Source organism: Tursiops truncatus, chromosome 12 (assembly GCF_011762595.2).
Source record: "Tursiops truncatus isolate mTurTru1 chromosome 12, mTurTru1.mat.Y, whole genome shotgun sequence".
In the NCBI taxonomy this organism is placed as follows: domain Eukaryota; kingdom Metazoa; phylum Chordata; class Mammalia; order Artiodactyla; family Delphinidae; genus Tursiops; species Tursiops truncatus.
The window spans coordinates 88,826,229-88,896,867 of NC_047045.1; the positions used below are offsets into that span (position 1 = coordinate 88,826,229).

Sequence of the window (70,639 nt, forward strand, 5' to 3'; positions counted from 1 at the left end):
CTGAATTTTATGAAATACTTTTTCAGCTTCTCTGAAGATGATCCCATTATTTTTTAAATGTTTAGATCTATTAAGAGATAAAACAAATTACCTATAACCACTTTTGAAACCAGCTTTTTAAAAGTTTTGAATTTTATTTTGACATGTAATTATGTTTAGCTGAGCTCTATAGCATGTATTATTGAAAACCCAGTTTTCCATAAGGACGTACTATTTTCTCAAGCATCTGGAGTTCAGCAGCATCTTGAATTCATTTAACAAAGACTTATGGCAAAAAAAAAAAAAAACCAGAGCTGTGCAGTCATGCCATGATTTAAAAGCTGACATTCGTTCTCTGAGTTTGAAAAATAATAGATATATATATTTTAATGAAGAAAGTGACATACAGTATGCTCGTCTTAAACAAAGCAAGCGTCTTAAACAAAGCAAGAGTGCACAGAAGTAGGTATGTAGGAAGCTAGAAGGATTAGATAAACATTGTCAATAAATTTAAATTGACGGGATACACACTTTTAAAATGCCTTTTAAAAATAACATAAGAAATAAGTTAGAAAGCAAATACATAGGAAATCGAAGTTCACAGATGCCTGCTATCAGACGGACCTGCCAGCACGCCAGTCTCCATGGCAACAGCAGAGTGAGGGACCGGAGACGGAGGAGCCGCCACAGTAAGCCTATGGATCCCCTGAACACCGTCATTTCCGAAGCTTGCTTGTTGCCTTTCAATTTTACAGAATCACATTACAATTTTGTGGTGACTGGAAACCAAGAGGAGAAAAGATTTCTACCTCCAAGATGGAGCAGGCACTCACCACTAAAGGGGAGCGATCTTGAGGCTTTTTACAAAATATTTGTCCCCCGGGACTTTGGTCAGGTGCAAGGAGACCAAGCCCTGGGTCTGGGTGACACGCAGGACCCAGTTTCTGATATTATGTGTGTCGTGGAGGTGCCTGTAAATGGGCTACAGACACTGACTTATGGGTTATTTATTTGTCGCCTCTGCAGTGCAGTTGGCAGTAAACACACCACCTTGAGGTAGGGGCGCTGGGAAAGCCTCATCACGCCGAGAGCTGTTCACCCGCTGGCATTTCCTCCTGAACCTCCTCCTTAGACAGCTGGGCAGGGACCGCATCCTCTCCGACGGCTGTAACGCTGGGTGATGGATCTCACGCGGCTGCCAGTGCGGGTGGAGCCCGGCACCTGCGTGCTGTCTGATCCAAGGCTCCTGGAACATGTTTGTTTAAACCAATCAACGCTTTCTGATGATGGCACGAGACTCAAAGCCTTGACGCTGCCATTTTTCAAAAGGGGCAAAGCATGGCTGACGATAACAGAACTCATCCCCACAGCAGCAGCCTGGGAGATGAACCGAGGGTTTCCCCGCGTGCTGTCCGTGCCGCCGCCTCTCACCTGCACGCGGGGTAAAAGCCGCACAAGAGACTGACCAGAAGCGAAAGACTGGAAACGAATGAGAAGGCACCGGGCAGGCTCCCGCTCAAAAGGCCCCACCAACCAGCTGGATCTCGGCCCACCGAGGTCACGTTTGCAGTGGGGCCCTGGGCGGTGGGTAAACTGCGGGAGGGGTGATCCGGGGGTGGGCGGCCGAGCAGAGGAGCAGAACGGCTTCTTCAATGTTTCAAAGATTGCTTAACGAAGAAGCCACCGTAAGGGGGCCTACGGCCCATGTGTATCTGCTGACTAAGTGGCGTTACACGGCCGTCTGTGTGCTCAGCTCTGCCCCAGGGCTCCTGTGCCTGGAAAACCTCCTGTTCCGTCAGGAGGACCTGCCGTCCACACACAGGACAAAATAGCCGAGGTTCACGTGCCCCCAGGCAGTGCTGGTGGACGGCGCACCCTGGACGGAGCGGCTGGCGTGATGTGACATTTTACGTATGTGGCCAGGCATCAGATAAGCAGGAAGGCTTATTCCATCATCCAAGTCCATCCTGCGGACTCAGCTTCCGGGAGCACAATATAATATTTCAGTCAAAAAGTTAAATCCTACCTTGGCCTGGATTTCTTTAGGGATAATCCCGACTAGAGCATTTACACCGAGAGAAGACCTGTGTTTGTCAGAAGTACCTCCTAGCAAGCTCCCTGGTGAGGGCCAAGCCATTATGCAAAGCGAGTGTTATTTATTTATCTTTCCCGGAAAACAGAAAACACACTGTACACACACTTGCCATTCAGTTTGGCAGAGGCTGAGACGAGGTGGTGACACGTTCATGTATCAGGAAGCAGTTTGAAAACATTAGTGGCGAATTGAAACCAAGCTCCCGACAGAGATGCCCGCCCAGGGGTTCCTGCTGTCCCGAGTCAGCCGGGCCCCACGAGGTTGCCAGACGGTAGGGGCAGCTCTCCCTCCTCTGACAGCCCCTCCCCCTGCCCCACTGCCCAGCTCGGCAAAGGAATGTTTGAACAAGATAACACGCCCCCAAAAGCCCAAATAAAGTGTTAGGAGGAGCACAGGTGGGCCTGTGTGAAAGGTAAACTGTTCCCAGAAGCAGCAATCAGGCAAACGATCTGACTGTCGATCTGGTTAATGTTTCTGCCTCTCGCCTGCTGTGCACACGGCTCCCGCTGGCGGGGCCCAGGGCGTGTGCCGTGTGGACAGCCTCCCCGCTGCCCGAGGGTCCCTTCTTTCACCTGGAGCCACAGCCAGGCAGCTTCTAATCACACACCTCATCAGGCTGTGCTGCGCAGAGGGTCTCCCACCTTCCCGCCAGGCGTTACCTCAGCTGCCAAAACACAATCTGTCCTGACGGCCCTGAAACCGGGCCCCGCCCCCCGCTCCTCTGCTGATGCCTGAGTCTCGATCTGATTCGGGGTTGGTGTGCTCGGCGGCACTTAATCCATTTTTCCCTCCAGCTCATGGCAACAGTGGCTCCTGCCAGGTCGGGCTGGCAGCGGCTCCGACAGCGGGACGTAAGCCCAGCTGGTGCCCGGAACTTCCGTGTTCATGTTCACAGCAGCCCCGGTGCCAGGAGAGTGGTTCCCGTGCATCCCGACCGGACAGGGGGCTCTTCCTGTGGCCCCCGCTCCGCACTTGGGGCCATACCTCTGGTTACCCGGCAGCATCTCTTTGTCTCAGTCCTGGTGAGACCAACAGAGAAACGAAAGCAAGGCCCGCGGGGCTCGGGAGGCAGCAAACGGTGTGAACAGGAGGCCACGCTGGGCCCCTCCGCTAGGAGCAGCCCAGTGGCCGGGACAACGGAGGGAGGGGCCGGGCCCCGGGTCCTGGGATGGGGCCGGGTGGTGCGCTCCCGGGAGAGTCTTTCCACGAAGCACCACGGGCCCGGGTTCCCGGGGCGCAGGTTGTCTGCACGTCCGTCTGCGCACAGGCCGGCGTCCGTGGGCCGAGCAGACTGGCCCTGACCCGCTGACCGTGGCTTTAAGTCCTCAGACGGAAAAGCCGTTGTCGCGGCCCGAGTCGGGGGCATCATACTGGTTCGGGGAGACTCTGGGTTGATTTCACCGTTTCCTACAAATGACGTCAAGCCGTTGGCCGGAGCCACTCAAAACGGACTATTTGTCTACTTTCTCTCAAAGGCTGGGAAGGGGCTCCCTCAAGGCCTCGGCCGTAAACCCGTTGTGGTTCCCGAGTAGCTTCCCAGCGACAACCCGCTGTCCCACTTGGGACACTGGCTTCCTGGTCAGCTGCGTGGAAGGAGGGACACTGGCCTCTGACCAACGGCCCGAGTGGAGCCCACCGCCCGGGGACCCTGGACTGGAACGGCAGCCCCAGAAACACGGGCTGGGCTGCAGCAGCTTTAAGATGTGCTTTGAGGCTGACATTTCTGTCAGCAAAATTCTAAATTCTGCGTGATCCGTGGTCACCTTAAGGCCGCGACCTTCAGTTATGCTCCGTCCGCTCTCCCAAGGAACCCAGCAGACCCGTCCCCTGGGTCACGCCCGGGCTGGTTTGCTGTCGTCAGCGGCGTGGCCAAGAGGGAACGTTGACCCGGCATCACCTGGAGCTGGAGCTGCCTGGCCCCGCTCCCGCCGTCGTGCTTCTCAGGTGAGCATTGCCTGCCACAGCCGCCCTCCGTCCGCTGGCCGCCCCGCCGTTGGCGTGTGTGACATTCCCATGCTGGCCCTGCAGCTCTTTGTCCACCGTCAGCCAGACACGGCGTGGCAGCCCCGGGAGGTGACCATCAGGGGAGTGAAGCGTGCAGCTCAGGGGAGGAGCTGAGCCCACGCCAGCCCTGGTGGTCCCGGGCGGACCCCTCGAGGGGTGCACGCTCACGGTGGCGTCCATGTTGCCCAGAGTAGGTGTGCCCGCAGGGTGGGGTGGCCACTCCCAGTGGCTCATCCCCCTCCCACCACGGGCTTCTTCCGTCTCACGGCTCCACCCTCCTCTGGGGCAGGGGCCAGGTCAGCGAGGCGGGGCAGTCTCGGCCCAGCTCCCCGTCTGCCTGCAGCGGAGAAGTGGATGGCCGGGCTGCCAGCTGCTGACCCTGCTCGGCCAGCACGGGGTGGGGACGGGAGGGAGGGGATGGCAGGCTTGCTCTCCCTGCCCGGAGGTGGCAGGTCCTCTCCCCGCCGACCCAGGTGCCAGTGGCAGGGGACGGAGGCTCTGGGGAGCCCGGCCCCAGGGCGATGCTGCCCATGGAGGGGGCGTGTGAGGCTGGGCTGACGGCCCGCTGACGCTGCCCCCGGATTCTGTCCTTAGTTTACAGGTGAGGTTGTGCGGGCTCTCGGATCCTGCAGCCAGGGGAGGTCATGCTGGAACCCAGCCTGTCTGGCCTCAGGTCTATGCTTTTCCCACCGAGTCTGAGTTCAAGGCTGCTTACAAGCTGCAGGACCCTGGGCGAGTCACATCTTCTCTGTGGGCAGATTCTCATGTCTAGCAACATGGATTCTGCCTAACCTTTCTTTTAATGCTGAAAAATCAGGGGCTGCCTGACTGCAGTACAGACTTGGAGTCACTCACAATTCTCTGGCTCACTTCTGAGGATGTTTGCGGTAAAACATACAGACTATAATATTGATCATTTAACCATTTGTATAGACGCACCATTCAGAGGCATTCAATACATTCACAGTACTGTGTAACCATCACCACTCTCTTTACCTAAAGATGTTCCTCATCCCTGACATCAGCTCTGTGCCCAGGCATCAACAGCTCCTCACCCCACCCCACCCTGGCAACTCGCTTTGACTTTCTGTCTCTGAATTTGCTAATTCTGGTACCTCATATAACTGGTATCATACAATGGTTGCCCTTCTGTGTCTGGTTTATTTTACTGAGCATAATGTTTTCAAGGTCTGTCTATGATGTAGCATGTATCAACTCTTCCTTCCTTCTTAACCGCTGAATAATATTCTGTGTGTGTGTGCGTGTGTGCATGCGTGTGTGTGTGACATCATCTTTATCTTTCATATGCTGGTGGACACTGGTGTTGTTTCCACCGTTTGGCTGCTGTGAACATGACTGTGCAAACACTTGTTCGAGTTCTTGCTTTCAGTTCTTTCGCGTATGTACCCAGGAGTGGATTGCTGGGCCACATAGCACTGAGCTGTTCTCCACTGGACGTTCTCACCCACCACACGTGCATGGGGCTTCAGGCTCTCCACATCTTCACCAACATACATCGGTTTGCATTTTTCAACAATGATTGCGGCCATCCGATTCGGTGTGAGGTGACATCTCAGCTGTGGTTTTGGCTTGTCTCACCCAGTGACTCAGGATGTGGAGCAGCTCTTCATCTGCTTGTTGGCCATTTGCATATCATCTTTGGAGAAATGACAGTTCAAGTCATTTGCCCATTTTTAATTTTTTTTTTGTTTAGCTGTAGGAGTTCTTTATATTTTCTGGATACTAATCCCTTATCAGATAGAGGATTTGCAAATATTTCCTCCCATTCTGTAGGTTGTCTTTTTGCTTTCTTGATACTGTTCCTTATGCACAGAATTATTAATTTTGATGTGGTCGGATTCATCTATTTTTCCTTTTGTTGCCGTGCTTTTGGTGTCATATTATTACATTTTAATAGTGCATTCTTTCCTTACTCAGTCTTACTGCTACCTCTGTCATATGTCAAAATTCTCGAAACATGTGTATCTGTTTCTGGGTTCTCTGTCCTGTTCCGTGGCCTCTGCTTCTCCTGACACCACTGCCTTATTACAGCCTTAGAGTCAGTCTTGACACCCAGCAGGGCAGGTACCACCGTCTCCTCCTCCTTTGAAATGTTCTTTGCTATTCTTAGCTTTTTGCTTTAATAAACTTTACCATCACCTTTCTAAGTTCCATGATAAATATAGCAGGAATTCTGATTGAAATGGCATCTAGCTCACAGCTTTTAAGGGGGAGGGTCGCCATATTCACAATATTAGTCTTAACATCCCGCAACACAGTATATTTTCCATGTGTTCAAATCCTTTTATGTTCCTCAATATTTTAACATTTCCCCACCAAAGACTGTGGATGTCCTTTTTAGACATATTTCTGTAGCAGTGTTTTAAAAATAGCTTTCATGCTGTTGTTTACGATGTCTTCTTTCCTATTATATTTTCTAATTGATAATTATTGGGTATAGGAGTGCTACTGGTTTTGGTAAATAGATCTAAATAACTTCCTCCTCTTTTCCTCTTTTTTATTTTCAATTTCTCTTTTTAAAATTACCCTAAGATTTTAATACCTATATCTTACTGTATTTTTATTTTTAACAGACCCAAAATTGTTCAGTATTTCTACCCCTCCAAACAGGAAAAGGATTTTAGCATTTTTAACCACCTACATTTAAACGTGAAGTTAGTTATTGATTTTTTAAAATATAAGTTTCAACTACAGCATTGTACTACGACATCTGTGTATACTGCAGGGTGAGCCCCCCCCAAGTCTGGTCACCGTCCATCACCAGACGGTGGAGCCCCTTCACCCAAGTCATCCCTCCCCCAACCCCCTTCCCCTCTGGTAACAACCAATCTGTTCTTTACACCCACGGACTTGGACTTCTTGTTTGGTGGTTTGTTCCTCAGATTCCACATACAAGTGAGATTATACCGTATCTTTCTCTGTCTGACTTATTTCACTTAGAATAATACCCTCCAGGTTCATCCTTGTCGCCACAAATGGCAAGCTTTTTTTTAACGGCTGAATAACATTTCTGTATATATACATAATATAATATTCCATGATGTATACATCACATCCTCTCTATCCATTCATCCATGGAGGGACACTTACGGTGCTCCCACGTCTTGGCTATTGTGAACAGGCCTGCTGTGAACATTGGAGTGCATGTGTCTTTTTGAATACATTGGTTTAATGAACTATACTGTGGAGACTGGTCTCTCTGTTCCTTGTTATGTTTCGGCGTGGCTCTCATAGCATCTCTGTTGATGGTGCTGGTCTGTAGCGCGGGGGCTCTCCTAGGGCAGCCGGCCTGGAGCAGATCAGGAGGCCACCCCTGGACAGAAGGTGCACGACGTGCTGGGTCCAGGGGCACGTGTGGGGAGGGAGGGGCGCGGCTCTAGGGAGAGTGCATTTCAGCTGTGGCCGGTTTCGTGTCTGGAGCCGGTCCGTCCTCCAGGCAGGCCGGGCACCCGCCAGCCCGGCACCCAGGCCGGAGTCTGAGCCCTGTCTGCCACGCCGTGCGCTCTGGTTTCCTGGCTCTGTTCAGATGAGCTGCGGAACCCCACAGAGCGTTAAACTCTCGTCCTGATCCCCCCTTCGCGGTACAGCGGCCACGAGACGCAGGGTTTCCCTGTTTCCAAGGTGTGGGAGAGGCGTGTGCAGCCAAGGGGAGGCCGTGGTTGTTAGGGGCCGGGACAGCATTTCCTGCAGGGAATTAATCCTGGGGCCTCAGGTCCTGCTATGATTTACTCACTGCAGAGTTGAAAGGCCCGGATTCAAAGGCCCAGCGCAAACCTTTGCCCCCTGGGAACAAAGGCGGGAGATTAGCTCCATGTTATCAATCAGCATTGTCAGGATGGGATAGAAACGCTTCACCTGTTGACGCCTCAGTGTGCGCCTCCAGAGGGGGTCAGAGGTCACTCCTGCCCAAGGTTTTGTGTCTCAGTTCCCCTGGCCCCGAATTACCTTTAAAAATGGCCTCAAAGGACCGGAGATGAACGTGGATTAGTGTCTTAATCTTACAGCAGAGCCTGTAGTTAGGGTCTGGGGACGGAGGGGCTGGTGGCATTGTCTGGGGCTGTCCCTGGCACGCAGCCCTGGGGGTGAGGCCGGCTTTGAGCCTCTGGACACGACCCTTTACCAGCTAGGGGGCGGCTCACGGGGCTTTGCCAGCTGACTCAGTGGGACAGTGGGGTTTGTCAAGAGCCTAATAAGTGAGCTCTTGGCTCCGAGGGGTTGGGAGCACCCTGCTCCGGGGTCCCTGTCGGGAGACGGGTGGAGCTCATGCTCCAGGGACTGGCAGAGACCCCCTGCCCCCGCCCCCGCCTGCGTTCAGAGTCCCCCGGAGAGTAACCTCATCAGACCGAAATTGCCTCTCTTCTGGCTGCACACGCTGTAGCCGCAGCCCTGCCGTGACGGGCTTCCACCTCCACGTGGCACGCGGGCCCCAAACCCCATCTGCAAAGCGGGGCCCCCGGCAGGCAGGGGTGAGGCCCTGTGAGTGTTCCCCGCAGCCAGCGGAGAGCCTGCATGGGGGGCCGGGATTGGCGGGGGGCCGTGGGTGCCCGCTGGCCTTTCCCTGCAAGGGCACTCGGGTCACTGAGTTGTCTCTGCAGAGGGTCTGCGGGGTGAGGCGGGGCCCTGCCTGTCCTTCCTGTCGCCCTCCTTCCCTCCCCCAGTAGACGCTGCCCGTCACCCCTCCTCCTGGCTCTCCCCTCCCTCCCTCCTCCCGCACACGGCCTCCTTCCCACCAGCGTCCCTGGGGGCCATCCTCTGTCCAGACTCCTCTGCTGAATCCCAGCCCCTAGCCCCACCAGGGCCTCTGAGTGCCGTGTAGACAAGTGGCTTCTCCCGACTTCCCTCCATAAGCGCTCCTGCACCCACCTTCCCAGGCCCTTCTGCCTGCTCCTCGGCCCCTAAGTCTGCTGGCCCAGCGGCCGCCAGGTGGCCCACGTTCCTGCACCGCCCCTCCTCCACCCCTCTGGGGGCGGCCAGGCTGCAGGCATCAGGGGATCCAGCTGCTCTGCGCTGCTGCCCGGGCCGCAAGGCCTTCCAGGATTAGGTGCTCCTCTAAGAGTTTAGACCAGTGACAAGATATGAAGCTGCAACACTGTTCTGAGCCGTTCATAACAAAAACAACTCAGTATACAACATTTGAAAGGAAAGGCTGAATTATCTCTTCTCTTTATGGAAAACATGTGAAAATTGCTCTCGCGTGAAGAGGCAAAGACAGGAAGCCGAGAAGACGTAGGAGGAGTAACACTTAGCGGGGTGTCAGGCAGTTGAGGAGAAACATCGCTATTTTGGATTTTGCGACGTGCGCGGTGTTTGCGGTGGTCCCCCGGGCACCGCGTGTCTTTTCTCGCGTGGCCTCCCGCCCCTCCCCCTGCGTGTGAGGCCGCGCCTCCCCTGCTGCTGTGCGGGAGGCCTTCTGCTGCTCTTCGCTGCTCCTGACGCCTGGGCTGTGCCTCGGACTCGGCGTCTCACGGGTGATTCGTCTATTTCCCATTTTCTACACAGGGCGCAGGACGTTCTGACCGAATATGTAGTTCCATCGGTCCAGTGACATCTGACAGCTTGTGAAACCGACGTTTTAAGTAGAAATTCAGCAGTTCCAGGAGCGCTGCTCTGTTTTTCACTCACGGATTTGGGAAGCGCCTTCACAAAAAATGAGCTTTGAGAAATTTTTCTGAATTTTATTTGTGACCGCGTGTGGGGTGGTGGCCGGTGGAGGTGGCCCCCGGTGACCCTCGGAAACGCCGTTCTCTGTCGCGGATGCCGGACGGCTGCCCCCAGGGGATGCTCTGAACCTGCAGCTGAGGAGAGGGCGTCGGAGGTGGGAAAGGCTGGCGCTCAGCGCGTTCTGGGGACTTCGGGAGGATTCTGTGCATGTGGGGATCTGGGGCCAAGAGCGAGCCGGAGGCCCAGAGCCACAGCGGGTGCGCGGCGAGGCCGCCGCCCCTCCTGCAGCAGCTCTGCCCTGGGGCACCCTCGTGGGACACTCGCAGCACCCCCAGCGCGGCCCGCGGGGCCTTCCTGCTCGGAGCCGGCCTGGCGGGAGCGGCTGGCCCACGCTCTGCCGGCACAGCCTGGCTGGTACCGTGCCCAGGCCGCGGCCTCTGCCGACCCCGGTTCCTGTCTTCACAAGCGCCGCCTCGCCTCTCCCGGGAAGCGGGTGCTCGGCCGTGTCTGGGAGCTCGGGCCTCGCTCACAGCCCCTGGCGGCCTGGAGGCGAACGTTGCCAGGCAACGCGGGATGGTGAGGCCCACAGTCACTCCTGAAAACGATGGGGGTGGGTCTGATTTTTTCATCTCTCGGTTGATCTTATTTCGCAGACGGCTTGTCCCCACGATGAGCCTTTGCTAATCGGGCCCGAGTCGCGGAGCAGAGCAGGAGACGGTGGGGACCCTGCCCCTCGGCTTTTATCACGTCGTCCCCAACTTGACCACGGAGTTGTGCTTTCCACTGTGGGTTCCATTTGGGGTTTGGGTCTTGAAATTATCGTCAGGGGCCTCACGTCCTCACAGGCACCGAGGCAGCTCCAGGCCTGCCAGGAGCGTGGGGAGGTTTGGAGGGGCTGGCGGACGAGGGCGTGTCCCTGCGGCTGGAGGGCGTGGGGTGGGCGCGGGGCCTCGATCCAGTTACTCCGCACGAGGGGCACATGTGGACTTTCCAGCCTTTCTTTCAGGGGAGGGATGTGAATACTGGGGCTCCTCCTTAGGGGAATCTGAGTCATGCAGCACCACCTATCACTCAGACCTAACAGAGCCGTTAGGAGTTCATCAAAGCGCCGGCTGTCAGGGATGCCAGCCGGGTCTGGGGGTGCGATTGCCAGCACGCTTGGTCACTCAGAGCCCAGCGGCTTTTGCACCTGCTACGGAGGCTGTAAACTGGTGTTGCAGCCGTTCACGAGGCCCTCTATACAGAACACAAGTCACATGGGATGTGCTTTACCTTCAGTGACAAGGTCACACAGTAAGATCCTATCGACTCCAGAAGGTCTGAGAGTCAGGGGACAGATGCCAGGTGGAAAGCTTAAGTGGGAGATTGGAGACACCGTCGTCACGGATGGCTTTTCCACTGAACATTTATTAACTAACTTTATGGCCGGCCTCGCCATAGATTAAAATCGTACATCGTGTACTTGGGTCAGCTGACACGGAGATTGTTAGGTTAAAGGTCTAGGTTCTCCTTGAATCTGCACCAATTTTAGATGATGTCGGGCACCTCCCAGGCCATATTTCTGCTCCCGTAGGAGGTCAAACACACAGCCAGGATCAGGCTACCCTGTTATTCTGGAAATGCCAAGGCCGTCTTTACTGGGATTTCTGTATTAAGTTCTGGTGGGAGTGGTAGGTTTTGAGCCAGGGTTGCCACGGTTCATGTTTATCAGGAAGAGGATAAAGGTGCCCCTCTTGGTTTCTGTATTGTGAAAACAACGTACATAGGCTCAAAATGTTTTAATCTTTTTGAAAGAGAGGTATCTTACAAATCACCAGATAATGGCTGTTAGGATGAAATTATGAGAACTTCTTTTCCCTTGAATCTACTGATTATCACTAAATTGAAAACTTATTTTCTAAGAAACTCTACTAATTTCTTAGATTCCGAGCTCGTCTCAGGAGCCATCAACCTACGTTTTGTACCAACCACAGCTCTGTGCAGACACCTAAGGAATCTGACTCTTTTTTTTTTTGGAATTAAACAATTTATTGTCATTGTTATTTTGCCAAGAGCGGAAGAAAATGAGGTCAGGTTTGTTCAGCAAAAGTTGATGCTTCTCTTCACCTTCTGCTCCTACTTCTGCATCTTCTCCCACTGTCCTCAGATGGTTTGGGGGCCCTGATGCCCCGAGAGCCTCCTCCCCCCCACCTGCTGTGGGGAACAGAGCAGGTCGCCTCTGTGCGCTGGTTATTGGGGGGATTCAGAGCTGCTCGTCGTGTTTTGGGGTGTTCGGGTCCCCGTCGAGCACGCTAATGGCATGGGATTTGTATCTATTAAGGAGGTTATGGGTCTTCAGGTCAGAAATTTCAAGGAACACATAGGCTGTCATCACCTTTGATGGGGGCAGCGGACCCGCTGCTGAGGAGGGACACGGGGTGTCCTGCCGTTCGTCCACGATCTTTGCTGTGATGTGCCCATTACACCGTGGACCTGCGGCTCCTCACCCAGGGAGGGGCTCTCCTCGCCCGTCAGTCCCCCTCATGCCGCGCGTGCTCCGCGGCCACCACGCCCCCCGCCTCCTGCCAGGCCCCCGCGCCTGAGACGTCATCTGTGTGTCATCTGCGTCGAACCGCGTGAGTGCACGTTCTTTAAGAGATTTCCATCTTCTGAGATAAGCCTTTATTTTTGTCTAAATGTGGCCTAAATGACAACAGTGAAGGTTTAAATCTTAAATTATCCATTAAATTCTGAAACCGTGTTTACTTGGAGCTTTTTTTTGCTCGTTAATGGTCACAATTAATACGGGAGAAAAGGGCGAGGAGCCAGCCACCAGGGTCAGGATCGTGTCGTTCTTTCTGTCTCGTTGCCATTTAACTTGAGAACATTTATCCTGTGAGGTCGATGCGCAGCCGCCCCGCGTTCCTGGCTCCTGGCTGAGCTCTGCGAGCGGCCCCCTGGCTTTGAGCCGTCAGCCAGGCGCATGCGTGCTGGAGCCCGAGGCGCTCAGGCGGGTCCCGCCGCCCCGCGGATCCGTGCCAGCCGTGTGCTCCCAGAACTCGCCCGAATGGTCTCCCTTTGGGGGCAGACTCCCATCTCCACTTTGTGTCTCCGCAGGGAACGTGCCCCCCACCAGCCCACCAGGAGCTGGTGGCCGTGGTCCCGGTGGTAGGACGATGGCCACGTCAGAAAGAGGCCAAGTGAGCCCAGAGCAGGGATGACACACTCTCCATCCACCGCCCCTTCCTACACTGAGGGCGAAGACCACGTGCCATATTGGCTGAACCCCATTTGGTTTTCCTCTTGGCCCACTGCTGGACTTCCGCGTTGCCGAGTGGGTCCCGGGGACGCGGGCGAGGACGACACCACCGCCAGCGTGCTCGCCTCTGCCGCCAGGGGTGTGCAGGGTCCCCGGACACCCTCATGGGGCAGAGCCCTTGCCTCACCCACACCAGGCCGTGGCAGGAGCAATTCGCACCCATCGGGACAAGGCACTGACGTGCTGGGCCGTCCACGACAGCAGGTAGCCTGTCGGGACTCCAACACCGGAGGACGCTTGGTCTTATGTATCTGCCGTGATGACAAAGAAATTTCCCTGGTTCCATCCTGCAGATGGAAAGAAGACCCCGACGTTTTCAGCTCCAAGCTGGGGGAAGAGCCTTGGACTTGCAGCTGCCCATGCAGGGGCCGTGCTTCTCTCAAGGTGTGGGTGTAGGTGCCCGGCCGGCTGGGCCAGAGTTCCGTTATCAGGGGCGCCTTTGCTACAAACTGTAACAGGCAAGGATGCTTCTTCGATTAGAAGTCAGCACAGCGAGGTCGGTTTGGGCAGAGGGCCAGCGTGTAACCCGGAAAACTCTTGCTCCCCAAGAAGCAAGACCCTCCCCTGTGTTTCCAGTGAGAAGAGTTTGCTTTTCTTGATCTGGACTGAATTCAAGGAGAAGAAGGCTGCTCACCCAGGGACAGCTCAGCAAGTCTCCCTGTGTCCAGGCCAGGCTCCCACATGTGATGCAAAATGGGAGAGACGCCCTGAATTGGAGAGAGAGTGGGAGGGGAGAGGGGGAGACAGAGAGATGGAGAGAGATGGAGACACCCAGTGGGGTGGGGGAGGGGGCCAGGGGCAGCATGTCCTGTAAACTCCGGCTGGCAGTGACCTTCCGAGACCACTCGGGACCCCGACAGCTGTGAGACGGAAGAGGAGTGTCTCTCCCATGGGACACGTGCCCCAGGGGCCCTCTGGGGGTGACCAGAGCCTGGCGCTGGAGTCCCTGGGACCTCTGGGGGTCCTTGGGCTGAGCCCACCTCGCCCGCCGTGTTTCATGATTAAAGGTGGCTGATGGCAGAGGCCGGGCTGGCGGGGGCATCGGGGCGGGTGGCCCCTGGCCCGCGTCTTCCCTCCTGAGACTGAGGTTTGGGGGCACTGGGGGTGGGGGGCCTCCAATGGGGCTGAGGGGCCGCCTGCCCTCCCTGAGCTGGCGCTGCTGCTCGCTCTCACCTTTGCGCGCTCCGGCTCTGCCCGTCCCCGCCAGCCTCTCCTTGCGCTCTGCCTGGGGGTTCTTCTCACGCACCTGGCCTGACATCGCAGCCCAGATTTTCAATCCTGGGCGTGAATCATAATCACCGGGAGTCTCGCAAACCCCGACAGCCAGGAACCGTGACCTGATCTGCCCTCACCGGAGGCCTGGCACCGCTGCTGCTTGTTCTGTTTCGACATCAGTGATGTTTGAAAGCTCACCAGTGACCCCGAGGGGAGGCCCGGCTTGTGACTCCGGGGTTGGGGACCCCGGCCCGCTTCTTGGGGCTGCAGGGGAGTCTGGCTCTTCCCGGCTGAGCCCCGAGTCCTGCGGGAGGAGCTGGGGGGCCCCCTGACCCCTGCCTGGGGTCCTGGCTGAGGAGGAGTTTTGCGCGGACCTGCCGTGGCCCTGGGGTCGCTCCCTGCCCGCAGCCCTGGCAGCCCGATGCCCTTCCCTGATGAGGCTTCGCCCTTAAAGGAAGGGAAGGAGCCTCTGACTGCGCCCTGTGCACGTCAGCCAGGCCCACGTCTCGGGCAGGAGGCACGTGGGGAGGACAGGAGGGGCTCGAAAGCCCAGGGTGCCCACGCAGAGGGCAGGGCTGCCAGGAGCATCTGGAAGTCTGGGTTTTGCCTCAGAATCTCCTGATTTTAAACAGGAACATGTTTTAAAGGAAACAATTAGAGGCCGAGTAAAGCACATCCGCAGGCCAGTTGAGGGTCATTGGCCCAAGTCTGCCACTTGCCCTTCCCCCTCCTCGGTCCTTCTCGTGAATTCAGCACCACTTGCTTATCATTTACTATAAACCACACACTGGTCTTGGCGCTTGGAATAAAGCTGGGAACGCGGTGGCAAGTCTCTGCTCCCCGGAACTTATGGACGACAGGCGGAACCCCTGCACGCTGTAAGACCTGTGAGCAGGATAGACAGGGAATCTGACAGGATGGGCGCTGGCCAGACATGGTAACACGTAGCAGGGTGTCCCTGGGGAGAGGACCCTCGGGTTAAAATCTGCACGAGAGGGGCAGCGAGTGCAGAGGTCCTGAGGGGGAGTGAGCGGCCTTTCTGGGGGCGAGAAGGGAGGCTGTGTAACAGCCCGGGGCGGGGGACGGGCTGCTGCAGGGGGACCCTGAGGGGAGGAACAGCCTACTCTGATGGTGTTTGAAGAGCTCGCTCCCCTGAGAACAGAGGCCGGACCTGCAGTGGCTCGGGATCCGGTCGAGGGGCGCAGGGAGAGGAGGGCGTGCAGTGCATTTTGAGGTTAAAGCTACTGGAACAGTGGTGGAATCTGGGGTGGGGTGAGGCAAACGGAGGAAGCGAGGGCAGCAAGAGGCGTGGGAACCACCCTGCCGCCCTCACCTGCACGGTCTGTCCACAGACGCAGCCGGGTGCCTGGGGGCGAGGTCAGGGCTGTGGACGCGCACCTGTGATGTCACGGGACTTGGGGGTGGGGGGAAGACAGCGAGGGGCGAGCACACGCAGCCCACGAGGTGCAGGGGCATTTGTTACGGGGTCCGGGAGCAAGGCGTCCTGCAGAGGCCGGAGCTGGACGCCGCGGAGAAGTGAGCACGGGCTCTGCGAGGTTCTCGCCTCCCTCTGTTTCCTGGCTGGGTCTCGCCGTGGGCAGGCCCTGCTGTAGACATTTAGGGCCCTAACGCTGAAAAGACCGTGTGGCTCCCTCCCACGTGGAATTCAAATGCAAAAAGTTTTTTGGAACAAAACAAACTTTATGATGAAATTTTAAAAAATTCCCCTAGATTTTCCGATTGCAAAATTCTTGGTAAGTTTGTGCAAATCTTTTGTTGCTGTTGAGTTTCCAGCGTGCCTGCTTTGCTGGTGTCTGAGCAGAAGCGTATGTAGTCACGGGGCAATTAGCTCTGGAACTGCTAGTTGGCCCCTTGGCTGGAGCTGCCACCTCCCTGGTGCCAGAGCTCCGCTGGTGGAGTGACTGTGTTAAGACAAACATAATCCCCCCACCCCCAGGTGCCCAGGGGAGCTTCCTGGGACCAGAGTTAAGTCCTGGCAGCAACAAGGCCTGTAGAGTCCCCCAGGCACTCCCATGTCTTTGTTCCCTTGAGCGGTTCCACCTAGAATATTCTGTCCTCCGGATGTGGAAATCCTGCCTTCATTCCCGGCAAGAGCTGGCATGGTGTCTGCTTATTTGTGCGTCTGTGGGTTTCTGTGCTGAATATTGTTCAGATGTTGGGATTATTTTAGAAACACACCTATTTGTTAACTATGCGTCTTTGAGGTTTGCCAAGGATGTGCCCTGAGACTCTGACCAACCCCCCAGTTTACTGCCCTCCGGGACTTACTTGGAGGTATTGTTTGGTCTCCCAAATTTTTGATTGTTTACCCTAACAGTAAACACTTAAACATTATTTCATTGAAGTATAATTGACTTACAATATTATATTATTTTATGTGTATAACATAGTGATTTGATATTTTTACACATTTCAGAATGATCACCACAAAGTCTAGTTACCGTCTGTCATCACATAAAGTTATAACAATATCATCGGCTATATTCCCCACACTGTACATTTCATCCCTGGGACTTATTTATTTGATAACTGGAAGTTTGTCCCTCTTAACCTCCCTCACCTATTTCTCTCATCCCTCCACTCCCCTCCCTCCTGGCAACCACCTGTTTGTTCTCTGTATCTATGACTCTGTTTCTGTTTTGTTATGTTTGTTCTTTTTTTTTTTAAGATTCCGCATATAAGTGAGATCATACAGTGTTTGTCTTTCAATGCCTGACTTATTTCACTTAGCATAATACCCTCTAGATTCATCCATGTTGTCACAAATGACAACATTTCATTCGTCTTTTACGGCTGAGTAATATTCCATTGCATGTGTGTACCACATCTTCTTTATCCATTCATCTGTGATGGTCACTTGGGCTGCTTCTGTATCTTGGCTATTGTAAATAATGCTGCAATGACCATAGGGGTACTTATATCTTTTCAAATTAGTGTTTTTGTTTTCTTTGTAAGAATGCCCAGAAGTGGAATTGCTGAGTAATATGGTGGTTCTAGTTTTAGCTTTTTGAGGAACCTCCATACTGTTTTCCACAGTGGCTGCAGCAGTTTACATTCCCACCGACAGTGCACGAGGGCTCCCTTTTCTCCACACCCTCGACAACACTTGTTATTTGGTGTCTTTCAGACGATAACCTTTCTGACTGCTGTGAGGTGACATCTCACTGTGGTTTTGATCCCCATTTCTCTGATGACTAGTCATGTTGAGCATCTTTTCATGTGCCTGTTGGCCATCTCTTTGTCTTCTTTGGAAAAATGTCTATTCAGGTCTTCTGCCCAATTTTTAATTGGACTCTTTGTTTCTTCGATGAGTTATATGAGCTCCTTGCATAGTTTGGATATTAACCCATTATTGGATGTATCATTTGCAAACATCTTTTCTCTTGCCTGAGGAGACACAGCCAAAAAAAATATTGCTAAGACCCATGTCAAAGAGCATACTGCCTGTGTGTTCTTCTAGGATTTTTATGGTTTCAAGTCTTACGTTTAAATCTTTAGTCCATTTTGAGTTTATCTTTATGAGGAGGTGGCCCGTTCTGATTCTTTTGCATGTAGCTGTTCAATTTTCCCAACAGCATTTGTTGAAGAAACTGTCTTTCCCCCACTGTATATTCTTGTCTCCTTTGTTGCAGATTAATTGACCGTAGGTGCATGGGTTTATTTCTGGGCTCCTATTCTGTTCCATTGACCTATGTGTCTGTTTTTGTGCCAGTACCTTACTGTTTTGGTTACTATAGCTTTGTAGTATAGTTTGAAACCAGGGAGCATGATTCCTCTATTTTTGTTTTTCTTTCACAAATGGTTTTGGCACTTTGGGGTCTTTTGTGGTTCTATACAAATTTTAGAATTATTTGTTCTAGTTCTGTGAAAAATGCCATTGTTATTTTGATTGGATTGCATTGAATCTATAGATTGCCTTGGAAAGTATGCTCATTTTAACAATATTAATTCTTCCAATCCATGAGCACAGAATATCTTTCCATTTGCTTGTGTTGTCTTCAGTTCTTTCGTCTATGTCTTATAGTTTTCTGAGAACAGGTCTTTTACTTCCTTGGTTATATTTATTCTTAGACCATTTATTCTTTTTGATGCAGCTGTAAATGGGATTGTTTTCTTAATTTCTGTTTCTGATAGTTCATCAGTGTATAGAAACGCAACAGATTTCTGTTTATCAATTTTGTATCCTGCAACATTACTGAATTTACTTATTCTAATAGCTTTTTGGTGAAGTCTTTGGGGGTGCGTCTGGGCGAAGCGCACGGCTCCTGAGTGTCAGTTGTGTCCAGGACATGCTCTGGGGTTCAGAGCCACACTGGCAGAAGGAGGGACCAATTACAGCCCCATCCCCTCGGGGGGCGCATCACCGTCCTTGTGGGCTCATGGTAAATGAATTGGAAGGGAAGAGTGCGCTCTGAACACCAGGCTCTGTGCACTCCTGTCGGTGCGCTGCAACTAGTTGATTAAATGCCAGGGCTGCCAGAGGGGCCCGTGGGCTCACCGTGTGCAGGGTGCTCCCGAAACCTGGGCAGGAACCCTCTCGGAATCCGTGGGCGACCGCGAGCCCTCTCACCAAATGGGCCGCCTTTTCCTGGAAAGGTCCCTTGGTGGGGGGGCTTGAGATAGATAGGTACCTGGGGAGTTTCGTGTCTAAATCGCCTGACGTGGAAAGGAGACCTGGACAGGGCTCTTGCAGCAGCCTTGCCTCGGCGACGGGGCGGCTGTGACAGGCGTGGCAGGAGGGGGCACCCAGAGGCTTGCAAGGGAGGAGTGGCGGGAAGAGGAAGTGGGACACAGAAGGTGGTGGAGAAGGCCTCCCGGGGGGTTCCTCAGACCCCTCTTCAAGCCCTGCCTGTGCCGCGGAGCAACGCCCAGGCTCCAGGATGGGGCTGGGGTCTGGAGCTGCTGGGGCAGGAGGGAAGCCGAGCAGGAAGGGGCAGCGCCTCCCTCCCCAGGGCTCCCCCGTGGGCCTCCACCCCACCGACCCCAGGGCTGGGGCTGCCCGCCCCTCCTAGCACGATCACAGCCACGGGATAGCTGGGACCCTTCACTGGTCCTTCGGCCCGTTTGGACCCCAAAGGACCCTTGAAACCTGGGAATCAGTCCAGGCTCCGCCCCTGCTGGAAACCCCATAGGGGGCAGCGTCCCTGTGTGCTGGGCAGCAGGCCTGGGGTGGGAGCTGCCTGCCCTGCGCCCTCCTCCCCCCACCCACTCCTGCCCCCTAGGCTGTTCTCCAACCTCCCAGCACTGGCCGCCCACGTCACCTGTCGGTTCTGTTCATCAATTACGTGGCGCTCCGTGCCCGCACCCGCCTGTCATCAAAAGGTTTTCCACACAAATCATGTCACCTGCACATACTGATCATCTTCTTCGCCTCGTTCCAGGTTCTACGTATCATTTCTCTCTCCTGTCCAAGTGGATTAGCTCGTTCTTTTACAACCTGTCACGGTTAGCTGGGGCTTGATCTGATGCCCATGTCGTGAGTCCGGGGTAGCCCTCTGCATCACACACACAGCATTTCCTGGGCGACGTCCTGGTTCTTGAGGGAAGGCACGCAGCCTGTTTCATCGTCTCCATGTTTGAAATGTGTCTTCACTACAATCTGCTTTCCCTGAAATCTGTCTGAGGCATGACAGCTTCAGCGACGACGGTTCCCTGAAGTTAGCTCTTTGCCCCTTTTCCGCTTCCATGGGAAACCCTGCGTCCGAAGTGACTTTCTGGTAGGAAGGTATTCAAGCAGCGGCCACCCCCTCCGGTTAGAATGTTGCTCTCTTCCCCTGGGACTGGGAAGCGTTCGGGGCGACTCGGAATCATTCGATTTTTAGGGTCTGAGGATCTGTGTTAGATTTGGGTACAGCTTTGGAGCTACAGAAAATATCTCCTAAAAAATGTATCTGCCACTAATTTGGCCTGAACTTTTCGACCTTCTTCCTTCTTGGATGAGACAGGACACTCAGGGCGGATGTCTGTGGGCTGTGTTCCGGCAGGGACCCGGATTCTTCCCTCCCTGGTCACTCTGACTCCGCTCTGGGAACACGCCAGTCTGGGACGTCATCCACGGGGCCGGGGTGGGGCTGACCTGCCTCCATCCCAGGACGCCCCCTGACCACGGGCACTGGCTTAGGAATATTCCCTGCTCGTGGCAAACGTGGCTGCACAAGCAAGTGGCCTGGCGGTCCGGCCCCTCCACGAGGATGCACCCCTCACCGAAAGCCGTCCAGGAGCGCAAGCACACGTGCTGGGAGTGACACACACACAGCCGGGGTGGAGTGGGGTTGCACACTCTAGAGTGTCCTGTTTCCTGGAGACCTGGGGCGTCTTCTCTCACGAGCCAGGACACCTGCTCTTTTTTCTGGTCCTGGACAGGAAATGTCACCTAGCTACAGCCCAGGGCTACCTGTGCTGTGTTTCGTGGGTCAGATGACAGGCAACGCACACGTGTCACCTGGGAGTGCTCGTATAGGGCGCCAGACCTGGGTTCCACCTGCCAGCCGTATTTCAGTTTGCTGCAGGGTCTCTCTTCTAAATGCTCAGCCTAAATTTATCAGTCTGTGCTGAGCACTCTGTGCTCACAGAAGACGCTTCCATGAGGACCTGCTCCCCACTACACCAGGGCTGAGCCTTCCGGAAGCGGCTGCACTGCTGTCAGCACGGAAGCATGAGGACCCAGCCAGTGAGGCTATTTCCCCACCACTCACTTGTCACCTTCAGACAGCCTCAGGCTACGGAATTTGTTCCTTTTCTGCAGTCAATAAAGATCATGAGGAGGCAAAGCCTGGACTAAGCAGAGGCCCCTCGAGCCCGGTGGCTTCAGGGGAGGGAAGTGCCCGCAGGGTTCAGTGAGTCCAGCCCAGCGAACAGAGCGTGGAATCTGGATCCGGACTTGAATCCCTCACAGCCCCTTCGTCTTCAGAGGCCGGTCTCCAGAGAGACCATCGTTCCTTCAGGCGTCCCTTGGTCTTTTGGAAATTTGGAAGGAAGGGGCTCCTCAGGGAGCGCTGCTGAAGGGGTCCTGGGTGTTTACAGAGTGTTAGGCAAGGTGGGGTGTTTCAAGTGGAATCAATCGATCAGCTGATTTATTGGGCCTTCAATACGAGTAGCAGGCGACCACTGGTGAGAACCCTGCCCTGCCCTCAGGAGGCCCAGGAGAGCCCCCCACCCCCGGAAGGACGGGCTCTCTTGAGGACAAGGCTTTTCCCCATATCCTTGACTGTTTTCCTGAACTACTACTGTCTAGAAGCCACAGTTGTCAGGCTTGGAATACCTGGACACGTCCCACCTACTTATTCTGTTTCATTAGAGATTAATCAGTGCAATGGAGACCATCGGGCGTATTACTCAATAGCTGATCATTGAATTGTCCTGAATTAAAACCCAAGGGTGATTACGCTGGGCTCTGGTAAACAAGACGTGCGTTTGTGGGAAAGGGCTTTATTTCCCCTGCTCTGGGCTGGCCGGTCTCCACATGCCTCCCTGGGGTGTGGACCCTTCCAGCTGCTCCTTCGTGGCTACTCCTTCCACGTGTGGACTCTGCCCACTGACCTCCAGAGCTGCACCCAGACCCTCTGCCCAGGTCCGTCTCCTTGTGAAACTGTTGGTGACCTTGTGAGCCCAGGGTGACTGTCCTCTCCCTTGAATGGTTACATTATTGTCTGTTATTATAGCTATTATCCAGTGGGTATAAATTAACAGTAGTGACTACTCAGTTTCTGACTTTTGAGATTTTTTTCCGAGAAGAAGATTAGCTGTGAAGAAAGCCTAGGTGTGGCCTGTGAATTGCCTCACGTGTAGTGGGCGATCAACAAATGTGAGACCAGAAGCTGCGTCCTAGGACCGGGAGTGGACATCCATCAGTGAGAGGTTTAATTCTAGCTGAACAGTCGGGAGTCTGTAGCGATGCCTTTACCGTGCGCACAGCATCTGGGCTTCATGCGTTAAGGGTAGGTCTGGGTTGGTGTGGCCAAATGCTGCGCATGTGTAACCACCACGGTTCTTGTGAGAAGAGTCACCAGTCATGCCCCTCCCTTTACTCAGCCGATGTATAGCTAAAAGCGAGCATAATTGGGTGATTGCATCGGAATTGTTTAAAGGGCACCGGGAAGCTGACTCTTCGAGAGAACTTTGTGGTCAGAGGAGCTTTGCTCTGGGCCCACTCCTGTGTCCTCCCCATGGCCGTGGCCCCAGGGCTCCTTCCTGGCCCAGGTCCACGTTCATTCACACTGTCCTGCTGTAGCTGCCACAAGAGAAACCCGCTGCTGTGAAAAGGGAAACATTTTGTGGTTTGGCTTCCACTTTGGGCTGACGTTTTCCATCAAGAGAAATGAAAGTTTTACCCTTTAAAGTTTATATCAAGCAGGAATAAAATGACATTTGTATTTATTACTATGAACAAATCAGCTGAAACAGAACGACGAAAGCAAGAGAAGACAATACTCGAATCACGTGTTTGTGGTACCAACTAGGGGGAGGGTTGACTAGGTGTAAGTCAAAGAGAAAAAGCAAGAAATATCACATTATGCAAATATACGTTTTGGAACTTATTGGAGACAAAGCACCAAGGGGAAGTTTTCATATGCAAATAAAAACTAGTTTTCTGGAAAATATTTGCACATGCATTAAAGAGCCCACAGATTTCGGGTGTGGTGATGGCGAAATGAACAATAACTCCTGCTCGTGCAGATTGATGGGTCCTGGCAGCCCTGCCGCTGAGCGTGTCGCTGGTACCCCGGGGCGTTTCAGCCACGCAGGCCTCGCTCTCCGCACGCACCGCGCTGTCTGTGCTTCGGCGCCATAAGGACTCGGGGCTGCAGGGCCTGCGGGGGAGGAGCTGTCCTGGCGCAGAGGCTCCTCCCCAGGGCGTGACGTGGTCCCCTGGGGGGCGTGGCGCGGTCCCCCGAGGGGCGTGCCACGTGCATTTTGTCCCTGAACCAGGCTCTTCTCCAGCGGCACCTGCCCACCCAGGAATGGGACCCTGCTGAGCGGGCCGGGGCAGGCCCCTCTCTCACTCGACCCCCCAAGCAGTTTTGTGTATTTGGGAGCTGCCCCCGCTCTGCCGCCCGAGCAGGCAGACAGCTGCTCCGGCCAACAGCTCAGAGGGACCGGAGCTCCCAGCCTGGCACGAGCAGCGTCATCAGAAGGACACGGGTCAGTGTCTGAATTTCTGCTGAAGTTGGAAGGCTGTTTGAACGTCTCTTTTGCATTTTTTTTCTCCTCGGTGTTGAAATTAAGATAGTGAAGGGATAGTTAACATAGTTAAGGTTTAAGAAGATGACCCATTCGGAATCCTAGGCAGTTGTTAATTCCTGTTAATATAAGACTTTTAAGTTCAGTGAAAGTAAAAGTGAGATATCGCTTGAGATTCAGTGTTTACATAAATAATAGAAAACCGCATGGCTTGACTTGAGCTAATTCTATTCTTTATTCAAAATATACACTGGCATTCCTGGGTGGAACATTCTTAAAACACAAATGCAGTGAATTTGCAGAGAGGGAGCATGCGCTGACATGTACAGTGTACCCAGTGGCTCTGTCCGAACGTTTCCGCGCCTCTTCTCTTTTCTCCGGCTCTTCGGCCCTCCTGACCCCACCTTTTCTGGGGTTGCATGGCTGAGGATGTGAAAACGCACCCATCGCTGTGGCTCAAGTGACCTCCAGGGCCTTGGGGGCCAGAGGGTCTGGGTGGACATTTCTGGGAGAAAATGAGTAGAGACTGGCCGACTGGTCAGCAGAAAATTCGGCCAATGCCTTAGATGGAGGTCTGCGGCGGCCCCAGCCCGTAAGGCGGCTCAGGAGCTGAGAAGGGGGCAGGGCGTCTGTGGGGGCAGACGCTCACGGGCTCCGGTTCAGGCAAACCTGGGTCTAATCTGCGCTGCGCAAGGACCAGCTGAGTGGACTGCACACACACCCAGCTCGCAAGGCCTCAGTCTCATCCGTCAGTCACATCCTCTCCTGATGAAGGTCTAGAAAAGGTCAGGTAAGACCGTATCTGTACAAAATCAGTGCACGGAGAGTTCAGCGACTGTCCCCATCACCATCCCCCGTGGCATCTCCAGCTGAGGCCTCGATCACACTTTCCTTTGTGTTAATGTGTGTGAGCTCTTCCCTAGAGCAGCATCTCTCAACTCTAATGGACAACGAGTCACCTGGGAATCTTGTCAAAATGAGACGGACTCAATGTGCGTGAAGTGGGACAGGTTCTGCTTCTACCCAGAAACTCCTGGTGATGCCGGGTCCCGGGCACTGTCTGAACAGCAGGACTCTAGGTCCTGTGAGCAGGTCTGTGTGCTCCAAGACGGCCAGCACAGTGCCCACACGTCGTGGACACTGCGGAAGCCCTGCCTGAGTGGACGGGTGAGGTAAGCCGTGCGGCTGGAAGGAATGGCCCCATACAGCGGGGTGAGAACGAGTGCACAATTCCGTTTAAGAAGTGTGGTCACAGAGGTGTTTATGATGACATGAGGGGTTTGGGGGGTGTCCCATAACCTCTGAGGCTTGTGTAGAGAGGAACCCACAACGTCCCCCTGGCTCCCCGGCTGACAGAGCACAGGGTTGGGTGGAAAACTGCTCTGACTGGTCAACTTGGTTAGAAGTGTGGAGCCGATGCTCTACCCTGTGACGCTGCAGAGAGTGCTCTCCACTGTCCTATTGTGTGTGCAGCGCACAGTAGGAGCTCAACAAGTATAACTTACATGAGAAGGAAAGATAAACCCAGAGGAGAAAAAGCCTGAGGAGGGTGATGTGTAAGTCAGATCTGAAGCCAGGGGCCCTGAGGAGGAGGCCGAGCTCCCCAGGGAGTCAGGGCCGGGGTCCCCACCACCGCCCGTGGCCCAGGGAGCTGCGGCGGCCTTTCCCGCCTGGCGCCCCGCGGCACCGTCCCGCCCCGGACCTGGCTGCACTTCCCGGCTCTGCAGCTCACAGCTGTCAGGCGGCAGGTGACTGTGAACCTCTGTCGACCCCCGGGCCAGGCACCTGCAATGAGAAGCTTAAAGAATCCATGTCTGGTGTTGGTGCGGCCCAGTTAACGAGCTGCCACGTGGCGGCCCAGAGCAGGGTCGGCGCACTTTCCCTGCAACACCAGGTAGTACATGCTTGAGGCTGTGCAGCTCCTTGGTCTCAGTCCCAACGACTGAACTCTGCTGGTGGGAGAGAAGCCAGCCAAAGGTGACATGTAGGAGAATCAGTGACATCCCTGTAAAGGCTTATGTAGAAAGACAGGCAGCAGGTCTTACTCTGCCTCACCTAGAGGCAGGTGTGCCGAACCGGCTCCTGAAAGACGCTGTCTGAAGACATAGTCCCGTCCAGCTCCTGAAGAGATTTCTTGACTTACGGCCGACCTCACCCAAGCCTGTGTCCAGAGTGAGTACCCGTGGGTAGCGGGAGTTCTGTGTGGTTCATCTGGGCACCTTTGAGCATCCTCCAATTCTGGGCATCTCTCAGATGGTTTTCTGGGGGGAGTGGCTGAGTGATAAAGGATCTATTCATTTCCTAATTGATCCAAACCTGTGGCCTAGAGATGGTCAGAGGCACCCCTTCAAGTGTCTACTTGTGAGAATGAGGGGGCCTCCCCTGGGCTTCTGGGTCACTGCGGCAGTGTCAGAGCGAGGAAGCCCCTGAGAGGGACCTTTGGGGATCGTCCCCTACGTCTGCACGGCAAGTCCACATGGGAGTGCGAGGTTCGCGCTGGTTCCCAGATCCAGCCGGGTTTGAAGCTGCAGGCTCAGGAGGGAGGAGGGGGCTCCTTTCCTGAACTCTCTGCTGGGTTCTGCTGTGAACAACGAAAATTAGTGATTAACTTAAACATTCCTGGAGCACATGGGTGAGATGGGGAGAAATGGAGATGAGGGAAAATCCCCCTGTGGCCTGTTTATGTCATGGGCTCAAAAGTCCATACGGGTTCTCTAAATAAAGTTATTTTTAAGATGTTCAGTGGTTTGCACCGCGGGGCAGACGCTCAGACGGAGCTGTGCAAACTGCTGGCGTGCTTTTCCTCCTTGCTCCCTGCAGCGTCCCTGTGGTACATGCCTGGCCTGCTCTTCAAGCCTGAGATTCGGTAAAGATTGTAAACATGGTCATAAAGGCCGCCTGTAGGGATTCCAGATTGCTTTTGACCAAATCCATGAGAAACACCCTCACATCCTTTGGCTTTGCAGTGTGCTTTGGAGTATTGTTTCGCTTGCTTTTTAAAAAATAAATAACACCATAGATAGGAAATTAAAAGAGTTGATTCAGATCTAAGGGAGGAAAATCTATACACTGTGACGTTGTCAGGTAAACCTGGGGTGAGGCTGGGTTCTTTGAAGCACCGCTACTCACCCTGAATCCTGGGGCACCACATGCCACCCGGAACAGAGCAGGGCTCGGTGAATACGTGCTGAATAAGCAAACACTTGGTGCACACGGCACCGCGGTTTGGTCTCTTCCCCGGCGTCACTGGCGCTGCCTTACCCCTAGCGCCCCGTCTCCTCACGGAGCGGGTGCGTCCACGGCCCGTGGGCGGCAGATGGACAGCGGGAGGGGTGGCTCCTGAGGAAATGGGGTGATGACTGAGCAGGGTGAGGTTTGGGAGGCCACGAGGGCTTGCTTCATGGATGGGAACTCCGTCTCTTATTTTGAAAGGAGATGATGTGTTACCTAAACTTGGATGGAGTTTAAAACGAAGTTGAAATCAGCAGCCAGGATGGATATGAGAAGTTAGGGTGAAGTGTCGAGGTCACACCAGTGAGCCTGTCCCCTGTGCTCACACCCTCCGTGTTGTACCGTGTTGGTCTGTGTGGCCAGCAGAACGTGCAGAAGTGATGCTGCAGGACTTCCCAGCTGTGTCACAGAGGCCACCCTGGCCTCCCGCTTGCTCTCACCTGCATCTCTTGCTCCCAGGGACGTCTCCTGCCACTTTGTGGGGATGCCCTGTCACCCTGGGGAGAGGCCACGTGGTCAGGGCTGTGACCTCCTGCCACCGGCCATGGCTGTGCGCCATCTCGGAAGTGGGTCCTGGGTCCTGGGCGCTGTCAAGCCTTCGGGTGACTACAGCCTCACGAGAACCAGACCCGCCTGACAGAACCACTCCCAGACTTCCATTAATCATGTGGGATAGTAAGTATTTGTGGTATGAGCTGCTACGTTTGGGGGAATTTGTTACGCGGCAACAGATAACTGGTACACGGTCTTGATCAGCTGGGAGCTAATGACCTAATGACCTTGCCGGGTCCCTTCCAGCCCCTGATCCATCGTCTGGGGCAGAGACCCCCGTGGTGTGGTTTCCCCTCTGGAGCCTGACCCTCTGCCCGTCACCTGTAAAGTGTCCGTGATGAACGCAAACAGCTGACCAGGCTCACTCGCAACAGCTGTTCATTAGGCGTGATTAGGAGACGTTCTCCTCTGGGTGCCGGCACTGCACGGCATGCCTTGGGAGTTCTCTGTCTTCGGAATCCTGGAGGCAGCCAAGCAAAAGACTGAGATTTTCAGGAGTGTTGTCCCAGATAAAGCACAGTTTGAAATACAGACTTAATAACACAAGGGCTCACCACTGCACTTTGTCTTTGTTAGTCCCGTCCAGATAAAGTTTCTAGCTAGGTTAGTGCACTTTCCCTGTCACCTTCAGACTCCATCAAATACATTTCGGACCTGATAGTCTGTAAATAAAACAAGAGCTCCAGCGACTGCCTCTGCTGTCCCGTGTGGTAGCATGAGTCACGTGTGGCCATTTAAGTTAATTAAAATGAAATGAAATGTAAAATTCATCTCCTCAGTCTCAGTAGCCACATGCCACCGGATTGGACGGCGCAGACTGCAGCACGTTTCCATGATCAAAGGAAGTTCTGGTGGACAGTGAAAATCAAGGGATTAGCACCATGAGTTCCACTTCCGAATGGCTGCCACCTTGGCATTGCCCTTGGCATTGCCCTTGGCATACGGTGGGGCTGTGCCCTGTCATCCTGCCCCTGACGGGCCCCTCATCTCAGAAGCGGAGCTGACGGAGGGCGGGTTGGCGTGGAGCACAGACCACCTGGAGACAGGAGAAGCCACGTCAGTTCTCCTCCTACTTCCTGCAAGACGAGGCCGTCTTCGTGTGTCTTGTTGAAGGCTGGACAGGGAGACATACACTGAGCAGGTCGTCGTTAATGGGTGTAAGTTGCCTTGACTCACGTTGTACAGAGAATTCCATCTTTGACACAGGAGCTTGGCCTGAGCGCCGGTCTTTGCAGAACTGACCGTTTGACATCTCCCTGCAGCATGTCTCTCTGCTGTCTGAGCTCAGGGAGAGTTGAGCTGTTCCCAGCACCGACGCTTTCAGCCAGTCTGAGAACAGGGCTGCCCGGCTGCGCGCTAAGCCCCACAGGCCTTTGCCTGGAGGAAAGCCCGCTCTCCTGCCCCGAGGGCGCTGCGATGTCACTTTGTCAAGGGTAACAAATCTACCAGCAGCAGCTGCACCCCCAGACCCACGGGCTCGCTCGGGCCTCCACCTCAGCAGCTCGGCGATGGCCACGCACACTGCGGCCTATTGATCTCGGGCATAAAAAGGCACAGCTGAGCTTGGTACACACATGCGTCGTGGAGCACAGTCTCCATCCTGACCCTTCTACCCTAGCGTCACTCCTCTTCTGCCCACTGTCACTACCCCTTCTATGCTCCTTTTCCTTTGCAAACCTCTGCAAATGCAAACTCAAACGCAGCCCAGCTGCTGTAAGTTGTAGGATCGGGGCCGGGAAGGTCTGGGTTCCAGGTTAAGGCAGAGAGAGCCCTCGCCCCCCGTGCAGGTCTGCGGCCTTGCCGCGTTGGGGGGCGGTCTGCCTGCCGGGATTTCCTTCCTGTAGCACCGGTCGTGTCACGTGACCACGCTCAGGGCTGCGTCTGGGCCCGTGGGGAAGTGGGGTCTTGTGAGTGGTGGGCAGGGGACGCTGGGGACCACAAACCGAGGGTGTAGGGCGACAAAAGCCCTTTTCTTTTCAAACCTTCTTAAAAATGTTCAGACCTCACAGTAGACTGAGAAGCTGGTGAGCTCTGCAGCATTCTCCTCTGCTGGCTTCAGCTGTGTTCCCCGCAAAGGTCTTGGTGGGCACATTAAAAAATTTTTTTTATTGAAAATATAGTCGATTTAAAATGTATTAGTTTCAGGTGAACAGCAAAGTGATTCAGTTATATGTATGTGTAAAAATACATAATCTTTTTTTATATTCTCTTCCATTATAGGTTATTACAAGATATTGAGTAGAGTGCCCTGTGCTGTGCAGTAGGTCCTTGTTGATTATCTACTCTATACACAGTATGTGTATCTGTTAATCCCAAGCTCCTAACTTATCCCTCCCGCCCATCCCCTTTGGTAACCATAAGTTTGTTTTCTGCATCTGTGCGTCTGTTTCTGTTTTGTAAATAAGTTCTTTTATATCATTTTTTAGGTTCTACGTATAAGTGATATCACAGGATATTTGTCTTTCTCTGTCAGACTTACCTCACTGAGCATGACAATCTCTAGGTCCACCCATGTTGCTGCAGATGGCATGTTGCTTGGGTCCCTCTATCTGCAAACAGAGGCATTAAAACCCGTCTCTTCTCCCCTCCCTCTAAGTCACGGGGCGGCCGAAGTCTCCTCCGTCCTGTGCTCTCCCCTAAGCCCTCCTCCACCTGGCTAGCACACCGCCGTTGCTCTAGCCAGGCTGCTACGACGCACCCTCGTTGCCGAATCCAGCGGGGGCCCTGGGTCTCCATCCCCCTTCTCTCTCCCGAGAGCCTCTCCTTTTCCGTTTCCCCTGACGCCACCCTCTCTGTTGTTCTAATGCTCTTCTCTTCATGTGCCCGAATGTTGGAGCCCCCCTGTTCCATCACTGACCACCTTCCCTTATAACTGCACCTTCTCCCACTCGTTCCTGCAGTTGGAACGGAGAACCATATTCTGATGGCCCAAAGTCTGCATTTTTGCCCCCGATCTCTCTTGAGATACGGATTATTTAAGAGTACTGGATATCCCTACTTAGATACCACAAGGCATTGCAAACTTAAAGTGTCCAGCTCTGAACCCACCCTCTTCCCCTGCCAGCCTAAGCCCATCCCACCTCGAGGGAGCATGCGTTGGTGTTTCCATCACAGCCGGCCTTGCAGCCATCGGCAGACGCCACAAGTGGGGTGACCGACACCTGGAAGCCTGACCGTGTGGCCTGTCCTCCAGGATACATGCCCCTGGGAGGTGGCGGGCAGGCTGGCTCGGGAGAGGTAGCAGGGGTGCGCAACGGGCAACATCATTGGGCCGTTTGTAAGTATTCCAGCTCCATCCCTGCCCCGGGTGCAGGGAAACGGAGTGAGTCAGGGTGGAGAAGCATACAGCAGACCTGAATCCCCTCTGCCTCTGTCGTGCAGAAGAGCTCGTACTGGGGGCCAAGACGGGAAGCGTGTGCAGAATTCTGCTCCAGGGCTTTTGGGCCCCGAGTTTGCCACGTGTAGAGCGTAAACAAGTCAAGCCACCTGTTCGCCCAACAATGCCGCTGGGGCTTTGCTTTACCAACACCAGCCCCCTTCGTGGGGAAGAAGTGGGACCCCCTGAAAACAGGCTTACCTCTTGGATAAAAGAAAAGAGACAGAAGATGGTTAACAAAGAAGTTCTTCCCTGAGTCTAGGAGTCAAGTTTCTGTGAACCTTCGTGATAGGAAATTTGTCGTTGAAAGACATAGAATCTTATGGAAAAAGTAGGATGAGAGGTCTAGAGTGTGAACCTGTGAAAGTTATCACAGATTTTCAAAAAATGTTTTCCTGTTCATTAGAATAAAGCACTAAGGTGTTTGTATTAGTTCCTTGTTGACGCTGTTAACGTAGTGGCTTGGAACAGCACAAAGGTACTCCTACAGCCCTGGACGCCCGAATCGGCCTCACTGGGCTCACATCCGGGCGGTGGCAGGGCTGCTTCTGGAGGTGAGAGCGATGGCCTTGCTGCCCCAGCTGCCAGGGGCCCCCGGCGCTCCCTGGCTGGGCCCCTCCTGCGTCCCTCTCTAAGGGCCCAACAGCTAAGCCCGGATAATCTCCTGTCTCCAGATCCATCCCTTGATCCCACGTGCAAAGTCCTCTTCGCCGTGTAAAGTGACGTAGGTTCTGGGGACGGGACGTGGACCTGTGCGGGCCACAGGGGCTGCTATTCAACCTGCCGCGGGTACTGGATGGAACGGAGAAGGTCTCCATGGCTCTGCGCGTCTTAAGTAACAATGGGTCCCTGATGCGACCGGTTTCCAACTGGCCCAGGCTCCTCGCACAGGTGTTTTCACGTTTCCTCCACGGAAGAGCCGTTCCTCCTCCCTGGGGCTGTGCGTCTCCCACGAGGTGTCCTCTGTCCACGGGTGCCCCGTGGTGCCGAGAGCTTCGGGGGCGTGCCACCCAAACGCCCTGGCACCCTGGCAGCCCGTCCTGCGCACACGCCTCGCCCCGCGGGAGCCTCTACTCTCCCTCCTGCGCCCCCCACCCGTCCCCGATCCTGGCACGGGCTGCCCCTCCGTGCGGCCCCTGATCCCCTGGAAGCCCTCTCCTGTCAGGTCGGCTCCAGGACACTTCTAGCAAAGGTCTTGCAGCTGAGGAGGAGAAACCGGGAGTAAACTCTGTGCCCCGCCCTCCCTGGTGTAGCAGGAACGAGGCCACTTCCCGGAAGGGCCTTCTGTCCTCGGTCACCGGTGCGGGGACGCCGGCCCCGGGATCTGAGAGAAGCCACTTGCTGCCCTGGTTCCCCTGGAGGAGGGCGGAGGCTTCCTGGCTCACACGGCACTCTTCCAGGACTGACCGCTGGGTCTCTCCCCCAGGACGAGAGGCCCTTGGCAGGGGTGCCCATGGGGGGCTGCCTATAGAAATGGCTCCTGCCATGCACACCCAGTCGTGTGTGTGTGCGTGTGGGCACGTGGTACACGTGTGCATTGCGCAGGTATGTGGGCACGTGTGTGCACACGCACATTTCACGGGGGTCTCGGAGCGGTTCACAGAGCTCCCCAGACCTCGTCCGGCAGGGCTCACCCGGGTCCCCACGCCCAGGTCCCGTGGGAGCCTGCTCCTGTCGCCGCCCAGGTGGCGTGTCCTGACACTCAGCGTGGCACGGCAGGCCGCTTCCCCAGGGAGCCGCCGTCCCAGGGAAACCCGGCTCCGTAAGCAGATCATTGCGGCGCGCGGGGCTGTCCAAGCACGCGCGCGCGGCGCTGGGGTCTGAGCACTGCTTGGTGTCGGCGGGTGGGCTGTACTCTGGGACCATCCTCATCGTCACGTTGGGCCAGACTCACACGTGCTTTGAAGCAAATGAACGAATGTGAACGCAGCCCCTTGTGGCCGGGTGGCATTGCTGTAGGGTCACTAGGCGCGTCTACTCTCTATCCTCACCGTGGGGATAGGCTGTGCTGTGGAGAATCAGTGTTAATTTAAGACCCACCTGGTCCAGATACTGGCCAGGCTGGGTGGAGGCCGGCCTGTGACCACTTCTGTGTGCAGTTGTCACCGTCAGAGGCAACGTCTTCAGAAGTGGTTATCTTGGCCTCCACCAGGAGGACAGCTCCATGTAAATCACAACACAACTCAAACCCTTGTCTCCGGGAGCAGGTAGCAGTGAGTGGCGCCCCTTTTGCCCCCGACGTGCACGGAGACAGTTGAGGGGATGTGCAGCTCGGGAGAGGCCCGAGTGCAGGGTGGTGGCTGCATGTGCGGGGCTGACGCGAGGGCAAACGGCCGTGGCCACAGTGCTGTCCTCGCGCCTGTCTGTGCGGCCACTACGTCTGCCTGGGGGCACGTCCCGATCGGGGTGCCGTGGAGGGAGGGAGCTGCTGGGTAACAGCCTGGAGCATAAGATGCTCCGTCCGGGTGCCGTGCTGAGCTGGGGAGACTGGGAGGGTGGGGCCCATAGCTGCTCACCCGCCTAACGATGCCTCAGAAGAGGCGCAGGGCCGCATCCCCTCCTGTGGGATTCCCCGCGAGCCCCTCCCCACGGGGCTCCCGCGCAGATTAGGCAGGGGTGAAGGGGAGGCAAGAGCACAGCTGGCGCTACCGGCTCACCCGCCTGTTAAAACAGCCATGGGTAGATCTTCCCCAACACAATCGTTCACTCCGCTGCTCAACCCTGAGGAGATCGTTCCGAAGGCTAATCCTTCAGGAGCCTACTTTTCTGCGTGACTTGAAGAATAACTCCAGGGTTTGTTAAAAAAAACACTCACCTCCCCCGTGGTCTAAACATCCAATCTGTGAACTTGGTTTTCCTCTAAATTGCATTGACGCCCAAAGTTGCACGTTAACATTGATATTGTGCAGCAGGGTGTACATAATTACATTAATAATAATGACTGAAGTATTTGAAATATAAATGAATGTTTAATATAAAAATATACATTCATGTTTGGTAGAGGAATAATTCCAAGTTTCCAGGGATGGGGTCTTCCGTTTTTTATCACCATCTCAGAAGGCTCTATGACATTAAATGTTTAAGAATCTTCCTGAGATGCACGTCTTACATCTGGTTCTCCCCTCGGCGGACGGTCCTCAGGGAGTTCCGTGTCTGCATCACCCTGGTTTGCATTTTGTTATTCAGAACCTCAAGCAGGGGCAGCTCCGACTCCAGCCAATCTGGCAGATCTGAAGGGAGACACGGTGGATGGTTCCAGATGATGGAAGGACCATCGAAGGGCCCAGCGGCCCTGGGTCTGGGCCCACATCTGCACTGCTGGCTTCGCCCCTGCAGCTCAGGGAGCTGAGAAGAGGCTGTGGTGCCTGGGCTCCAGGCCAGTGTGGCCGCAGGACTCACACGGTCTGCTTTCCTACCGGATGCCGGGTGGCCTGTCTTCGGAGGGTGTGGCCGACAGTGCGCGAGCGTGAAGGTGCGTGCGGGTGTGAGTACGCATCTGTGCGGAGGTGGGAGGCGGGGCCCCGGGAGGAGCAGAGGAGACGGGGCGCTGGCCCCGCTGGCCCTGCACGTGGGCACTGCGACTTGCTGGACGTCTCATCTCGTCCTTGCAGAAAGCCTGGAAAGGCTGCACATCCCAACTGCCAGCATTGCCCAAGGTCACGGAGCCAAGAGGCTGTGTGGCCTGAAGACACACCCAGCTGTCCCCGCCGGTGCCCTGGCCTCGGCGCCACACGTGAGCGAGTGTTGACCCTTCCCACGTGTGCACCGGGAGGCCCTGAGGTGGGCTGCTGGGAGGGGTCCTGCACAGCACGTGCTGTGAGCAGGGCCGTCCTCCTGCCCGTCCATCCCAGGGCCTCCGATGCTCCAGCACAGCCCTCACTCCCCCACGGCCCAGGGCATCCCTGGGCTGGAGCCAAAGGCCGCTGGGGTGTTGGGTCTGTGAGTAGCCGCCCGGCAGGCTGAGCCCTTCCCCTCGCCTGGCCTCCCTTTCCTTTCTCTGCATTGGCTCCAGGAGCACTGCGGCTCCATCTGTACAGGCGGCACTGACACAAGTCCATACGCGTGCACATGTGCACCAACATGCAAACATGCGTGCACCGCGCGTGCACATGTGGGGCACACACACTCACATGTGCGTCCACACGCACAGTGCACTGACACACGTGCACGCACAGGCACACACGCCCAGCCTTTCATGGAGCAGAGGGGCAGGTACCCTGTGTCCAGTGCCCCGTGGCGCCTGGCTTCACAGGAAACCCGTAGAGTTAGGGTCTCACAGCCGCCATGGCTCGCTTTCCCTGCACCCTCACAGCCAGGGAGAGTCGGCTCTAGTGCAGAAGCTTCCAGGGTGACAGGTCCGCCTGGAAGGGCCCAGGTCGCTCACGACGGCCGGACTTGGAGGTTTAATCAGCGAGCAGGACGGTGGGCGGAGGCCTGGCGTAGAGAAGCTCTCTGGCATGAAGGGCCTCCAGGAATCTGACCCAGGATCCCCAGGGTCCAGATCGGCCTTTCCGGGTGGAGGTGGGGTGACGGCACCAGGGGAGCACCAGGGAGTGGGTGGGGGCCGCCCCAGGGGAGGGAAGGAGGGGTGTGGTTTTGCTGAGTCAGGAGGGGGCCCAGACGCCTGCGTCTAGTCACACCTGGTTTTCCGCTGAGAGGCCGGTACCTGAGCAGGTGCTTCTGCGCTCCAGCCTGGTGCCTCCTGGCTGTTTGAGCCTCAGGGTGCAAGCTAGGATTTGCCACCTGCCAGGGGGCACTCTGCCCACCGCAGAGGCTGGAGCAGGGTTTTTTTTTGAGCACCAGGCATTTATTAAGTGCCTACTGTGTGCAAGTGGACAGAGGGGTCCACCACCTCTCAGCTCCCGTCCGCTGTCTGAGCAGCAGACACCCTCCCTGATCACAGAGGGTGAGCAGGGCCCAAGTTGCGACGGACGAGCCAATTGCCTGGAGGGCTGAGCATCAGGAAATGCGTGCAGGTGCTCCTGGGGAAAAGCTCGAGCAGACCGACGACACCGGTGGAACAGAACCCGGCCGACGAGGAGGCAGCTGCGGCTGCCCAGGGCCTGCGTCCAGGGGGTCTCAGCCTGCACACGCCCTTCTCCGCTGGGTGTGGGACCAGGACGGGCTCAGGAAGAAAGTCTGGGGCCATGTGGTCAGGCACCGTCTGGCTGCGTCCCAGGGACTAGAGGTCCCCTCTCTAAACCACAGGAACACAGTGGCTGTGCATGGCTTTCCCACAAATGTCCAGATGGTCAGTATTTCAGGATTCATGGACGTACAGCCTCTGTCACAACCGCCTGACTCTGAGGCCAGGCTGACGGGCCACACGCACGTGCTCTGCCCTGTTCATGGTGCAAGTGGGTGGCAGGCCCTGTCCTAGAGGAAAGCCAGCACCCTGCTCACGAGGGACCCCCAGCCCTGCCTGAGGAGGGACCCCCGCCTGCGAGGGTGAACCACGCGAGGGGTGGAGTGTCCCCGGCCTGACGTGTCTCATCTGCTTCTCTTTCAGGGTGACTCGTGCTCTCTGCCTCCTGTCCCTGCCTTCTGTTCACCTGTGAGAGGGCGCTGGGCTCGGGGGGGCGGCCCGGGCGGGTGATGGCGAGGGCCCAGCATCTGCCGTCTGGGTCCAGCCGCCTCAGGCGGCCCTGCTCTTTTCAGCCCATTTCCATCCAGTCAATGCGCTGGAGGCAGGAAGAGGCGTTGTCTGGGATAGGACGGAAGAAATGGGGCTGAAGTTCAGGAAACGCGTCTACACTTGGGGGGGCTCCAAGGCGTGTGAGCTCATTCCAGGGGACGGAGCTCGGGCACGTGACCTTGGGGAGCTCTTTCCAAATCTCTGGTTGAGGAGTGCGGGTTGCAGCCGCCCTCTTTTGCACTGCGATGCTGACTCTCAGCCCTGTCGTTTGTTTGGTCCCAGGTGGCTCTCGGTTATGTCCTAAGTCATGTCTGTTCTAACAGGATGAAGACTGGCTGCCTCTCGGGCTGCGTGGAAATGGAGATGTTGCGTCTTAGGGCAGCGAGGCTCCCCCGAGGGCCTCCGGGGAGGACGCTGGCGGAGGAGCCGTCTGCGCCCACAGAGCCCAGGGTGTGGGCCGCTCTCACAGGGCCTGGGGGCTGCTCCCAGCCTCTGTCCTCTGCAGCCTTTTCCCAGGGACTCCACGCCCCTGTCCTCCATGCACCCACCCACCCTCTTCCTCCTCTGGGGCCTCCTCACACCTCCCTCCGCCGAAGGCCAGACCCTCCCTCTCCCCATCTCACCCCGCCCGGGCCCCCCGCCCCTGCCAGCGTGTGAACAGCTCGGCGCGGCTGCTGGACCCCCTGGTGCTCGTGCTGCCCAGCGGGGGGTCCACAGACCCGCCGGGCTGCTTTTCCTCCTGGGCTGGTTCCACCTGCTCCAGACCCAGGCTTCCTTTGGAAGCTGATTCCAGTCCCTTGAACGACATGACAGGTCTGGGTTTGCAGCCAGCACCTGCCTTTCCCAGCGCTTCCGGAAGGAGCATGTCCCAAGGAGCCCAACACGTGGGGAGGCCTCGCCTGGCACGGCGAGCCTGGAGAAGGAGGGGCCAGGATGGGCTCACGGGCACGTGGACCGTCTCCTCCTTGTATCTGGGAAGCTTGACGTCAGCCTTACGTTCCCCTTTCAGCGGCTGAAGTGTGCCTTGTGAGATGGTCGTAGGACTTCACCAGCACACGGGCACCGGGAGCTGGACTCGAGGGCGGCTGAAAGTTTTTCATTGTTAATTGAAATTCCATCCACAGATGTTCCATTCATAGCAGAGGGTACCACGCACCATGAGACACACCACACACCACACACACACCACAGGATCCCGGCCCAGTGGCTCCCCACCGGTGAACAGACGCTGGGGCCGCCCGTCTCCCTGGGGAGCGGGGGGACGGCAGTCCACCCAGCCGGCTGGAGGAGGAAACAAATGTTTGTTTGGACAATATGCATCCGCTCCTTGGACCGACTTCTCCAAACCGGATAAAAGAGAACTCTGTGTAATATACACAGAGACTCCTGTTACTGGCACAACCTTAAAATATTTATACGGCGCACAAACAACGCCAAGGAGTTCCCTACAAGCCATATATTGACTTCATAAACACGGGGCCATTACGCGGCGGCGTTTGTCTTAGTTACATATGACACGTTATTGATCACAGCGAGGGGGAATCTGAAGCCAGGACTGTGAGATCCAGCCTCTTGTATACAACACGCCTTGCGTTTGGCCACCGCAAGTCCCAGCCAGACCCGCCGCTCCATTTATCTCGGGGCCACAGACGTGCAGACTTCGGGTTCCAGGGCCTCCCTGTGCGGCTCAGCCTCGTGTGCGCCGTTGCCACCAAAAGGCCTGGGCTGCTGAGGGACCCGAGGCCCCCCGTAGGCCTCCACCCCTTGGCCAGCTCCCCCGGCCTGTCACAGACTTTCCAGACCCACGCAGGGAGAAGGGCGGCCGAGACAGACGCCCCCCTGTTCGCTGCTCCCACCCGGCCGGACCTGCGCCTGCGGCACCTTCTTCCTCTTTCAAATTCCTTTAAGAAGAAAAGGAAAGCAAACAGAGCCCAGGTTTTTTCCCAGAAAAGGTCTGGACATTTCTGAAGTCTGTGTTTCGCTTTCATACCGCTTATCTCTGGGAATCAAGAACAGCTCCCAGTGAGCCAAGAGAAAAAAAAAAAAAACAGAAAACAAACAGCTTCCAAGTCTCAACCTCACTTACAAAGTGGCCTCGTCGGTGCTACGTGGCATCTCCAGGTTCTCAGACTCCGGCGGCGGGCCTGACGCTGTCTAAGTCAGGCCGGAGGGAGGGGTGACACAGGAGGTTCTGGAAGAAAGGTGCCTGGTGACGGGAGGACTTTAGTGAGTGACCGAGGGTGAGTGGATAAAGTGCCTGGTCAAGACGGCCTGGGGTCCTCACCGAACACGAGGCGCTGGCGGGAGGGCAGCTGCGACCCTGCTGAGACATGACACTGGAGAGCCGGCGGCTCTGATGTGGCCGGGCCATGGTTTCCTTCAGCGGCTTCCCGCAGCCTTTCCCTGCAGCCGCGAAGGGGTCTCCCCAAGAACGTGCATCCACGTCTGCGGCCGTCACTTCTGTGACTGGCGGGGGCTGCAGCGGCTGCCCCGCTCGCCAGGCGGACCGCGCGCACCGTGTGCATCTCATCCAGCTCTTCGCCCAGAGACCTCACGCTCGGGCGTGAAGCAGGCCGTGACGGGTTCCCTGACACCACGCACTCCGGCGAATGCTAGCCATCAGGCCTCCCTTCTCTTCAGGGAGCAGGTTGTCAAACATTTACCAGCTCATCACTGCATCCGACCATCTGTCCTCCCACCCGCTGAGCCATTTCCGCGTCCAACCATCCGTTTAATCCGACCATTTTATGGTGAGATGGAGTCGTTTGAATGTGGTCAGGTGGACCCGGGCGGAGCAAAAGCTGCCGCCGTGCAGACGACTCAGCTTTGTGACTGTCCCCCTCCATCATCTACAGCTGTGACTGTTCCCCCTCCATCATCTACATTTGTGACTGTCCCCCCCTCCATCATCTACAGCTGTGACTGTTCCCCCCTCCATCGTCTACAGCTGTCTCATCCACGCCTGCGCTGGTGTGAACTGTTGGGGAGTTTTCTCCGTGGGATCTTTTCGAAGCATTTGACTTAGGCTTCAGGTTCATACGCCTCTGTATCTCCATGTACAGACTCCATCCGAATGAGGCGTATCTAACTAAACTGTGAAACTGCAAGTAAGCCTTGCCCTTGCCGTGCACACACTGGCGGCGAGGGCACAGGGGCTTGTCCGGGCACCAGGGGCCGCAGTGCGGGGACTGGAGCCGCAGCTGCCGGCCACCTGCTCAGGGCCCTCCTCCTCCAGGTCTGGGGGAGCCTCACCCTCCACTGGGCCTCAGTCCACCCGGACTCCCGATTTCTACACACCTTGAAAGGAGCGCAGGGAGGTGTGTGAGTCAAGCTCTGTGAGCGCGGCTGCCAGCCGGCCTCCGCCCCCCAGCTTTAGAAAGAGTTTCCTGTCCACCAAGGGCCCCCTTTCCCAGACACGGGCCGGAGGACTCAGGCTCCTCCAGCTGGAGAGGGAGAGGCTCCTTGGACTCTTAAGCTACTGAATGATACCAGGAAGGAAAAGTAAAGTTTCAAGTAGATTTATTCCAATGTCTAGGCTGCCCTGGGTGTGGGCCCAGAGTAGAGCGGAGGCCGAGTGGCACGTGTGTAAGGACTGGAAAGTCATAAACTGGGTCAACCAGCTGTCAGATAAAGCGTTTCTGTCTTTCCACATGGAGAACCAGAAATGCACACACAAAGGTGATCATACTTAACATATGTGATGAAAACTGGCAAAGTAGCAAAGACAACTGGATTCAATGACTGTTGTGCACTCTCAGGTGTTCTGTCCACGGGCTGTTAATGCCCGGATTATACAAACTAAAGGCGTACAAAATTCATACAGTTTTGTATATTTTGCAAAAACTATGTGGCTAAAAATCAAGATTTTCACGTCATTTATGTTCTATTGACATTAGTGATCTAAATTAGGATGAAAAATGGAATTGCATTTATAAGGCCCAAGTCTGAATACGTAAAATAAACATCAAAAAATTAAATATAAAGAAACAAAATATTCTAAAAATTATTTTGCTTCAGAGTATATATTTCTTCTAAATATTCAAAATTATACAGTAAAAATAGAAAAATGCAAATTAGTTAATTATGTTAATTAATACCAATTATTTCATATTTAATAGTTAATTATGTAACTAAAGCTATATCTTTAATTATAGGGCACTAAGTATTTTATACAAATAAAACTCCACAGCTGGTCACCTAGAATTGGCCGTTTAGTGGCCGAGGTAAAGACTCAGTGCCCTGCTTCGCCCAGGCCACGTGCAGACCACACGGCTGAGTTTGCTGGTGTTGTCACACTCCCTCACTGCCCCCGGCGCCCCTTCGTCACAAGAGCTTCATTTTCTGCTTGAGTGAACCGAATGCACTGGAGTCCTTGGCACTGCACATCTCTAACAAATAGAGCTGGACCCACATGGGCCCCCTGGGGGGTTCTTGTGGAGGCGCTGCTGGTTCGTGGCCTGGGCTGCCCTGCATGGCTGCCTCGGGGACGGGGCCCAGATCACGGGGAGACCCCTGCAGTCCCTGGGCCCTCAGCGCTCGTCAAGCAGGAAGAACCCCCTCCCAACTCGAGCCGCTTTACTAACTGGGGGAGCGTTCCTTCCCAGGGGTGCAGCCTGTGTCCCCCCAGGACACTTCCCCTGACTAGTCTCCTCGGGAAGGGCAGCTCGTTGCCTGACGCCGTCGTCCCAGGCACAGTGCAGACACTTGTGCTCGTTTTCTATAGAGACTGAGTACTTTCATCTGAGCCCTTCAGGGAGCGGATGGGCACTCTCCCCATCCCCGGCTGGACCTAGGTGCCAGCCAGGACGGGCCCGGGGTCTGCGGGGATGAGGCGAGCTTGCTCTGCGGAGCCGGTCACCACCGGCCAGAGGGTGGGCTCTGGGCAGAGTGGACGGTCTCCGGGGGGCGTGGGGTGGAAGGACGGGCGCTCCGTCCCGCGCTCGGAAGCCAGGGTGCGGAGCTCACTGGGTGGTGTCGGCCAGGCAGGCACCGCACCGCTGTCCACCTGCCCTGGGGGAGGGACGAGGAGGGCGGGCGGAGGAGAAGGCAAAGGAAGGATGGAACGTTTCGGTGTGAGCATCTCACGGCCGCACATGCCGGGCGGCCCTCGGGGCGCAGCCCACCTCCCGCAGCTCAGCCGTCAAAGGCCGTCATTCACGGCAGAGAAACTGCGTCTCTGCTTCTGCAGCTTTCCATATACGTGGGAAAACTGAGAAGATAAAGATGCATTGTCTACTAATTTAAAAGTAAAACGTGTTCCTTCTCAGAACAGTCCCCAAAGACATTGCCCAGATATACAATTTTTTATTACGTGCTCTAAGCTTTGGTGGGTTTTACTAGAAATAGAGTGGGCTTTGGTGCCAAGCAGATCTGAGTTAGAATCCCACGGCCTCCGCGGTGTGGTCCGGGGCCTGGACAGTGGGAGGGGGTCTGAGGCCCCTCTGTGAGCGGCGGGGCCCCGCTGGATCCTCGGCTCCCGGGGCCTTTTGTTTCCCTCCGCAGAATGGCTGTCCCAGCGCAGGGTGTCCGGGACGATGCCCGAGGAGGGACGTGTGCAGTGCTGGCCCAACACCGTATCAAGGTCCTCAGTTCCTTTATGGTGACAGGGAAGCACCGAGCATATCGAGCCATTCGGCAAATATCTTCTTTTCCCGTCTTTCCAACGTGGTTAAACACCCAGTTTATAGATGGAGGAAAAGGATCCCCTTGCCTGGTGCGCTCAGGAATTACCTATAAACACCTCTTGCTGTTCCCATATTCAAAGTTATGCGGAAAGAGATTCCTAATTATTTCAACGTCTGTCTCACATCTCATGGGTGCTAAGCTCTGGGGACGTGTAGACAAATAAGAACAGACTCAGGTGGGCAACCGTCTGAGCCCAGCAAGAAAGACGGTCAGATCTGTGGGATGGAGAAGGGCCCCCCAGCCTTCACGCAGCTCTCGTCATGCTGCGGGACCCTCCGAGCTCTGGGTGTGACGGTTGAGCCGGGGCAGGGTGGGTGTAACGGCCACAAGGTAAAGCCAGAGAGGCTCCGTTACAAGGGCTGTGAGGGGTTAGAACATGAGCGGTTCTGAAAGCTTCTTGCTCCCTGGATGCCTTTCAAAAAGGATGTATTTAGGAAGCTAAACTGTTCGCATATTTTTTTGAAATGAATGATCTATTTTACAGAGCTTAAAATTATGTCCAGCCTGCCTGCAGTAAATCCTCCCCTGGCTGTAGCGCAAAGTAAGCAACGAGGTCGCCGTTTAAACAATTCCCGGGCAGCACAGCCAGCACCATTTGAAACCCTCCGTCATTCTAAACAGAAACAGATGTTTGAACAGCAGAGCTGTGCAGAAGTCGTTCTTCAAACAGTAGATTAAAACATCTGTCAGGACAGCACGGAGGGCCAGACCTGCAGCAGCCTCCCCAGCTGGACCTGCCAATCATGACCTTTCCAGGGGGATGGGTGGGTGGACAGAGGGGACCGGGGGGAAGCTGAGTGATGCCCTGTTCTCTTCTAGCTCCTCTTGAAGCACTGCCAGGCTTCAGGTGTCCTGCTGGCCCGTCCCCTGTCCTGCTGGCCCATCCCCTGTCCTGCTGGCCCGTCCCATGTCCTGCTGGCCCATCCCCTGTCCTGCTGGCCCATCCCCTGTCCTGCTGGCCCATCCTCTGTCCTGCTGGCCCATCCCCTGTCCTGCTGGCCTGTCCTCTAAACTGTTGGCCCATCCCGTGTCCTGCTGGCCCGTCCCCTGTCCTGCTGGCCTGTCCTCTAACCTGTTGGCCCATCCCCTGTCCTGCTGGCCCGTCCCCTGTCCTGCTGGCCTGTCCCTTGTCCTGTTGGCCCATCCCCTGTCCTGCTGGTCCATCCCCTGTCCTGCTGGCCTGTCCCTTGTCCTGTTGGCCCATTCCCTATCCTGCCGGCCTTCTTGGAAGTGCTTTTTCCTCCCCTCGGTGACACTTGTTGCAAGACTCTGCATAGCTGGCACTCCTGGCTGGACTCTGTGTCCCCGGAAAGTGTTGGGACCCTGGGGCCCTTTCTCCTCCAGGCTGACATTCAGCATTTGACCTTCTGGGGGCTCCAGTGGCTGCTCAGCTGTAGCTCACATGGTTGCATTATTATCACTAATCTGCTAGGACCACGGGAAAGAGACAGTACGAGTGGTCCCTGCTTGTGGCCCGGCACGAAGCCGAAGACTCAGAGCTGAGGGCGGGGCTCAGAAAAGGAGTGAGTACAGTGGGTGCTCAGTGCCGAAATTCCCTCTGCTCCCCTCTGTCTCACCCCAGCCCCAAACAGGCCCATTCATAGGCCAGAGGTTGTTCGAGCCTGGGGAAGAGATGAGCACCTGTGACCTGGAGATGAACCCTACACTCACCATGCAGGAGGGGAGATGCAGGAGGGGAGATGCAGGAGGGGAGATGCAGGAGGGGAGATGCAGGAGAGGAGATGATGGGGGGATGCAGGAGGGGAGATGATGGGGGGATGCAGGAGGGGAGATGCAGGAGGAGAGATGCAGGAGGGGAGATGATGGGCAGGGGAGAGGCAGGTGCATCTGTGTCAAGCGTGGGAGTGTGTGTGTGGAGCAATGGGTGTGCGTGCGTGTGAGGGGATTTGCTGAGGCAAGAGGCAGGTGCTCGCAGGGAAGGGGAGTGAGGAGGCCGCCTTGTCCCACCAGCAGGGCCGGGGGTCTGGGTGCAGGGCTCCCCTTCAGTGCTCCTGGGGTGTCCTTTGGGGTTTCCTGGCCCCCCTCCCTCCTTAGCTGTGGCTCAGCTCTGCCGCCGTTAGAAGCCACGGCCTGAAGGAAGGGGTGAATGAGATGGCTGGGGTCGTGCAGCCACCCAGCCTGAGGGTAGGGGGACCGTCTCAGGCCTGGGAACGTGGACGGCTGGTCTCCCAGCGTACGCCGGGCTGGATTTCTGAAAAGCAGTTCCCGGAAGCGGCATCCCCCGTGGCGGGCCCCTGGGGACAGCAAAGCGTCACAGCTACTCGGTGCAGCTGAGCGAGAGCACAGGTGGCAAGGCCACTCCGGGACCCCACCCTGCTGTCCTGGGCTGCGAGGTCTGGGAACTCAGGTCACAGAGACCCCTCCCTGTGCAGAGCACGGCCAGGGTCCCCGCAGGCGCCCCTGCACGGGGCTGGTGTTTCAAGCGGGTGCAGCCCCGTACTCCTGCTGGGACGAGTTCTCAGATGCTGTGCCAGGAGGGGTGAGGGCGACACACGTGGTTCCCCCATGTCTTCTGAGGGAGCTTGGCCAAGGGGGAGCCCAGGCTGAGCCTCTGGAGGGGTCCAGCCTCGCCTCTTCCTTTCATCTAGAAGGATGACCTCACGGCCCGCTGGCCTCCCAGCTGCTGGGTGTTTGGTCCTCAGACGCCGTAGCCCATGCTTGGGGACACCTGGTGACCCCGGTGTCCACCTCCACAAAGACGCTCATCCTCGAGTGACCAGACCTTTGTGAACTCGAAAGCAAAAGGCACCATGGTCTCCCCGCCCTCTCCAGCCACAGTTCTGTTTGTCCCGTCAGGGCGGCTGTGGGATGGGAGCGTGGGTGGACGGGCTGGCCCGTGGTGGGAGGGACTAGGATCCCTGGCCCCCGACCTGCGCTTGGCCTGCTGTTGGCAGGACAAGAGCCCCGGACGAGACGGCCTCTGTCCGTAAGGGGCCTCCTTCCTGTGGGCTCAGAGAAGTGACTCGATTACAGCAGCACGGCCTGGGGGGGCTCACAGCGGCCTCTGAGGGTCATTACAGGGAGGGCAGGATCAGGGTAGCTGGCTATGGGGTGGGGTTTGAACTGGGTTCTCTGGAAAGATGGGCAGAGGCACTGGGCGCTCGGCGGACCGAGGGCTTTCCGAGGGGAGCACCGAGGGAGCAAAGCCAGAGGACGGGCGGCCTGGGTCCTGGGCAGGAGACGGGAGATGCTCAGGCCTCCGCGGGGCCTACCTCTCCGTGGGTGGCACTGGCCCCGGGCCCGCTCTGCCCGAAGGCTTGTGGGAGGCCTCGGAGGTGCCCTCTTCTGCTCTCCGTTGTGTAGGGAGCGCGTACCTCAGTAGAAAAGACGCAGGATTTCTCCTCAACGTCTTGATTTCTTCTTTGCTCCACAATAACTTCTGGCTGCTGAAGCCTCAGAGCATGAGGGAGGCTTGGGGGACGGGAGGCGCCCCTGCGGATGCCAAGGCTGTGTCCGCCCCCTGGGAGCCCACACGTTGCCTTTAGGGACGAGCCAGCCAGTGGGCGTGGCCCTCGGCGCAGACTCAGTCCCTGGTCAGTTTAGTTTTCTCTTGGGCGCCCCAGGCCGCGGCGGCTTTGCCCCTGTTCTCCCAGGTCTGGGGCTCCACCTGGCCGTCCCGGGCATGGAGGGGTTAAGGAGACACTGATTTGAACCGAAGTCTCTCCCCAGACGGCCCCCAGCCCCGCCTGCCCGGGCTGTCACTCCAGAGGGTCACCTCGCACCAAACCCCGGCTCTTCCCAAACCCTCTGAGAGTCAAGACTGAAAATCACGCCCAGAGAGGTGAAGAGGCGAAGATCTTTGCAGGACAGAAAACCACGTTCGTAGGGCCGTAGGGAGAATGTGCTCGTGGGAGCCCGGAGGCCGGCACACCCGCTGCCGACACCACATGCCCTCCTGCAGCTCCAGGGCATCCTAATCGCCCCCTCCCGTGCTGCCCCCCGAGTCTGGCTGGAGGTGAGCCCTGGAGTAGCAGTGGGTTCAATCTGCAGCGGGCTGCAAACTTGGGGAAGCCAATGTAGTCTTTGGCCAAATACCAAATGCATAGGGTCCTGAGGGAAGGAGGTGATAGGCTCCTCTGTTCCCTGCTAGGAAACTCCTGGGGTGCTGGGCTCAGCTGTGGCCGCTGCACCTAGAGGACACTCTCCGTTTCTCATGGATGGGACTATGTTTTCCCTGTACAGGGAAGTGTCTCCCATGCGTCGTATAGTGCTGGCAAAGACTTTTGTTAATGAAATACATCCCGGACAAGGTTTTGATGGTCTGCTGTATGCTGGGCAACGTTATAGGTCCTGAGACACAATCATGGATAAAAGATTAACAGTGATTCGCTGGGTGAACACAGGAGCATATGTGCAGAGGGAGACGTTTATGTAAAGACTGGCTCACAGGACCACGGGGTCTGGGGGGTCTGGAGGGGGCGCAGCAGGCGGAGGCCAGGGTCAGCTCGTGCCACAGCTCGAGTCCAGAGGCTCCTCACGGCAGGACCGCTTCATCCTCGGGAGCCTCAGCCGTTCCTCTCAGCATCTTCAACTGCTTGGGTGCGACCCGCCCTGGTTGTGGAGGGTCGTCTGCCTGACACAAAGTCGACTGATCTGAAGGTTAATCTTCTCTAAAAATACCTTCCCAGCAACATCTAGGTGGGTGTTTGACCCGGCCAAGTGGCCATGTAAACTAGCCATCCTAAGCATGTAATAGCTATTTGTAAGTTGAAGATGGTCAGCTCATACGGAAAAGGACCAGACTCATTCCGTGAGGTCCCAGGAGTTAAGCCGGGACCCCAAGTGGCTATAGCATGCTGGCCGATGCCCCTTCGCTCTGAGGAAGGACCTTCCCCAGTGAGGACTTCTGACTCCTGCGTGGGCTCTGGGCAGGGCTGGGCTCTGCCGGGGCCGTGGGGGGGCAGAGTTCACATCGTGATCAGGACCTTGGCCGTGGGCCCTCCCCGGAGACCCTGGGGCTGTGCTTCAGCTCACGGCCTTCCACGGGTCCTGAGCGGCCGGGAGCAGCCCGCGTGGGACTCTCAGGCCCTGACACATTCTGTGTGACTTATAAACGCTCCAGTGGCTTTAAAGCGAAGGCGGGAGAGGTCCCCCACTCTCCTCCAGGGATGCGCGGGCCACAGAGCCGCACAACTGGGCAGAGGAAGGAGCGACCGGGCCGTGAGCCCCTCCTCCCCGTGTCAGTGCAGAGCGTGGAACTGGTCTCACGACACGAGCCCGCGAGGCTCCAGGGCTGCGAGCTGCAGGCCACGGCCTCCCTTCTCAGGGGCTGAGGGCTCAGCCCAGGGACCTGCGTCCTGAGTGCGGCTGCAGGAACCCAGCGGTGGCTGCCCTTGAGCGCGGGCAAGGGCAGAGGGTGTCCAGGGGCTCTGAGGTCGTCCCATCGGGGCTGCTCAGCTGCCTCTCAGAGAAGCTTGTGCGGGCGGGGGTGTGCTGGCAGGAAAGGCGGTCTAGCCCAGACTTCTGCCAGGAGCCCGACTGGGAGCCCCGACGGAGGTGGCTCGGCCCAGGAGGCTCTGGACGCTGCCTTGGGCCCAGCTCCAGGCCTGTCCTGCTCTGACGGGGCCGGGAGCTCGTGCCTGGAGGCCGGGGGTCAGCTGCATCGCCTGAGCCGTGAGCTGGACGGTGACTCCACCCAGGCCGCCTGCTGACCTGGAGCGAGCGTCCCCGGTCCCTCCGCCTGACGTGTGGACGGCGCCCCTTGGGTGTCCACGCGGTGGCCTCAACGCGGTGCACAGGCCAGCAGCAGGCAGCGCCCTCTCCCCCCTCAAACCTCCCGCGGCGGCCGCGGGGCCCCCGAGCAAAGCCGTCTCCGCCTCCACCCTCCTCAGGCCGCTGCCCGCCCCCAGCGCCCCGCGGACTCCAGCTCCAAAGTCGCTGTCTAAAAACAACACAAGGCAACACAGGCCAGAAGCTTTCCTCTGATCACATCCCCACCTCCTTCCTCCACTTCACAGAAGACAACGTAAAACACGTCTGAAGGGCTGGCCTGTCCCCGCCCAGCCTCTTCTTCCCCCCGACCCACAGCAGCACCTCCGTCTACACCTCCCGCCACCACTGAAACCACTCTGGCTAAAGTCCCAGACACCTCCTGTTGCCAAATCCAGTGGCTCTTCTCAACCCTCAGTAGCATCTGACCTTGCTGTCAACACCCTCTTTCAAATACTCTCTCCCTTTGCTGTGAAAATCAGAGAAACAAAAGTAAACCTGGATATTTGAAGAGAATCCCTTAAGTGGGGAATTACTTGCCAAGGTCTTAGGAGGGCCGGGAGCCAGTGCGGAAGGCCACGTGACCCAGAGGTGGGCAGCTACAGGGAGACTTGCTGCCCTTGGGGGGTCCCCCAGGGCCAGGGCCCCACCCCCAGGAGCCCACCCTCAGGGTGATCCTCTGGCAGGAGCCCAGGAGAGCCCCCCCGACACTGCTGCCAGTAGCACAAATGGGCTACGATAGACCTGACACGACCTCCTTTAACCCTTCAGCGTTGTTTTCAAACAAAGCCCATCTGTGTCTATTATCCGTTTATCTACCTATCATCTATCAATCATCTATCATCCATCAATCATAATTCTCAATTTTCTATTTATCTATCATCTGCCTATGTACCTATCTATCCACCATCATCATCTATCCATCCATCATCTGTGGATACACCTATCACCTATCTATCAATGTATCTATTTATCATCTATATCTACCTATCTATCATCTATATCTATCTATCTATCTATATCTATCTACCTATCATCTATATCTACCTATCAATCATCTATATCGACCTATATATCATCTCTATCTATCTATCTATATCTATCTACCTATCGTCTATATCTACCTATCTATCAATCATCTATATCTACCTATCTATCATCTCTATCTATCTCTATCTATCTACCTATCATCTATATCTACCTATCAATCATCTATATCGACCTATATATCATCTATATCTATCTATCTATCTATATCTATCTACCTATCAATCATCTATATCTATCTATCTATCTATCTATCATCTATCTATCATCTATCATCTATAAACTACTTATCTGTTTGTGTATCTATTTATCTATTCATCTATCAACTACCTACCTATCCATCATCACTCTTAGTATTATTCCCAATCATCAGTGTATCTGAAGGCCACGGGCTCTGCTCCGAGTCTTGGAATTGAGGGGATGATGCCTTACTCCTTCTGGTCCCTCCAGCATTTGCACAAATCAGATTCTCCATGGATGTTGGTTTATCTGTGACGCTCAACACTAGTGATTCTCAAATTTTAAAGGCTCCCGTGTGAGAGAGGAATTACATTTCTTTTGTAGCATCCCAAGAGGTATAACCAAGACCTGCAGACAGAAACCACAAGAACTTTCTAGCTATCAGAGTCTTCAGAAATGGAAACAGCTTCTTCAGGGAGAGTTTTCAACCAGGACTGTGGGGCTGTGGTAGAAAGAGTGGAGAATTTGGAGGGATGGCCCACGTGACCTTGGAAATGTCCTCTAAGGAAGAGCGTGTGCCATTCCCTCGCATGGAAGGGGAGGTGGCGGCGCTGGGCTGGGACGGAGGTGAGCGGGGGCTCACTTTGCAGACGGGGGCGTGGGCAGCGTCTCTGGATGTGGTGGACCCCTCCGTCCTCCTCACCTTGTTAGAGCCATTTCTCAGAGCTCTGATCTTCAGACACTCAGAGAATCCCCAGCTGGGGATGGCCACCGGTCAAGCTCACTCCTGCAGGATCCCCTCCTGACCCTTGCACACCGCTCGCAGCCCCAGCCTCCAGGCGCCTGTGCCGGAGCCCATGGGACGCCGCCCCACGTGGCACTGAGCTCTGGATGGTGGAGCTCGGCGAGGGTGCGGGATTGGCACCCCATCTCCTCAGCGTCCAGGGCCTTCGCCTTCCCGTCCCCTCCGGTTCCTGCTTGTCCTCTGCTCCTGTCCCCTCAGGCTGCACGTTTCTCCAGTTTGTCCCAGGGCCCCAGTCCCCTGGAGAACACAGCCCCCAACCGTGAGGACGTCTGCCCGGTGGTTCTAACCCGCAGCCTCCGTAATTCCCAGAGCAGGGCCCGCCTGGGGGCCCTTGTGAGTTACCGCTGCAGTGACCGTTGAACAGATGAAGGGGCGAACGTCTGAAGAAAAGCCATGATGCCGGGCCATGGGGTGTGGGAGGAGCGTGCCCGGCCCCCAGGTCCTGCCCCGGGGGTGGGAGCTTAACACCTCCCTTCCCCTCCTGCGTCTACGCTTCCTGGGGGCCGTGACTGTACCCCCGAAATGTGCCAGGGACCCATGGCACACATTAAGATATCAGTGATTGGTATTTGCCTCATTTAACAAAGAGAAACAGACCCGGAAGAGGTGAGCCTCTGAAGGGGCTTCTTACACCGTGTGAGGGGCAAGTTTTGACGGCCTGAGACCCAAACACCGTCCAGGTGCTGCTGAGAATGGATTTGCAGGTGACTGGGGGCCAAATTAGTGGACCCAAAAATAGGGAGACGCACCGGGAGGGCCTGACCCACTCCCTCCCACCTTGTAAGACCCGCGTCTCCCCTGGCCGGCGGCTGCAGCCGTGGACAGGGCCACACGGCCAGGAACGGCGGGCCGTCCCCGCTGACAGCAGGAGGGTGGGTGGAGGCCTCGGCCCCACGAGGGCAGGGAGGTGAGTCCTGCCAGCAGGCCCAGAGCACGAGCGCCGGCTGGACGAGCAGATGATGTCAGCTGGGGCACCACGGGCACTGAGTCAGGCCTCGCCGTGCACAAGCTTCACACGCTCGGGGCTAACTTCCCGGGGACTTGCTGGTCCCACAGCCGCCTGGGGGTGGGAGTTGGGGAGCCGCCACGTGCCCCCCTCCAGGCCACGCGCCTGGCTCCCGGGGTGGGAGGGAAGCAGGAGGCACCGTGGCGGCATTGAGCTCACAGGCGCGGGGACGCCCTCCCACCGTGAGAACACGTGGAGACCAGTGCCCGGCACCCAGCAGCTTGCTTTTTCCATCAGCAATTTGCTGAATAAGGACAGGATGGGCCGGTGCGCTGGGCCTGAATGCGCCGCACATTCCGCAGCAGAAGTGACTGAAACTGGCGTGTTTGTGAGTCTCTTTAGCCAAGTTGCAGTTTATCTTGGTTTTAACCCAAACAGGCTGCAAACCAGGACAAACACTCTTTGATGTAATCAGCATATGACTCAGGCTCTCTGCGCGATGGTTCCTGTGCAGGGAAACAAAACAGGCCTTGAAACTTTGTCTGTGGAAACTGTGTGTCTGCAGCCGCAGTGGTGGTCACAGCCCCGCCGGGTTCAGCATCCGGGACAGCCCGTCAGGGGACGTCCGTGCTGGTGGCTCATCAGGAAGTCACCTGCCCCTCGCGTTCGGAAGCTCACACTTTGGGTGGTGGGCGGGGCCTCGAGAACTCTCAGGTGAGCCAGAGGGACCCTCGGACATGAGGCGGGAGCTTCCTGGGTGGCCACCCTCGTGCCTCCCTTGTCACCTGGGATTTCAGGAGACTTGACCCATGTGGCTCTGGTCCCTCTGCCCTGAGGAGGTCCTGAAACTCCTCTGATCGACTGTTTTCTTTGGTGACAGGATGTTATGTTTTTTCTACTAAGACTAACAGCCTGAGCCCAAAGCCTTGTGGAGGGAGCTTGGGACCTGCGGGGACGCCCACGCTGCATCTGGGCCTCCGCCCTGCGTGGCGCTGCCCTCCTGGGACAGTTAGGTCTGGGACAATTTAATGGGAGAGAAGGTTGTTTCCCACAACATCCCATGGAACCCACTCCCTTTGGAAGCCAAGCGCAGAAGCCCAGAGAGGGCAGGGCTGCCAGGACGCCGCGCTCACCATGCCCGGGGCTGCCCGCGGTCCTGCCTTCCTGGATTCAGCGGCTGATTCAGAGACTAGGGCCTTTCCAGGTGCCCAGACTTTCCCAGGTGTTGGAAAGGTCGGGGTCGGACAAACAGCTCCTTCCTTCCTGGAGCTAAAGTACAATGGGAGAGACAGATGTGAACCAATGTACACAGAGTAATTGTTGAATTTAAGTTACCGTCAGGAAAGGTACAGATGGGCTCCCGTGAGCAGTTTGGGAACACGGCCCACAGTAAGATATTAGTAATTGGTATTTGTCTCATTTAACAAAGAGAAACAGACCCCAGAAGAGGTGACTTGCCTACAACTTCAAAAACAATAGTGGCCGCGCTGGAGTGGGGTCCCGAAGACACTAGGATGATTCCACCTGCGGTGCAGGGAGCAGATCGGAAACCAGGTGGCGGAAAGAGAATCCCTAACAAAGGAAGTCACTGGCCAGGTTATGTGTCATTTGTCAGCAACTTAAAGACCAGGTAACAGGTTTTGAGAGAAGAGCCGGCAGGGCATTGAGTGCATCAGGACCCCGCCTGCAGGTTTAGGGCAACTTTTATTTCACAAACCGCCTCGCGGCAAGTTCTCTGCCTGACAAGCGGGTTTGCCCACACCCGTGCAGCGGGTCCGCTGACCCTGCAGCAGTGGGCCAGCCGCCAGCAGGAGGCATGTGGGGTCCAGGGCGGGTCTGTGTGGAGAGCTTTTCTCGGGGAAAGTCTGCCAGCCCAAAGCCAGTAGCTGGCAGTACTTCAGAACCTTCTCAGGGCCGGGATGGGGGGCCCGGTCCACCGGGGTCCCCAGCGCACCCCAGGGAGACCCCGCTGCATCCCCCAGGCCTGCTGCAAGGTGACTGTCCCAGGTCCCTTGCCAGTGCAGCCCTGCAGAGCCGTGAGTCTCACTGCGGGGAGCAGGTCAGAGACTGTCCTGTGCTGTAGGGCATGCGGAAGGGAGCAGGGGCAGTGGGGAGGCCTCCGGGTCTGGGCGGGAGATCACCCTTCTCTTGAGCTGGATCTGAGAGTCAGGACTCAGTGAGACACACACAGGCACACAACCCAAAGCGGGGAGGTGGGGTCGAAAACAAGGGTGCCCGGGAGGCCTGGGCTTCTTCTAACTCCCGGAGTCTTAGTTCTGTCGTCTCTGAAACAGGGTATCTAAATCGACTTCATGGTTTTGTTTGGAAAATCAAAGAAGTTAGGCTGTCCCAGCTGGGGCGTGTGGGTCTGAGAGCCACCTACAGGCTACGGAATCTGAGCACCCTGGGACACCTGGGGGTGGAGGGAAACCTCCCCGGGGTCTCCACGTCCCGGGCTACACCAGGACACGCGGACACACAGGCCTGTGAGACACAACAAAGAGCCCAGAAACAGATCCCAAGAGAGATGGGCATTTCATGCACGGCCGAGCCACACTTTCAATGCAATGGTGAAAGACTAATTTAATAAATGCCATGGAGTAAAGACAACTGTAAAAATGCAACAAACCTTTTAGAAGAATACTTAGAAGGCCTTCTGTACAACCTAGGGGTCGGGAGAGTTTCCGTGTCAGATGGTAACTTCCTACAGAGAAGAGATGAAGATACCTTAATCGAAGTCAACCGGCGAACACGAGAAGATATTTGCAAAGTTACGAGAGAAAAAGGGCTAACCTACAATAAGGTATAATCTGTGGAGAGATTTAACAAATTGATTAGCTAAAGATAACCCAATAGAAAGAAAGGATATGAACAGTGATTAACGGAAAGACAAATCTAGAAGAACACTAATGAGATTCAGAAAATGCTAATTAAAGGAACCGGGAGATATCAATCCACAGACATCAATTAAAAAGAGTGATAGTCACTGCTGGGGAGGAGGTGGTAGAAATGTGAATAGTTACAGCCTTTGGGGAAAGGCATCTGGTACCACCTAGTGAAGAAGAAAATCTCTGCGCACCCAGGAATTCACGCTCTGCGTTCCACATGGGAGGACACGTGTGCGGAAAGCAGGCCTACAAGGATGCTTACCGCCCTCTTTGCAACGCCCTCTCCCCGCAAAGGAAACAGAGTTGAAGCTCATTGGTTGTGGTACGGTCATGTCGTGGACTATTTTGTAGCTGTTGTGAAAATGATGAGATTGGTACCAGCTGACTTGGAACATATGCTTAAGTGAGAAGAACAAAGACGAGGTAAAATTACATAATGTTATTCAATCTTTTCAACAATGATACACTTGCAGTTGCATACGTGTACATGAACACGTGTGCTTCTCATTGGAACAAGGCGAAAATCTGGAAGACACGCCCCCATGGCTTATACTGACGGTCTGGTGTGGGGGTGGGGAGGTTGAAGGAGAAAGACAAGACGCCAAAAACAGGCTTTTTGGGAAAAAAAGTTCCGCCATGATCGAAACGTCACCTGTGATACTATCTTATTTACATAACAGTGTGTGTTTCTGTGTACAGATGCATAAGTGATGGTTACTGCAGGATTGAGGGTTTCTGATGATTTCCTTTCCTTTTAATACCTAAAGTTTTGTTAGAATCTTTACACGAAAATATTTTTAATATTACTTACTAGGAAAAGAGCAATAAGGCTATTTTACTGTGGGAAGAAAGGGAAACATACAGCGAGATGAGGTTGGCAAGGCGCCTGACACACCTCGTGGTGGGACCTGGATGGGGGGCCGTGGCACAAAAAGGGCCCAGCTTTGTGGGCGGGGGGTGCGTGTCAGCGTGGCTTGCTGTCAGCGGGGATAAGACTGAAACATTTCAGGACGTTCCTCAGTGAGTCATCTCAGAGCAAACATGCGACAGGACAAACGCGGGTCCACGCTTCCTGTGCGGACACGCCCTGTTCCTCTGGCCTCTCATCCACCTGGCTGAGGAAGGGGCAGAGCATGGTGGGCTTTCCCGTCTTCTTGAACCTTGAGAAGAACGGCCTTTGGGTGGAACGTGTCTTCCTGCCCCTCAGGAGCTACTGGGGGACCTTTCAAGCACTGACTTAACCATGCCATTCAGCACACTCACGCTAATGTTTCTTGTACAAAAAGGGAAGCTGCTACTGTGTTCTGTTAGGTCTTTCTGGGTGTTGTAAATTTTTAAAATTCCATTTTCTGTGTATTATTAACTTAGTATTGAAAACCACCACTGAACACTTCACAAAATTGAGGATTCTTGAACCCAGGTGATAAGTAAGAATGCCAGTGTTATTCCTTTTATTTCCAGTGGGCTCAACGGAATAAGGAATATTGACCTCTAGGAGGTGTTATGGCTCAATATTTATTTCTAAGCCTGACGGTTTATTGCTGATGCTGTTATCAATCGTGTGCAGGATTTCACTGACCAGTTTCCCAAATGAGCACATTGTGAGGAAGCTGCGCCTCTGAGCGTGAGCCCATCTGGTGTCCTCAACGGCCTGCTAGTCACGTAGGTGAGGTGCGTCTGCACTCTGTTTACACACAGGCAAACTGGTCCCCAGAGATTAAATGACACATCGAAGGAGGCACAGCTAATAGGGAGCAGAGCCGGCCCGGTATAAGCCCTTTTAAGTAAACATCCCGTGTTGTCGCCACAAAAATAGACGCTTCTCATTTAATTAACGAAAAAGCCTTGCTTTGAGCTCATCTCGATCTCTGCCTGTGGACAGTATGGAAAGTGGATATTCTGGAATTCAGTCAGAGGCCTTACCTTCCTTCCTGGTCTTTTCATTTCTTCCTTCTGTGGTTGAATGTTAATTGCAATTAAATCTTGTCTCCCAGATGTCAGCCTGAATAAGCCGTCAGCAGCCCTGTCTCAAAAGCGCGGCCCTGCGGGTTCAGTGTCGTTGGATGTGTGTCCACACCAAGAGCTTGCCTGTCGACCTGGTGCCGTCGGAGCAGACGTGGGCAGCCGAGACTGTCGTGAGATCCTGGCCTGGCTGCGCGTCCCTTGCTCGCCTTCCTTGTGAGTATTTATGCTGAGTTTGGAAAGTAACAGCAGTTTGCTCCAGGAGGAGTTAGCCAGGTCAGTCCCTGCGGGTTGAGACAAAGCCTCTGCCTGGTCCACAGCGAGGGCTGGAGATGATAGCGATCTGGGAGAGTAGCGTTGCCTGACGCGGGGGGCCTGCGAATCGCGGCAAGAGCCTGGGCGGCTGGAGAGTGCCAGGAACCGGCGGCTGCCCCCTAATTATCACCGTCTGGAGCCCAGGGTGCGGACCGCTTGAAATTATAATGGGAACCAATTCTTAACCCCTGAAAATCACCCCCTTTTCTCTACTCCTCCGAATGAGCAGGAAAGAAAGGATTTTCAGAAAACAAACAAAAAGCATAAAACCCAGGACTTAAACTACATCTCACTAGACAGAAACAGCACTGGAGTGCCGTCTCCGTGGCATAGCCCACGTTCACGGCCGGTCCTCGGCGGGGGCCTCAACATAAGATGCTCTCCAAGTCTTAGCAAGCCAGTCCATGGTATTTTAAACTCCAGATCCTGGTGAAAACACTGAGCACTCGCGGAGATGAGCTAACAGGGCAGAGGATGGAGCAAGAGAGCGTGCAGCCATGTGGGCACATTTGTGCACGTGTGTGCCTGCACGCCCGAGGGATGGGCTGCATTCCAACCTCTCTGCACACGCCAGCAGGGGTGGTCCTGCCTGGGGACCCGGGCAGGGTGGATGGCACTGCTCGCCATGTCCCCACCACGTCCCGGGACAGACAAACCCTGGGTTTCCCCAGCCATGCCGAGCCCTGGCGCAGGCTGGTATCATAAGGGCATGACGCTTACGCAGACACGCGAGCGATTGTTCCGCAGAGTCGACGCTCTGTGCCTGGGAACAGCCAGGCAGCTGACACTTGTCTGCAGTTTGCACTTTATAAGGAAATGTTGCGTATGTGTGTTATCTTCTGCTCATCACCGTGAGGCAGGTGCGACTTTGTGAGGCCCAGTCGTTTGGGAGAGACGGAGGGAAGCCAATTCAGCTGTGGCCTCCATGTGACAAGTGGATACCTCTCTGGGCCGGGAGGTGAGATCTACCTGGCCAGACTGTGGGCAGATTCCGGAAGATTCTGTGGCCAGAGTCTCACCCTTGATGGTCACTACCGCCTTGTCACTTGGCCAGCGAGTGGCAGAGCGACAGCCCAGACGCTCACGTGCGTTCACTGGACATTTAATTGGAACAAGTGCTGAGCCAGGCGCTCTGGGCTCGTATGAAACCCCAGCCTCTGTCCCAGGCTGGCGGCTGGAGGGACAGAGACGCTGGTGCGATCACAGCCCCGCGGGGACCTCATGTCCACTGCCAGCTGTCGGGTTCGGAGCCCTGAGGTCTGCAGGAAAATGGAGTTAATGCCAGGGCATGTTGGGCATATGAGGAGTTTCTAGACACCAAAGTGTGTGTGCACATGAGGACCAGGGCCAGGGGAGGGACCCTTGTGGCCGCCAGCGAGGCCTGTGTGCGTGTGTGCACATGTGCGTGTAGATCTACGTGCTGTAAGGAAATCTCTTCTGCAGTTAGAAGCATTGATTGGTTTAGAAGCGAACCACTGAGAGTCACTTGTTTCTGCTGTTTTGTGCTTGGGGCATCAGTGCTCTCAAAGTAGGATGCTTTGGGCTTCCCCGGTGGCGCAGTGGTTGAGAGTCCGCCTGCCGATGCAGGGGACACGGGTTCGTGCCCCAGTCCGGGAAGATCCCACATGCCGCGGAGCGGCTGGGCCCGTGAGCCATGGCCGCTGAGCCTGCGCGTCCGGAGCCTGTGCTCCACAGCAGGAGAGGCCACAACAGTGAGAGGCCCGCGTACCGCAAAAAAAAAAAAAAAAAAGTAGTATGCTTCTCCGTATTTTCCTCAGTGTCTGTTGTCTCATTGATTCTGCCTTTGGAAGGTCCAGAGGCACAGAATCAGCTGATTCCATCTCTAACGTGTGCAGCCTCTGAAGGGCTGTTTCCTCATGGTTGGTCACGACTCGCCAGGTGTGGTGGTGTCTTTGAATGTGTGTCCTATTTCCATCCTCCTATTAAATTCTAGGCCCATCATCTTAAGACCTCATTTCTTAACCACTTTATGCCACAGCAACAGTGCCAGAAGACTGGGCGCAAACTCAGTATTTCTTGGTTTAAACTAAATTACATCATTTCCTAGTTTAAGAAGAAAATGAACTTGGGATTTTAAAATTGTGAGTTTGGCTTTGGTAAACATTGAACACAAGGCAAACATTTTGTTATTTTTGCTGGAATTCCCCAACTGCCAGGATGAGAACACTGCCAACAAAATACTTTAAAAGATCATTGACATTTCTATTCACACACAGATCCAGAGAAGGAACTGTTTTGCCACGAGGTCAACAAGAATGTCACAATATGTCGGCAGACCTGAAATTAGATCCTTTTTGAAATAACCTAGCATGGGTTGAATAAAATTCCTATTTTTTCCCCCTAGTTTTCTAGCTTTTGTTATCAGAGTTGGTAGGTGTCATCAAAAGCCTTTGTCCTGGTCCAGAGAAGGACGCATACGTGGACGAACACTGAAAACTCCACCCATCACTTTGATGTTCATGTACATAAATCATGAGAGCAAATGTTATCTGCGAAGTTTTGCTCTCTCGTGTCTTTGAATCAGCTGACTTTTGCATGATTTTTTGTCAGGCAGCTCTGCCCAGTATTTTATGACAGACCTCTGCGTCGAGGTCTGTCATGCCTGGTTAATTTGGGATTAACATATACACACTACTGTACATAAAATAGATTGAATCAATTCAATAACCAAGACATGGACGTGGCCTAAGTGTCCATCAACAGGTGAATGGATAAAAAAGAGGTGGTGCATATATATGGTTGAATACTACTCAGCCATAAGAAAGAACGGAATCATGCCAATTGCAGCAACACGGATGGACCTAGAGGTTGTCGTACTAAGTGAAGTAAGTCAGAAAAAGACAAATATCACATGGTATCACTCATATGTGGAATCTAGAAAAAATGATACATATGAACTGATAAAAGAGAAGCAGACTCACAGACATAGAAAACAAACATGTTTACCAAAGGGGTGGGGCTGGGAGGGATAAATTAGGAATTTGGGACTAACGTATACACACTACTATACATAAAATAGATAAGCAACAAGGATTTACTGTATAGCATGGGGAACTGTATTCCATATCTTGTAATAAACTATAATGGAAAAGAAACTGAAAAAGCATATCTATATGTGTGTGTGTCTATATATATCTCAATCACTTTGCTGTACACCTGAAACTAACACAATATGGTAAATCGATTATACTTCAATTTTAGAAAAGTAGGCAAATTATGTGTACAGGTAAATCACACAAGCAAAAATACAGATTGCTAATAAAAAGGCAATTTAAAAAAAACATGAGAGTCAATTCAGTGCTGTGAACTGCACACGGCGGGTAAGTGGAAGTTGGGCAGTCTCGGATCCGTAGGGCTGCCGCGCAGGGACCATGCCTTTGCCGTCTGCATGTGAGCATCGCCAACTGTGCGCCTCCCCCAGGGCAGGCGGGTGGAGGTAGTGTTGCATAAATTAGTCGTGAATGAATGTGTGTTTGGGGTCATCGTACTGGAGAGTGAGGAACCGCTCCTGTCATAGGAGCCCTACTGTCTCCCACGGAGTCTAGGGTTTCACGGACACGCGTTCAGAGAATGTGTGTGCAGCTGACCTACGGTGGGCCTGCACACCTCAGAGACAAGACGAGGGGCCTGATTCCATCAGTTACCGCTGGGGCTGGGGAGGGGACCAAAAGGAAAAGCTTGGTGTCCGCAGCCTGCGTTCCCTCAGGCCCTGGGAAGAGCAGTCCCACACGAGTCAGGGCGCAGGGCTCTCATCTGAGAGCGTCTAATTTCACGGGTCACGGCTTCCAACTCCAACTTTCTGCTGCAATGTCAAATTTATAGCGACATGGATGACTCCCCCTCCTGGGAATGCTCCCTCAGCATCAGAGAAAAGGGGGACAGATGACCCCTCATGGCCGGAAAGGCTTCGTGGGGGCAGGGCGGCCAGGATAGGTGGACGTCCCCCTACCCGTGGAGTGGCTTTTCGGACAAGCTAGCGTGCTTCCGCCTGGCTCAGTCCCCGGGGGTCTGGGCTGGGCCCGTGAGGATGCCCGGGCTGCCGTGTGCCAGTGCGACAGCTTCATGGAAATCCATCGAGCGTAAAGATGAGAGGGTCACGTCCAGGAGACGGATAGCGGCGATCATTTCACAATGTCCACAGCGTCGAATCATTACATCGTGCACTTGAAGCTATGCTGTGTATCTATTATGCCTCAATTGAAAATAAATATATAAAAGCAAAAGGCCCTCCTCAATTCTTACTTCAGCTGGTGACGGTTACGGAAATGCCTAAAGCTAGAGCTGGGTTCAAATTCCAGACCCATCGCCCTTTTCTTTGGTCCAGCGATGCTGAGCCCGTGTCTCTCTGAGGCCGCGTATGAGAGTTAAGATAGGGAATTTATAGGAAGTGAGAAGCTCGTGGTGGTTTTCACAGAGGAAAGCGGACTTCGTGGCTTTCCAAGCTAGTGATGGTGCGGACAGTGTTGCAGAGCTGCGGCCCAAGGGAGCTGCGCTCACCAGCTCACGGCCTGTGTGTCATCTCCGATGGGCAGGCCTCAGGGGAGGGACCCACAGCCCTGTGTGCAGACACAGAAACCGAGGCTGGGAGAGTTCAGCGGAGAAGCAGGTTCGAGGGCGGCTGTGGAGCCCAGGCCTTGCTGGGAAACGGCGGCCATAGGGTCTTCACCGGCACTGCTGGGCGGGGGGGCCCATCATGGACAGTGACGCTGCCGGACACTGGGGACGGGGGTGGGGAGAGAGGAAGGGGAAGGCGTGGGAGGCTGAGGCCGGGCCCAGGAAGTTTACTTTCCCGCTAGTTTCTCCACGTCTGTTTAATCTGTCACCAGGGGTCACTGGCCAGGCGGCGGCTCCTCTCCAGCGGGCTGTTCCCAGGACGGTGCCTGGGAAGGAGGAAGGCGGCATTTTCCAGAGATTCAGCGAAGAGGAAGAGCCGCCGACACGCGGCTGGAGGTGCTCCCAGGACACGCCGTCCGCCCCGCGGTCAGGGGTCAGGAAATGACTCGCCCTGTGGCGGCTCTGCTCCAGTGGCCGTGTCACTGGCCTGCCTGCAGCACCCCAGGAGCAGCTCCTGGCCACGTCATGCCACCTGCAGCAGCTGCCTTTTCTGCTGGGATCTGATTCTAGTCTGTTGATATGGGGGAGGGTGGTTTGTCCAAAATGGGGCAGGGGGTTGTCCTGTTGGTTGAAAAAGTCTGTTTAAGGTTATGGAAATGCTGACACACATCAGATAATGTTTTAATTTTTCTGAAAACAAAATGCTGATTTTCAAATCTGTCAAGGGTGAGTCAGCACTTGTGTTATTGGAGCCCCACATGTCTTCTGTGTGCAAACCACCACAGCCGTGGCTGACGGGACTCACTTTCACTAAGCGGGATGGGGGCGTGGGGCCCTCCAGGAGCAGCCGGTGCTGGGAATCCCCTGGCTTACGGCGCCTCATCCACATCTGATTTGACAATTTCCTTTACACGCTCACTTTTAAAAGGTCATTCCTATTAGCTTTCACAGAAACAATTCTCTTTTCTTTTTACACTCATATGTAAAGCAATGTTTTGTGTAATTTGTTAATTCAAAAAATATTTAGTGCCTCCTAAGTGTCTGACACGTAACGGTTAACTCACATAATTACCACAGGCATAGACTGGTTTGGGACGAACAGCACACATGACTCTCGGTGAGCACAACTCTACTGGGGGAGGGGCACACAGGACATTAGAGGGGTGTCCACAACAGGTGAGGTCCCAGAGGGCCACCAGCAAGGGGTGCTGGGCGCCACAGAGGAACAGGAGAGAACACGTATGAAAGGAGCTGGCTACAGGACAGCAACTAAAGACCTGTATGTTGTCTTCACCACCACCATCACCACCACCATCATCACCATCACCACCATCACCACCACCATCACCACCATCACCACCACCATCACCACCACCATCATCACCATCACCATCATCACCATCACCACCATCACCACCATCACCACCACCATCACCACGATCACCACCATCACCACCATCATCACCGTCACCATCATCATCACCATCATCACCATCACCATCACCACCATCACCACCACCATCATCACCATCACCACCATCACCACCATCACCACCATCACCACCATCACCACCATCACCACCACCATCACCACCATCACCACCACCATCATCACCATCACCACCATCACCACCACCATCACCACCACCATCACCACCATCACCACCACCATCACCACCACCATCACCACCATCACCACCACCATCACCACCATCATCACCACCATCACCACCATCATCACCATCACCACCACCACCACCATCACCACCACCATCACCATCACCACCATCATCACCATCACCACCATCACCACCATCACCACCATCACCACCATCATCACCATCACCATCACCACCATCACCACCATCACCACCATCATCACCGTCAACAACTTTTTTAGCATTTACATTAGGTTCTATGTTAAACACATTACATGGACTACCTCATCGAATCCTCCTGTAACCCTATGGCAAAGATCTTATCTACAGTTTCCATTTCAGAGGTGAAACTTGAGTTCAGACAGGCCAACGCACAAGTACCCGTGGCAGGTGAGCAGTGGAACTGAAGTGAAGCTGCCCCGTGTGACACAGTCTCTCCCAAAGTGCTGCTGCAACACCCTGTGGTCTGAAGAGCTGAATCACAGGAGGTTAGGCACCTTGCCAGCCTGGGCCACCTGCTGAGGCAAGGGAGCTGATATTGGAGGTCAGCCTGGTCTGACCTCAACACCACAAACGCTCCACCTGGCCTCCCGTCACATGCAGCTCTCCCACGTTGGGAGGATTCTCAGGGCCTGAGCTCCCCGGAGCACCCCACTTGCCTCTTAGTGGGCCCTGTGAGCTGTGCCCCTCCCTGGGGCAAACGAGGATCAGAGCCTGAACTGGCCTGATGTGGAAATGCCTGGGGTGGCACCGGCGTTCTGAAAAGGAGTGCAGGGACCATGCCGGTGGCAGCCACCCTCAGAGCGAAGAGTGAGCCTGGCTCTGTATTACCATGGCTGTGCGCGCTACCCACCGGACGTCCCACTCCTCTGAGGTCGATCTTAAGTTTACGTGCAAGAAAGAAGGGAGACAAGCCTCCCATAGCAGGACTGGGGCGCCAACCCAGATGGGTCTTATTCCAGCCCCTGGCTTGTAGCTGCTGGTTCTGTGTTCCTAACGCTCTGGCAGGAGTCACCCCTGGGCCCTCTAGACGCCAGGCCCCCATGTGGAAGCGCCCCCTCGGAATGGAGGGGTGGGTCTGGGTCTGGTTTCTAATTTCCCACTGTGAGGCGTCGGGGATAAGCCTTGTGCTCCTGCAGCATCTGAGCTGGGCGTGCCTTATATCCCCATCCTGTGGGTCTCATTTGTCTGGCCAAGCACCTGCGACTTGAGGCAAAGCCTGAGTCCAGCCTGAACTCTGAGATGCTCCTCTGGGACCTGATGCCCTGGCCAGCTCCCCACATCTGGTCCTGTTCCGCACACCCTGCAGCAGCTGTCATCTGGCATTTGGTGGGGGACAACAGATCACTCAGCCCTTTGCTGTCACTGTCCTCCAGACACTATTTTCTGCTAGTTACTTCTATTGCCCATTTCTGTCTGCATGAACCTCTCCCAGCAGCCCGACAGAACCACACCTGCCACAGCTACGCCGGCCACTCAACACCCACTCCCCAAGGCCGATCCCACCTGGTCCCGCCAGTCCCACCTGGTTCACATTCACACATTCACACCCACGCCCCCGCACACCTCCACCCTAGAACACACACTCCTAAAGGGAATGCAGCTCATCTTACGCCTCCTCTGACCCCAAACAGAGGCTCAGTTCCAGGCGTGTTATTGGTACCTAATAGGCCGTTGTTTAGCTGAAGTGACTAAAATAACGAGATTTTCTTAAATAAGCATTTATAAAGTTAGATGTTCAGATGAGCATCTTTCAGAATACTGTTTTTGGAAAGTCATTTCTTTGGTCCAACGATGACCAAAACACTTTTGAGCCTCCCTTATCTGTGCAGCAAGGTGCCCAGGAGCTGAGCGAAATGCCAGCATTCAGAAAAGTCGGCAAGGCTCTCCCTGCCGCGGGGGCTTCGAACGCTCCCTCTTCCAGTACCTGAGGTCAGATTCGGTTCTAGGGTCCTGGCCTCCGCGTTGCAAGGGCCCATCCAGGAGCAGCCTGTCTGTTTTACCCGCCGTGGCAGCAGGGATCCCTCTCGCCCCGCCAGGGCCCAGGTGTCCATTCACAGAGCAGTGACTCTGCTTCTCAGTCACTGAAGGTGTTAAGAAGGATGAACCAGGTGCCAGGGGCTGGGAGGATGAGTGAAGGAATGTGCGGTGGCCCAGGCCGACCCAAGGGAGAAGCCAGTGCTTCTGGAGTGAGCACGCGGCCTGCAGGCGGCTCACCGTGCATGGGTGTTGCTGTCTCCGAGGGCTTCCCGGGGCCGCGGCCCAGGCGTCTGCTCGCGGCTCGGCGGGGCCGCCCGCAGGCTGTGTCCAGGGTTGCTAGGGCTGGGCTGTCACCCGGCAGCGCACGGAGCTTCAGGCAGGACTCAGGTCCTGGAGGGCCTCAGACTCCTGCTGCTTTGGGCCCCGTCCGCCCCTCACCTTTGTGGGGGTGGGCTTGGAGGCTGCAGCCACAGACATCAGGGCCGTGTTCTGAAACATGTTGCGTCTCGTCCCCCGGTCCCAGGCCACTGCCGCGTGTCCAGATCCCCTGGGAACGTGTGCGTTAGTTACAGGCAGCTTCGTGCTGCCAGTTGCCAGCGTCACTACTGGGTCTCTCTCCGTTTGATGATGAATTAATGATGGTTACTGGCAACAACATGGACTGGAAAATCCCGGGCTTCCTCCATTTACTGTTCCACATACTTCCTCAGTGTTTCCTGCAAACCAGAGAGTTACCAAACAATGTCACCATGACTCATTCTCAGGATCCAACTGCCTAGCCCAGGACTGCGGGCGTGAGTGGAGCTGCAGGTAGCTTCCCTGCAGGAGGAAGAAGCCCCACAGCGGGCGCTCCTTTGAGAGCCTTGTTCACGCGTCTGGCGGCGGAAGAGGCCAGAGGAGAGAGGGCGGCGCAGGAGTGCAGCCGGAAGGCCGGCTCTGCTCTGTGGGCGGGGGGCCTGCACATCGGGGGGCGAGGTGCTGTCACAGGGCTCACACCCCGTGTTCTTGCTGCTGCCTCTTTCTTTGTGCTCAGCCGTCCACAGTCTTCCCGCCCCTCCCTGGTCCTGTTGCGTCCTCTCCTATCGGCGGCGGCATGCGGTGGTTCAGGATGCTCCCGGGTCCCCGCTGAGGCGGAGCACGTGACGGCAAGTACCACTGATCGCGGTAGAGCTGGAATCGGCGGATGACTTGGTGGAAGGTGGTGAGCGCGTTTTCGCAGGGCTGCCTGTGACCCTGAGGCTGCGGTGGTCAGTAGTGAGGATGAACGGCCAGCAGTGGCCATGTGGCGTCTGTCCAATGGCTCACGGAAGAGCCCACTTTCTCCTGACCTGGCCAGGGCAGCCATCGTGGTTGACCTCTGACCCCCACCCTCCACTCTTACACAGCCTGGCGGGGGGAGCGGAATTCGGAAACGGAGCCAGATCTGCACCCGTGAGCCAGCTACTTCCACAGCTGGTTGATTTTGGATGACTGTGGGCCTGGTGTCCCAGCACTGAAATCAGGACAACAATGCCTGGTGTCAGCCATGCGAGGCAGCAGGAGCTCCGTCTCTGGGTGGGGCCGGTGGTCACAGGACTAGGGAGAACCAGACCTCACCCCGCTCGGTTCTCGGGACGCCTCCCTGCTTTCGCAGAGGGCATCGCTGCCCAGTGCCTGCACCCCGCTGGAGCCGCTGTCTCCTTCAGCACCCCGGGCTCAGGAGTGATCCCGTCATTGGACACCTGCTCTGTGCGCCAGCCGCTGGGACTTTCAGAGGCCCCGGTGCACTGTGCTTCCTGGTGTCCGAGCTGCACTGACCGGCCGTGAAGGAGTGTCCTCCCCAGGCTGCTGCCCGTTCTCTCACAGAGGCTGTTTATTTATTTCAGGAAACACTAACTCATCAACGGTGTAAATTAAAGCACTGTAAATGTAACTCATACATTTCATTTTATTTATGAATATAGTACTTTTGTATTAAGATTAAAAGGATCCCTCTTCTCTTGTTCTTTGTTTAATACTCAGCTATAAATTTTTTAGATTAAATTTAAATAAATATTTTATACCAGTTGATTGACTAAATGTCTTCAGAGGTTACACTTCAGACCATCATCATAAGTTTGACATATCTGATTTCCTTGGGTACTTCAAACACCTAATAAGGAAAACTCGTAAATCTCACCAACAAAATCTTCTTAAGTCATTAAACAATGTTTATAAATGGCTTGATTTAATAAAGCGAATTCCCTTAAATCAGTTTCTCAGCTGCAGTACTGTCAACATGCAAAGCCGGTAAGTCTTTGCTGTGGGGCGGTCCTGCCCCCCCCAGATGCCAGGAGCAACCCCTCCTTGTGACAATAAAAAACGTCCCTGGACATCACCAAACATTCCCTGGGGATGGGGGCAAAAATCCCCCCAAGTTAAGAATCATGGTCTTAAATATTTAAACATGATTAAAATTTAATTAGCTAAGCCCTAAGAATTTTCTTAAAATCACAAGTTTCCTACCTTAGATGCATATAAATGCTCAAATGCATTTGAAAATTAAAAGATCAAAACCCTTATGATCACCAACCTGCTGCCACACCCAGTTGTCAGATAGTAAGACTGTTACTGCGCAACGTGGGGTCTGCACCTGGCTGTTTTCCTTCCTGAAGTCACTGTCCCCAAAGGGAGCAGGGGGAGCTGCCACCCAGGTCACCTGAGGTCACGTGTGCCCAGGGTCTGGTCAAGTCTCAGGTCAGACAGGAATTCAGAATGCAGGTGAGAGGCCTGAGACCAGAGCGTGCCCCAGGCTCCTGGTAGGAGGACAGCCCTGAGTGGACACCACTGGCCCTTCCTGGCGCTCTCAGGGCCACATGCTTCCTGCAGCCTGGGCACCACCAATCCCTGCGGCCCGCAAGCCCAGCTTCCTTCTCAAGGTAGCTTGAAGAGGGTCTTCAAACTCTTACTGCCCATTCTGACCTGGCGGGTTTACAGCCGTCCGAGCCCTGCTCGGTGCTGGTGGAATTGCCTGCCGGGTGTGGACCGCACGCCTGTCCGGGTCGATGGGTGCACAGCCTGCCTGGTAGTGGTCTGCGCTGTGCTTCTCGCGTTCTCCCCAGCACCGGACACGCACAGCTCCCAGGGCACAGCGGCTGCTCCCTGGTCACGGGTCACGGCTGGCGGCGAAGCCCTTCTCAGCCGGACGTCTGTGCTTTCAGGTCCACGCCAGGCCTCCTCTACACCTCCTTACATTCTGCCTCTTCTGCACCACGACGTGGGCTCAGCTGTTCTAAGGAGCCCTGGAGCTGCCGAAGGCGCCAGCAAGGGGGGCTGCATCAAAGCCTGGGCCTTCGCCTTCCACGAGGGCTCCTGGCGACTGCACGGTGGACGGGAAGTCACAGGTGCACACTGCTGCTTTCTCAGGCCGGAGCTGCCGTGGCTACTGCAACTGCGACTGCATTTCTTTGTGCAATGTTGTTCTGATGCAGCTGTCTTTCAGCAACACTCTCCTTTGTGAGCCCCCGGCTCCTCAACGAGCCTTTGCCTCCAAACCATGCCAGTGAAAACGCACTTGGTTACCGCCTGCTCGGCTTCTCTGCCTCACTGGGTGCTGGGCTGCCTTCTTTTCCGAATCCCTTGTGCCGCCCTGAGCGTTGCCTTTGCTCCCGGGGCTTCTCCTGGGGACCTGGCTCCCCGGGCCTCCCTCCCGCTCAGAGGAGGGGACCCCAGAGGTAAAATGAACCCAATAGCTCCAGAGGTGACGACTCTTAGCTTTAGCAACAATGGTGTACTGGGGGTTGAGATTTTATGGCATAAAAAGGAGGATAGTCATGTCCTCATGGATGTCCCCGCTTGGTGTCTGGAGTTTGCCTGCGCTGTAATTTCTCATCAGCTCCTGGAACTTTATTTTGAAAGCAACCTGAGCGAGGTGTGAAGAGGATGCTGAGAAGCCTACGCAAGATGCCAGACGCCAGGGCAGATCCGGCCTCCACGCCGCAGGAGACGTTGCCCCGAACGCTCTACAGCAGGTGCTGAGTGAGTGAGTGTGCGACGGGGACGCGCCCCTGATTCTCGGGTGTGCGACGGGGACGCGCCCCCGATTCTCGGGTGTGCGACGGGGACGCGCCCCCAATTCTCGGGTGACGCCCGTGCGCTCCCCGGGGCCTCCGGCCTCAGCAACACCTCGTTCTGCCGCAACTGGGCACCAGGAGCAAAGGTGCTCTTTGGAATTAAGCCTGGTTTGCAGGATCCGGCGGGGGCAGGGGAGCGGCGGTTGGCTGCAGGGTGGAGGGAAGTTCACACAGGGTTTGCGTCCACCCTGCTCCCGCCCTGTGCCTCCCCTGATCCTCGTGGGCTTTGTCTTCCACTCCGACCAAAATAAAGGCCCCCTGAACCTTCCACTGTGCACGTAAATTGGTTTTCAGGCCTGGGAGCTGGTCGCAGCCCCCAGCCAGGGCGAGGGGAGCAGGAGGTGGGCAGGACGCCCTCTGGACTCGGGCGACTTCACATCAGTTCCCGTCTGTCTGGGCCAGAGCGTCAGGACACAGGAGCTTGTGGCTTAACCAGATGAGACCAGAGGGCGTCTCTGGTGCGCGGCTGCTTTGGGCTGAACTGTCCCCCAAACGCACAGGCCTGCAGGCCAGGAAGGGGCCTAGCCAGCACCACCCCCGCTGGTACCCTGGCCTTGGGCTCCTAGCCTCTGGACGGCGAGAGGCGCAAGTCTGCTCTTTGAGCCCTGGCCCGTGGACTTCGTTGCGGTGGCTGAGCTCCCGCGCCTGGTCTCCAACAGCCTGGAGAGAACCCAGCTGGTCGGCCCTCCCTTCGGAAAGAGTGGGACCGCTGCTTTGAGCTGGGGTGGGGGCCGTGTGAGCGTGAACCTGAGGCCCCTGTGCCCTTCGTTTCTCTTCTTTGGGGAATGTGACGCCTGAAGGCCACGTGGCCCTGAGGAGTGAGGGTCCACCCAGGGGCATCCTGTGCCTGGTAAACGGTGACCTTGCCCCAGGAGAAACGAGAGGTCCATTCCAGACATGTCACTGTGGGGTGGACGGTGACCAGGGCCGGGCGGGCAGAGCCGTTTCCTCCTCGGCCCATCTGGTAATCAGGCTTTGCTCTTGAACAAAAAGTCTGATAATCCCTGCGGTGTTTGTCTTGGCAAGCCCTGTCATAGCCGCGGTTACTCAGTCACGGCTAATCCCCGGCATGAGATGCACTGTTGCCCTGTGGCCGCACGCCATCTCCGTGGCACAGAACCTGAGGAGAAGGGATCTCGTTTCGTCCCCGGTGAGAAGCCCTTTATCCGCAGCACCCTGCTGGCCGTGGTGGCCTTTAGACACAGCCACCACCATCGTCACCGTCACAGATGCCGCACACTGAGAGAACCCCAGTATACTAATTACTAAATAGATTCAGATGCACGCTAGGTGATAACTGCGGAAAACACAATAACCATAACAATAACTTTCCGCTATGTCTGAGCACTGAAAACAGTATTGTAAAGGCAGTTTTTCTCTTTGTTTCTGAAGCGCAATGGGCGTGAACACAAGCGTATCCATAGCTACCCATACGCGCCCTTACGCACAACCTACACGGTTGCCCAGAAGAAGTCATCTGGAAGTGATTGTTCTTCTTGACGAAGCCCAGCAGTGTTTCAGCATCAAAGATGTCGGAGGGAGGGGGACGGTCTTCAGCTCCGGCCGTGGTGAGTCCACATCATTGACGTGTTGGCACAAAACCACGGTTTTCCTCTGACCTGTTGTTTCCTTGAGGAAAACAAAGCTTCCTGAGCACTGGTGGCATGAGATGCAGGGGCCGAGGTCTGGGGTCAGGCTGGACATTTGTGCCTGTGAAGACGAGGCAGAGGATGGAGCCCCCGTGGCCCGAATGCCAGAGTGGAGGGTCTCTGGGCAGTGGCCTCTGTGCCTTGCGGGGTCGCCACCATCTCCTGCGAGGGGGGTGAGGCAGGGGCGTGGCACTGCCCGCTGAGCCGCAAACCTGCCAGACGGCTCGGCATAGATGGGTTTGCAGGCAGGAAGGGAGGACAGGATGTGGGCCTTCCCCCGTGACGGGGCTGCTCCCCCCAGGCCCGGCCCCCGGGACCCCCGGGAGGGATGCCGCGCATGGTAAGGTACAGCGGCTTTCCGTACAAGCGCTGATCGAGGCTGAATGTTCTGCAGGTATCTGATTTGAGCCTCACACGTCAGGCAACTGTCTGTTCCCCGGGACCCGCTCATCCTGTGGGAGCCGGGCACACCTGTGCTGCGCTCCCCTCTCTCAGGAGGGCCGGGACCGCCCCCGGCACCTGCGGGGGTCACTGACCCCTGGGCCCCGCCGCATCCCACCCTGCCGGCTCCACCCCTCCCCCGCCCTCTGGAGCGGCCCCGGGCCCGCGCCTGCCAAGCTGACCTGCAGGCAGAGGAGGGAGGGGTGCGGCGGTGACGAGCCTCCGCAGAACCAGCAGCCCCGCCAGGCCCCCGCCTCCGCTGGAGCAGCCGGCAGCCTCTGGGAGGCCGTGTGGGGTTGGGGGGTTTCCGCAAGGGGAGAGCAGGACCCTCGTCACCGCGGTGCGGGGAGGGGGCGTGTGCCTGAATCCGCGGAAGAGGGACGGCGTCCGGTGACACAGACGCCCAGAGCCCATCTCCT

At 55.7% G+C, this 70,639-nt stretch overlaps 1 long non-coding RNA gene across 2 annotated transcripts; it reads left to right on the plus strand.

Moving 5' to 3' along the window:
* The first annotated feature begins 2,742 nt into the window (after positions 1-2,742).
* On the plus strand, positions 2,743-39,652 carry LOC141276060 (uncharacterized). Of its 2 annotated transcripts, none has more exons than XR_012324995.1 (2): positions 2,743-4,018; positions 19,676-39,652. It is a non-coding gene; the product is annotated as an uncharacterized lncRNA (long non-coding RNA). The 2 variants fall into 2 exon arrangements; XR_012324996.1 differs by having other exon boundaries at positions 33,820-39,652.
* Positions 39,653-70,639: the final 30,987 nt, after the last annotated feature.